Source organism: Porites lutea, chromosome 2, assembly GCF_958299795.1.
Source record: "Porites lutea chromosome 2, jaPorLute2.1, whole genome shotgun sequence".
Taxonomy (NCBI): Eukaryota; Metazoa; Cnidaria; class Anthozoa; order Scleractinia; family Poritidae; genus Porites; species Porites lutea.
In genome coordinates this window covers 15,406,384-15,467,331 of record NC_133202.1, presented here as the reverse complement: position 1 = coordinate 15,467,331, position 60,948 = coordinate 15,406,384, and the positions used below count along the sequence as shown (strand labels likewise).

General features: G+C 39.7%; 3 protein-coding genes across 3 annotated transcripts; all 3 read right to left on the bottom strand.

The window, feature by feature from the left end:
• Nucleotides 1-262: 262 nt before the first annotated feature.
• LOC140925694 (uncharacterized) lies at nt 263-32,646 on the bottom strand. The gene is made up of 13 exons (XM_073375593.1): nt 32,380-32,646; nt 31,405-31,700; nt 30,885-31,144; nt 30,469-30,493; nt 29,213-30,056; nt 14,650-14,870; nt 14,095-14,382; nt 10,218-10,392; nt 7,964-8,171; nt 3,350-3,611; nt 2,051-2,354; nt 1,143-1,363; nt 263-902 (listed from the first exon to the last, which is right to left on the bottom strand). Exons 1-13 carry the CDS (start codon nt 32,644-32,646, stop codon nt 611-613), a joined length of 3,663 nt encoding a protein of 1,220 aa, XP_073231694.1. The 3' UTR covers nt 263-610.
• A 5,560-nt stretch (nt 32,647-38,206) lies between these two features.
• On the bottom strand, nt 38,207-46,678 carry LOC140927842 (uncharacterized skeletal organic matrix protein 7-like). The gene is made up of 5 exons (XM_073377526.1): nt 46,516-46,678; nt 41,524-41,782; nt 39,764-40,288; nt 38,948-39,496; nt 38,207-38,685 (listed from the first exon to the last, which is right to left on the bottom strand). The coding sequence occupies exons 1-5, from the start codon at nt 46,598-46,600 to the stop codon at nt 38,391-38,393; spliced, it is 1,713 nt and encodes a 570-aa protein (XP_073233627.1). The 5' UTR covers nt 46,601-46,678; the 3' UTR covers nt 38,207-38,390.
• Nucleotides 46,679-54,709: 8,031 nt separating this feature from the next.
• On the bottom strand, nt 54,710-58,741 carry LOC140927841 (uncharacterized skeletal organic matrix protein 7-like). The gene is given in 4 exon segments (XM_073377525.1): nt 54,710-55,095; nt 55,783-56,003; nt 56,847-57,150; nt 58,457-58,741. Coding segments are annotated over 4 exon segments (1,038 nt in total). The 5' UTR covers nt 58,678-58,741; the 3' UTR covers nt 54,710-54,803.
• Between the last annotated feature and the right edge of the window lie 2,207 nt (nt 58,742-60,948).

Genomic DNA, 60,948 nt, shown 5'->3' with positions numbered 1-60,948 from the left:
CTTCCCAGCGCCAACATCATCAACTGAGCGAGAGCTTTACGCGTATGTCCCAAATGAATCCACACAAAGTCAAACTGTTTTTTGACAAAACTTGTCCGTTTATTGTTCTTGACTATAACCTGAGATCAGGCCCATTTTAGCAGTTCTCATCACCGGCGGCCCAGACGTACCTACAATTGCAAAACTCAACAAAATGCCACTTTAACCGGCCAGGAAAGACAAGGATACGTTCAGTTAAAGGTATCTTAGCTTTGTTTTGTTATATTTTGACTTTTGGACTATTTTGGTTCATGGGAGTTTCGACGACTCATATTTTGTCTATATGAATATTAATATATTCATTTGACACATACTTCGTCTGGGCCGCCTGTGGCTACTACCGCTAAAAATTGGGCTCTCTTTTCGTTTCGCCTTGCCCGCCGAAATGTTGATTTACAATGCGAAACGAAAATTGAGCCTGATCTCAGGTTATCTTGACTATGAGATAAGCAGAAAAAGTATATTTGAGAATAGAAAGTTATTAAGTGATAAACGAGCTATAAATCTAGTCCAATGTTTTCTTTGCTTTATATAAATAGCCTTTTGTTAAATTGAAGAAACACTGACTGCTTTACAAAAACTTAAAGTTCTTGTAATACACCACATTGTTGTAACCATTGGCAACCAAGATACCACCACGTTTTCTGATTGGATAGCGCGGGTTGAATGACGTCACCAATGTGCCTTTGAGGTAGACCTTCACTTCCCCGGCAGGTGTGGAATTCGACACTACCACCCTGATGTTGAACCATTCTGCTCCCTTGGGGGGACCGTCTGGGCAAGAGGCGGACTTTGCTCCGTCAAATTTTGGTTGACCTTTGTAAACGTAACCCGTCTGAAAACATAAGCTGGATGAATGAGGCCTGGGAAATAAAAAGAAACAATACATAAAATTAAGCAAATGCGACTAAAAACTGAGGTAAAAGGCTTAAATACAACATAACTCATTCACAACAACATGTCAGCTTATAGCACTCCCCATCTTCAGAGTTCTAATTCTCCGAAATCATTTCCGTAAACGGAACTGGTCGTAAAAAGGTTTTGCAGGATCGCTCAGGTTTGAAATCAAAACAGTGACAGCAGCCTCTTAAATCTCAACAAACCTGAAATAGACGAAGTCATAGTTATCTTGATCTTCAGCGTTTAAAAACACTCCTGGATGACCAAAGTTGACTCTTCCACTTCCAATGAAGTTGTACATATCGACTGAGAGCTGGTAACTTGATGTACTGCTGTCTCTAAGGTAAGCTACTTGACAGAAGCCATCCTGCGGCCAACGTCCGTGGGCAGCATCCACTTTAGTGTATCCTGGTAGCTCATCAACCTGCGTATATCCGTTAGATGAACAAGATTTCGCGTAGGAAAATCAAGTGTTAAAATGCCCCTTCACCAGCCACCCCCCAGGGAAGGGGGATGGACTCCCATATAAAAAAGAAGGGGAACCCCTTACGAATATTAATTTGGAAGTGACGGAGAGTTTATTTCAACCCTTAAGGAGATTGGTCTAAAACCGACAACTTGGAAAAAGCAAGAGCCATTATGGCTCTTGCAAAAAGCTATTGTGGTTTTAACTTTGGTAAAGATGGTGATACCGAATATTCTAGAGTGAAAGAAATATAAAGTTCGGAGAACACGTTATATTATGAGTCAATTTATGGTCGACTCGAGGAATTCTCGTCAAGCAAAGTTAGGTTGCTTTAGAATTTTTGTAAAACTGAAGTCGCTGATGAGAATTATTTCTCACATTGGCCGTTTTCACTCTGGAGACGGATTATCCGTCTGAGACGGGTTATCGGTTGAATAATTCGCTCCAGACAGATAATACGACTTAATTTGAAAATGGAACGGTTTTAATTTTGGATGAACAATCCGCCTGACTTTGTCCATCTGTTCATCCGTCAATTTTGACGGATTTTGCAGATGGATTATCCGTCTCTAATGTGAAAACGGCCATTGTCATCGAATGATCGATGTCAAGTACTGCTTTGGTGATGTCGAGGTTTGACACTACCTTTTTGCATCTTTTAGTAACGAGCGTTTGAGGCGCAACTTTAAACTTCCTGAAGAGGATCACATTTTTGTAACCAAGGAAAGTGAACACTCCTCCCCAGGCCCTTGGAGCAAAATGGGACTTGACGGACGCCACCAGGACTCCACTGTGGTACACTTGTACGTCTTGACCGTGCACCGTGACCGAGACTGGGAACCATACACCACCCTTTGGAGGTCCATTAGGACACGCGGAACTCTTTACGAAATTCAACTTTCCATTGGCCATGTACCCTGTCTGGTAACATCCGCTGGCCGAGTGCGGTCTAATTCATTTTGAATAAGAGCATAAGAAAATCAACGTTAAAAATAGACGATCTCGTCTCTCTTAACTACGGTGTACTTTACCTATCGTGGGGCACGAAATCTTTGTAGGTTCTAATTCTTCGGGATTTTTTCAGCGATCGGTAAAAAACAAACCGCAAACATTTTTCCTCCCAATGTATTCCAGAGTAAATTTTCTGTAACTTAAATTCGCTACACAAAAATTCAGTGCTAAGAAATCGTGCCTGTTCAATTACAACTTGTCTCTTTCTTTCAGAAACAAAACGGTATACAATGAAATACTAGTTCGTGGTTTGAAAATATGTATTTCTATTGCACGTACTCAATTACAAAGGAAAAAATTGTCAATGCTGGGTACTGCGGGGTACTTTCTGAAAATAGCAAAAAGCAATTCGCAGCACGAAAAACCAAACTGTCCTAATCGCAAACTGGCAAAACACAAAAAATCGCCAATCGGCAAAAATTAACTCCCGCAAAAATTTCGTGCCACACGGTATTCGTGCACTCATGTTGTCAAGAGGACTGTGCAATGGACCTCTCAAGCTTATATGTTTTGTTTGCTAAATGTAGGTTATGTGATAAAATATTCTAATACTCTGATTGACGATTACATATCAGTCAGTATTCCTTACTTTGTATCCTGCGACTCTGTTAACGTTCACCTCATTAGATTAAAAGTTAGACAAAAAAATATTTAACAATTATTCCTCGAGCCCGAATGGGCTCCGAGTCAATAGCCCATGAGGCCGAATAATTGTTTTAGAAAAATCCAACTAGTTGGTCAAAAATATCGAGACAAAACAACTTTAACTAGTCAAACACGATTCAGCCGCTATTATTTTGGTTTTCAAAGCCGGCGCTTTTCGCTGCTAGTGGGCTATAACATATAGCCTAGTAGTAGCTCAGCCAATCAGAATGCAGCATTGATAATAGAGCACTAGTTGGATTTTATTATTTCATAATAGACCAAACTCACCGGAAGTAAACAAAGTCAAAGTTGTTTTCATCGAAAGCGTTGTACAGTAGTCCAGGATGTCCGCTGTTTATTCCGCTCCAACCCATCTGGTTCAGAAGTTCCGCTGACACGCTATAAGCCTGTGTTTCGTCAGTTGGATGAGAAAGTGCTCTACACATACCTGACCCTGGGTTCCTGGCATCCAGCGTGAAGTGGTTGTCTTTAATAGATTTTACCATGCTTGCGCATTGTACTACAGCAGAAGCCGAAAACTTGCTACCATCTGGGATAAGAAAAGAAAGTACATATTTTTAATAAGAAACTAAGTCTACATTATTCTTAGCTTGAGTTTCCTTCATTTTTAGTCTATACTCGTTTGTCCCTAAGTGGAAGACATAGTAGTCCGCCTGAGACATTCAGATCGATCGGCAGATACTAAATTTTGCAAGGTTTTAGTGTAAAATTACCAAAAGGTTTAATTTGGAACGAATTGGAAAGAGCCATTAAGTCACAGAATAGTCACTAAACGTCTTACCTGAAGTACAGGGCCGTTTACCAAACAATTTACTATTTTATTTGACTTACCGGTATATCCTGTTTTTGTTGTGGTCGGGTACACAGGGAACTAAAATGAAACACCCACCGGCATTTTTGTCTGATTTTGGCAACATATCCTTTTCTTACTAACTCGAGTACCCTGATTTCCAAAATCATTTGTTGCCAAGCTCAATTCTTGTGTTAAGATGGTATTTTAGGGCATTTTATTATTATGACGTTATTATCCAAAAAAAGGAGTTTTCTCCTTTAACAATTTTAAGTTACATATAACCAGAAGCGCTTTAAATTTGTGATAAGTTGTACTGTAAAGATAATTAACCCATTCGCCCCTGAACCGCCCGTAACCGCCCGTGCGGATCCAGGTCCTTTCTACCCTTTGTGACGTCATCAGTTTTAACGGTCAAGGACAACTTTCTTCGCTAACTTATGCAGAGTGAAGAGATCTGTCAAACCATACCAGAATGAGCACAATTCAGTCGAGGACACCGGAGAAAGAAGCAAAAAACCACGTGACATGGACCTGAAAATCTGCATGAAAATCTTGTTCCATTGCTCACCTACCTTTCCTTTCACCTAATCCTAAGATCCTAAAAGCTTTCCTAAAAACTCTTGCCACCAAAATGAAGCCTACTAAATGCCCAGCAAGAGAAAAAAAAATGAGGCAACAAAAGCGAAAAAAGAAGGGAGGAGAGAAAGTGAAAAGTAAAAGTCAAGACTGCTGTGTCACTTTTAAACCCAAAAACAATTCTCGAAATTTTGCTTTCTACGCATGCCCGAACTTCGCAAGCTGATATTTTGCATCTGGATCAGAAGGCCGCGAAGTGTACGACCTGTAAACCGGTTTGTGGTAAGTTTTAGCTCTTTATAGCACGACAGTGACCAGAAAACCACTCCACTAGCTTCAAAACGCGTTTTTCGGCAAAATCTCCAGGAGCGAATGGGTTAAGAAAAATTCTGACAGATTTTTATGCTGTTTCTACGCATATTAAGCCGTCCCTAGACAAATGACCACGCCCTTCGATATAGAATGCTTATTTTTGGTTCAGTTACTTTTTGAGGAACAAATGTACTAATTGTATTAACAAAACGCTGCAATTCAAAACATGCAACCCTTTCAACATCGTCCATAACACGTCTTTGTGGTAACTGCAAAACCTTCCTGTTCCTTTACCAAGCACGTTGTGATAAAAACGTTTACGGGTAATTTAATGGTGAAAACTAATGACAAGACAAAGGGTGTCCAGAAGTGGCTAGATCTGACTAGATGATGAGTGGTGGCATTGTCTTTATCAAGAAAACTTGTTCCGTGCTTAGCAGATGGGTTCTATCCTCCACCTGGGTTTCCATATTGGTGCGCAAACATCAACGATGTCGTTTTATTTAACATTCACCACTATGCGGACCACTTGATCCATAAGAAAGAGTGCCAGGAAGAGACAAGAGCAAGATAATGAAGCTGCAAATGCACTTCACTACAAAACTTTGGGATGCTCTTCTCTCAGACCAAAAAAATCCTGCCGGTGATGACCTCGGAAATTGAGCAGTCCTTTGTCCAAGTTGTTCTAATTGAAGGGACACACTGAGGTTGAAAATTTGTGGAATGTTAAGGAGGCTACTTTCTTCAGACGGAAAAGAAGAACGGCATTACAAAGTTAAAAGTTCTAGTTCTACACGTAGACAAGAGAATGTTATGTTGCCTAGTCACAGCTTATGAATTGAGGGGCGAGGTAAAAATACACGCCATATTAAAACATCAGTTAATGCCAGTGACACTGCCTTTCGCAGAAATCATGAGCCACAACATGCAAATGGGAAACAAGTCTTTTTTAGCAGACTTTCTGACAGAGAAAGCCAAGTGCCCGTAGTCAATCACACTTCAAGGAAATGCTGCTTTGTTCATCGATCTGGCTAATTTCTTTCGTACAACTTATGCAAATCCAGAAAAAGCAAACCATTAATTCGGAGGCTTTTTGAGCTGCCACGTAAACTTTGTAATAAAGGGAAGGTTAGGCTCATAGGGGATCGTTGTGTTATTCGATCGTTATCAGAGACAATCCACTAACAAGCAACAACAAGAAGTCGGAGCTCAAAGAAGGCTCCATTGCAAGTATTTATTGCACTAACAGACAATAAAACGGATTTAGCACCGTCTTCGACTCTCTTAGACGAATGTATCGCACAAGCAGCCGCTAACACTACAATCGTCGTATCTGGTGGTTGTTCAAATTAAAAGGAATTTTCCTTTCAGGTCCTGTCCTCGATGTAGCTGTTTTGAAATCCAACCACGAAGAAGCCGATAGGAAATTTTCTTCTTTTGTTCTCCATGTAATCATTTCTAATTATACAACAGGCATATCAACGCGGTTTTGCGCCAGACACACATTCCAAAAGCGGTGCATCGGCACCCTGAGGAGACAGGATGAAGGCTGAAACTGAAGATCTACTAGTCCCTGTCTTTATGATCCTCGATACAATCCCAGAGGCTTGTCTGGAGAGAATTTTAAACTGGTTCGCCACTACTGAGCTGCGCTGTAAATATAGTGAGTTGAATGTCCTGTGCACGCGGCTATGTGGATGTTCTTAGGCCGACGCTAACTGATCTGTCAAACGGCACTCATTTATTTTAAAATCAATGTTGAATAATTTAAGAAAGTTTAGAAAATTTATTAACAATATTTACAATACTAATCAACAAATTATATTTGGCCAACTGAAACCTTAGAGTAAAGAGCAACGTCCTGTCATGTTTTATTTTAGATTTTTACATGAATTCTACTTGTCACTATATGAACCCGACAAAGTAAATAGCTGTAAATGGTGAAATGCTTGACTTAGATTCAACAATATACAATTAATACTAAAACGTTATCTCCACCTATAACTTTAAAAATGTTTTCCACCAAAATATCACAACCAAAGTGTGAAGTCACAAAAAAAAAATGTGAAATTATGGGATTTGTAAGGATATTCTGAAAGAACAACATCCAGGAGGCCTACTTCATGAAAAACTAGCATTTCAGGGCAATTGTCTCTGAGATATTAGCCCAGTTATGCTCCGATGACTCCATACAAATCCCTCTACATTTGACTCAGTTCATAACATTAGGAACCGAGTCAAATTTACAGTTTCTTTTTTTCCTGATTGCTTTGTTTTACAGCAACAAGCTGCTTCTTCCTTTTATACATTTAATTGCCTCTATTTTATTTACGCGCATACTGAATTTACGGTGTGAAAAATTACGCGACGGTGAAAATCCACCAGAACTTTTATAAACTTCCAAATATTTTCTCCCACAGCCAAGAAAATTATTTGAAAGAGAAATTATAGCCTGTAACAGACGTTTCTCCTCGTTCATTGCCGCTGAGAAACGTCTGTTTTCGCCGGCTAAGGAAACTAAAACCCACAGCCTTCGCATATTGCGCTCTGGAAGGACCCTTCAATGCAACAATTTTCAATGGGCTCAGCCCTAATGCCCGGAGAGGTACTTCCTATGATGGCCTATACGGGGATGCTCCGCCCGAAAACGGTCCCTTTTTTAGTCCCCAGGTATATAAAAGAAAAGGGATTTCATTCGTATTTAAAAGACAATACATTTACAGCAGTTAAAAGAGATGCAAAGTTCTAAACGAGGTATGTAAAAGATGAAAGTGAAGAATGATCATCGCAGTAAATTTTCCAATTTAAGCAATTGGAAAGAAGAAGCCTGAAAAAAATCAGGGCTTCAACGGGATTCGAACCGCGTTACCAGTGCGTTGCTCTACCAACTGAGCTATAAAGCCACACATTGGGAGCGAGGTCAATTTATTGAGTTCATATCTCCCGTGAGGAGTGAAATGATGTTAGTATATATGAAATAATTCATGTAAAAGAGTTACCCCTCCCCAGTCCCTAATGCCTGCTATGCGCGGGTCGCCTGCAGCGCAAGAAAGCTACCCTAAATTCCCTTTTGCTTGCCTGTATACGAGAGATGCCGCCACGTGGTGCATGAGTTTCACTCTAGGAACTTTCACCGCGCTAGAGATTTTTTTATTAGTGGATTTGACCCAAAAAAACTGCTAAATGCTCATTAGCCTTACCTTCATCACAGCGACCGCCAAGTATCGCGCTGTGTTCTTTAACCTTCTTCTCCAAACGATCTTGCCTGTTCGAGACGTTATGGAATACATTGCACACGTTTCGAACAGAACATTGTTGCTGGCTTGTTGAACTACCCTCAGTGCAATACACGTTCAACAGCAAAAGAGTACACACGATAAAGGAAGCGAAATGCTCCATGTTTTGTGACTAATCTTCGTGTCAAATAGCATGGCCTAGCAAGTGCCTTTTATATCATTATAACCCTTACAGCCGTGACACACAGTAATCCCATCAAATGTGTTTTCTCCTCGTCAAAGCGGGTGCACCAATAAGAGACATGTTCTAGTACAAATTACGCTGAAACGTCTTGAAACGGTATTGACAGGAAGTGGATTTATCGCTTGAACCAGGTTGATAATAGGGACCTTAAGCAACGACGACGACGGCAGCAAAAACGTCGCTAAAAAATGAATTTTCCTTCTTTCAAACTTAATCGCGTCTACTTTGGACCCGCTAAAAATGTCACATGCAGGCGACCTTTCTTGGAGTTGAATTCGTAAGGATTTTACTCAGGTTCAAAAAGAGGAAGGAGCCGATTCGTCGTCGTATGTCCTCGTCCTCCATAAAACGTCAAAGTAGGAGGTTTCACGTCGTAATCGGGCAGTGGACGTCAAAGAATGTACTAAAAAGCGTTATGCACGTGCAGAGCTGTTGTTTTGATCATTAAACCCATTGCCAGTTTTGAAGTTGTCGTCGCAGTTGCTTAAGCTCCCTATTATTCAAGAAAATAGCTTAGCATCCGGTCACGGCGGGATTTCTTTAGGCAGTAATCGAGTAAAATGAACAAATAACAGCACGTAACCTTTTTTAAAGAGGGAGAACGCAAGGTTTAGGTACTTCCGCTTAATAGTTGATTGTCGATCTTTCAGTGTCAACCTTCCAAATGTCCTTAGTTGGGTAACAATCTGTTAGGTGAAGCTCGTAATTACATACCATTTCTAACAAAGACGAGGAAAAGTGACAGTTCTCTTTAAAAAAGGGCTCAATATATTTTTTTCTGAACGTGCTTTGACCAACATGGCTTGTAGTCAACAGATAGCAATCCAACAAGCTGGAGGCCGGTCATTATTATATCGGGCACTTGTCGCGCGACAAAACTTCACGTGTAAAGACCCTGTGATATGAGCGCAATTTGACGCATGCAACTCGCAGCCAATTCTCTGTTCATGATCGAAGGTACGAGAAAACCATACCACTACCATGCAGCTATCCCGTTTAGGTAAAAAGCAACGTTATTTAGGAATTCCCGTAAGCAAAAACCTCAGAACAAAAAAAAGAAAAGTGATAAAAGAAATGGTTTCAGTATGAATAATTCCTGGAGGGTACTCAACATGTTTTATACAGGGAGGCTCTTTCCCCCCCGCCCCCCCCCCCCCCAAGGTCTCACCCTTTATCCTTTTATACACCCTTTTTGACAGAAAAAGTACTCCTTTCATATACCTTCAGGAAATTGTCTCTTTTCTATTAGCCCTTTTAGGTCTTTTAACCGACGGAAATAACAGGTTTGGCTACCCTTTATATACTTCAACTGGTGAAATCCCCACCCTGATAAAGGTACGTACTCCTTTCGGGCCGAGCCTCGGTGTATAGGACATTATGGGGAGTACCCCCCCCCCCCCCTGGAAATAATTAATTGTATTGTATAAACACCAATGAAATACCAAGTGAGCTTTCGCGCGAAAACTTGATATCTTCACATGTGAAAATAACTAGCCTGTGAACAGGCTCTCTGTTTGGGGAAAAAGGCCTGTTCACAGGCTAGAAAATAACATGTTATCTTCACATGTGAAAATATCACCATTGCTATGGCTTCATGATAAACCGCACCTTTCAGACCAAATTACGTTTAAAGTAAAATGGTTCGGCATTTCATTGGTGTTTATATAATAAATAGAATATTACATGGTCGCTTGGAGATACGAAATTTCTCTTCTCGTGTTGGAAAAAATATTTCACGAGTGAGCGCAGCGAACGAGTGAAATATTTTTCAACACTCGAAGAGAAATTTTGTATCTCCGCGCGGCCATGTAATATCCTCTATATTCAACATAAAACATACATTAGAGGATAAACTTGATCTGATCTGATTTCAAGTCAACAAGCCCATGTTGTGCTATTGGAGGCAATACGAGAAGCAGGCCAAGTAGAATACTCAAGGATTTTTAATTGCAGAATGTTGAAGAAGAAGATTACAGAATCAAGGTCCAAGGTCAAGTAACTCTTCTCACTGGGGTTTCTTTGGGCCATAATCGCGTAAAATGAACAAACAACAGCACGTAACCTTCTTTTAAAGAAGGAGGACGCAAGGTTTAGGTACTTCCGCTTAATAGTTGATCCTCGATCTTTTAATGCCAACCTTCCAAATGTCCTAAATTGGGTAACAATCTGTTAGGTGAAGCTCGTAATTACATACCATTTCTAACAAATACGAGGAAAAGAGACAGTTCCCTTTAAAAAAGGGCTCAATATATTTTTTTCTGAACGTGCTTTAACAACCATGGCTTGTAGCCATTCAGGAAACAGGTAGCGATCCATCAAGCTGGAGGCCGGCCATTATTATATCGGGCACTTGTCGCGCGACAAAAAACTTCACGTGTAAAGACCCTGTGATTTCAGCGCAATTTGAGGCAGGCAACTCGCAGCCAATTCTCTGTTCATGATCGAAAGTACGAGAAAACCATACCACTGCCATGCCTATCCCGTTTGGGAAAAAAGAAACGTTATTCAGGAATTCCCGTGAGCAAAAACCTCAGAACAACAAAAAGAAAAGTGATTAAAAAAATGGGTTAAGAATGAATAATTCCCGGAGGGTACTCAACAAAGTTTTATACGGGGAGGCTCCCCTCCCCCCAACCTCGCCGAGGTCTCACCCCATATCCTTTTATACACCCCTTTTGACAGAAAAGGCATTCCTTTCATATACCTTCTATTGACAAATGCTACCCCTGTCACATACCTGGTCTAGAACATTGCATCCTCTTCAATTGCTGTGAATTCACTGTCTTGAAAATATGAAAAAATCACAAAACCAGCAAATTTTCTCTTTTCTATTAGCCCCTTTAGGTCTTTTTAGCGACGGAAATGACAGGTTTCGCTACCCTTTATATACTTCATCTGGTGAAATCCCTTCCCTGAAATAAGTACGTACTCCTTTCTGGCCGAACCTCAGTGTATAGGACATTATAGGGAGTACCCCCCGGGAAAAAATTAATTATTCAACGTAAAACAGACATTGTATGATAAACTTGATCTGATCTGATTTCAAGTCAACAACCCCATGTTGTGCCATCATCGGAGCAAATACGAGAAGCCGGCCAAGTAGAATACTCAATACTGTGCAGAATGTTGAAGAAGATGATTACAGGATCAAGGCCCAAGGTCAACTAACTCTTCTCAAGCAAACGCTTCCAATTCATTTCATTTATTGTTGGTTTTCACATGACGTCACTAAAATTCAAACTACAAAACTATCGATCCTACTGAGATTTTACTTTCATGGTGTATAAGGGCAGCTGAAAACTAATTTTCAAAGAAATTTTCGCTTCAAAAGGGTTCTTATGGTTTTGCAATAGAGTAGGCTTGATTCTCTAAGCTTTTGCGTGACGCAGAATTTACATGACGCCCGAGAGAGCTGTCATTTGGGTTAAAAAAGTGACTTTTTTCGAGGAATTTTGCTATCCAAACAGTTCAAGTATTAGAAAAAGTATCACTTTAATGTTTATGAGTTTCTCTAGGAGTAAATTCACGCTTTTGTAGCAAAACTCGGTAACAGATGTTTCTGTTGGTTTCCGTCTGCCATGTTGGAGCTCATCCGGATGAGTTCCAACATGGCGTCTCCATACAAAGCTCTATAAATTTGGGTAAAACATTTCCTCGGATATCTCGTATACGAATCATTCCCTCGACCCAAATCTTGGCGAGGGTCTTTGTATATTTACCTCCTTTCATTTCCCAGATTCTGGACTTAATCTGTCGAATGGTCTTGATTTTGATTTTGATTTATTTTGAATGGCGTGACGCTGAAAACCAGCAATATCATCTTGCTTTGAATTGAGAGACAAACTTGTCTCCGGAATAATTAATCCTACTGATTGTTGAAAATAAGCAATGATTAATATATTTAAAATTATTTTAAACAATTAATTTAAAAAGGAATCAGTGATATAAATTCAAGTAGCTTTTGCAATACTGTAATCTGACTTTGTTATAGTCATCTAATGTTTATCTTGCCTCCATTTTATTTACGTGATTAAAATTAACGTGCGTTAATGTGCGTAACCAAAAACGCGTCAGTAGAAATCAACCTGTACTTAACAAACCACTGATCGCGTTGTTTGCTTTTTAGTAAGAACAAAATGTTTCTACTCTTTGGCTTTAGGCTTTGCGTGCGGAACCTTCTTCTCAATGTTGACGATAAACGGCTTAAAGAAATTTTCAGCACCGTGGCAGGACGAAATGCAGTTGTCAAGAAGGTGCTGATAATTCGCAGCAAAGATCGCGTGGACAGTTCGGGCCGCGGACGATCTATGGGATATGGTTAAGTGGAGTTTGCCAATCACAACGACGCTTTGGCAGCCCTGCGCGCAACCAATAAAACTCCAGACATATTTTGCGCCGATCGTCGCCCGATTGTTGAGTTTTCATTGGAGAATAGCCTCGTTGTCAAGGTGAAACAGCGGCGGTTAGACAAAGCTCGACAAAGACAGGAGCCAGATAATGAACAGCCCAAGAAGAGAAGAGACTGGAAAAGAGTCAGAAACGGAGAGAAAAAAGGCAGCGAAATAGAGAAGCGAGCAAGGAAAGAAAATTAGAGGAGGGAATTAAGGAGCGCAAAGAAGACACAGGAAGCAAGGAGGACAAAACTCCAAACAGCGACGTAAAGTTCGAAAGAAAAAATAGTGAAAATTCATGGAAAACGAAAAAAGGAAAGAGGACATTTTCAGCGGAGCTACCAACTTAGCGAAATCTTGGTAAAACTGATCGTCAAAAACAAAGAAAGTTTCCACCCATTTCTTCAAACGTGAATAAATCCTATAATGAGCCTGGGGTAGCGAAAACCAATTTACCAGCGGCTATAAAGGATAACAAAAGGAAGAAACCTCTGAAAGGACGGGGGAATATTGGTAAAACTTTTCACAAAAGAGCTGATTCATTTACTCCCACCAACGCAAATAACGAAGTGACGAATAGAAAAAGGAAAGAAGCTAGGCAGAAAAAGCAAGAGAAAAAAGGCGAATCCAGCTTCAACGACATGGTGAACAAATATACTGAGAATAAGTTGTTTGGAAGGAATGAAGGCAAAGTTCCCGCTAAACGTTCGTGCTGGCTTGATGATTGATTGTTTTCCGCTCATAGTTTGTCAGTTTGCAGCTTGTCGTAAAGATGAAATCGTGTAAATCTTTTTTTTTTTTTTTATCTTGACAATTTAAACCGATTATGGAAAGTGCATGTAACTCGCGGTTTCTGCGATACAGTGAAAAGCCGCAAGTAACAACCTTCATTTTCTTAAGTTAGTTTTAACAGATTCTTACATAACGTGGTAATAAGCACATTTTTCTTTTTTCACACCGTTATCCTCCGATTACTTCACTTATTATAAATCCTTCTAAAATAGGCCTGGACGGTTACGATCCAAGTCAGTTTTAGAAGTATTCAGTGGAAAGTCATCAGAGTATTACAGTACTTATATCTCACCACCAATTTGCACTAACGGGCTGATTTTCAGCAGCTGGGCATTTTTCATCTTGTTTTTCCTGTGTATGCTAAAGAATCCCATAATTTCACAAAATTTTGTTCTTTTTGAGTTCATTACTTCTCCTCTATATAGTATAGTGATCTATATGGTTGCACTGAAAGACAAATGATTCCACAGAGCTTTACACAAAGGCTTTATATTTTTAATCCTTTCAATGACATTTGAAAGTAAGCTGCAACTTGTTATCATCGATGCCAAACTACAAGTGATCGACACTATAGTTGTATATGGTTTTAACCCTGTTAAATCTAACTGTTATTAAGCTTTTGTTTAAAAAAGCCGTTCTTTATGTTGACGCAACAGAGACTTCCTTACAAGAACTTGAAGTTCTTGTAATACACCACATTATTGTAACCATTGGCAACCAAGACACCAACACTTTTTCTGATTGGATAGCGCGGGTTGAATGACGTCACCAATTTTCCTTTGAGGTATACTTTCACTTCCCCGGCAGGAGTGGAGTTCGACACGACCACCCTGATGTTGAACCATTCTGCTCCCTTGGGGGGACCGTTGGGGCAAGAGGCGGACTTTGCTCCGTCAAATTTTGGTTGACCTTTGTAAACGTAACCCGTCTGAAAACATCCGCTGGATGAATGAGGCCTGGGAAATAAAAAGATACAATAAGTAAAATTAAGCGAGTGCGATTATAAGACCAGTAAAAGGCTTATTGGATAACTGAGCCACGAAAACATGTCAGCTAATATAGCACTCCTCATCTTCAAATAGAATTTCTAATACCCCGAAAATACCCCCGAAATCATTTCCAAACTGGTCGTAAGAAGGTATTGAAAAATTCAAATTGTCGCTCAAGTTTGAAATCAAAATACCGATAATTTCCCTCTTATGCGTGTATAAATTGCTACAAACCTGAAATAGACGAAGTCATAGTTGTCTTGATCTTCGGCGTTTAAAAACACTCCTGGGTGACCATAGTTGACTCCCCCACTTCCAATGAAGTTGTACATATCGACTGAGAGCTGATAACTTGATGTACTGCTGTCTCTAAGGTACGCTACTTGACAGAAGCCATCCTGCGGCCAACGTCCATGGGCAGCATCCACTTTAGTGTATCCAGGTAGCTCATCAACCTGCGTACATTAAATTACGTGTATGTGTTGAAGTAAAATCTTGAGTGAAAATTCCTCTTCATCACTCTTCTTGGAGAACAGGGTGGACTCGTCGGAAAATTAAGTAAAGTTAAACTCAAAAAGGAGACCGATCCGAACGTGGTGTGTGCTATGTTTGAAGCCTTGAAGGACAAAAAAGTGTACTAAAAGCTACACTGAGTGATTTTTAAATGTGCTTAAGACCTGATATCAAAAAACATAACCCGAGCCGAAAGAACAAAAAATTGAAATTAGAGATTAAAACTAAGTATCCGAGTTCTTTACAGCCGTGTTGATGGGCCTTTAAATAAAGCAAAATGAGTCAGCAGCGGTAGTCCTAGCACGATGACTAAAGAGAGAGAGAAAAGTGAAATAACCTCACGGGAAAACTGGCGCAAAGTTCTAAAGTTCACTGAGAGCCTTATGGAGGGCAAAGCGGGAGGGCCTGCAACGCGAGACGTTTTCCTTTCCCACTTGAACCACCAGATAGTATTAAGCGAAATCTGATCCGGGAGGAAATGGTAACGAGCCTTGTAACAGGAAGAAGCCTACAAATAAAAAACGACTAACGAAATGATAGGAAAGGGAAAAAGGCAACCGCGAAGCAGCCCCGAAATAACCAGTCCAGAGACAGAGCAATTAAGGGTATTGGACAACCCCTTCGAAGTCATAGCAGCGATTGATTTAGGGAAGGAAAACCAGAAGAACAAGTGATACAGGAAAACGTACAGTGAAACCTGTATTAAGCGGACACCCTCGGGGAATGCTGTAGTGTCCGCTTAATACAGGGTGTCCGCCTATAGTACAGGTTTCGATAGATAACGTCATATGAGGTGTCAAATGCCATTCAAATGAACAGTGGAAATGTTAAGAATACTCCCAGAGACTTTGACGATATACGTTTGCATTGATTTCTTTATCAAAGTGGACCAATTGATCATAAACATAAATTGCAACTCAAATTTTAAGAAATCAGATGAGTGAAACAAGCTCTATACAAACAAAACGAAATAGGAAACAATACTGTACAGTGAAACCAATCAAATAAGCTCGTCAAGTCACGTTTTTTAATGTAAAAATCGAAAAAGTTGAGGGTGGAAATTCGAGGCAATCTTTCGCATTTCCGGTGTCTGGCATGTTGGGTGGTGGAATTTGATTATAAGTGTCCGTTTAATACAGGTTGGTAGCAACAGAAATGACTATTCCAGGTACTTTTTAGGTGTCCGTGTCGGCTTAATAGAGGTGTCCGCTTAATAAAGGTTTCATTTAAAGTAAATAAGGGAAATAAATTTGGGGACTTCGACTACTGTCCGCTTAATAGAGGGTGTCCGCTTAATACGGGGTCCGCTTAATACAGGTTTCACTGTACTTTGTAGTTGATGTGACAAAGACAAGAAGTACAAGTTATTGTTTACAACTAGACCTAGCACAGGACACTCTCTAACGTGATGAACAACCCGCCTGCAATGAAAGCATCGTATGGGGCTTACCCCGTTCTGCCCCTAAGAAGGTCAGGCGCGCGGCCCTAGACCACCAAACGAACCTGCAAAATATGGCGCGCCGGGCAGCGAGAATGGGGCGACCCTTCCCAGTATAGAAAAAAGGCTCTGTCGCCGAATTCTGTGGAAGAATTCGCCAGAGGACGACCCTTTTTGTTAATTGCGTAAAACGTCTCTTGTGTTGGTGGTTGTGGAGAAAGCTCAAGCCCTGTGTTCATGAACGACCAACTTTTTATTGCGAGCTTCAAAACACGTTTTGGTGTCCGCAAGCAGGACACAAAAACTACGCTTACACAAACAGTGGCCCTAACACGTAGCTTATGATCAGCCAACTGTTCCAAACTCGCGAGAAGCGCAAGTGGATCCAAGAGCGCGGAAGAGCGGCTCGCGAGCTGTTTAGCAGATTCCAAAGCCTGTTCTACTTTTGGTGTATAAATAGTAGTTTGCAAAGAATCAAACTTATGGTTAAGATAGTCGATGCCCAACGAACGGGAACAAGAAAACATCAACATTAAAAACGTTCCGACACACAGATGCAATGAGAAAACGCTCCTCACAGAGACACAAACACGCAAGTGATATAGCTCCCACACAGACTGACATCCCTTACACAAGTTCACACAGATACCACGCAGACGTACAACCGAAAATCAAAGTTAGACACACAGACGCATTCATAACATTCGTCACAGACGAAAATCAAAACTCCACACAAAGTACCCAGACTAATGCAAGTCGTAAAGACGCAGGAATGGAAATTAAATTGGTCACAAAGACCCGACAGGACAAATTCGGCACACAGACGCAAATCAAATCTCGACACAGAGTACCAAGACTCGTCACATAGACGCAAGTCAAATCTCCACACAGAGTACCAAAACTTAATGCAAGTCATAAACACGCGAGAATAAAAAGTGAATTGGTCACACAAACCCAGCAGGAAAAATTCGGCACTCAAATGAACGACATCCGTCACACAGACCCAGGCACAAGCGTAGCACGGGCACAAGCGTTTAAAAAAACAGAACAGAGAAAAGGTTGGTATGTCACACAGACGAAGAACTTAATCCGCCGTGTAAAATAAAATTAACATATACAGCAAGTCACACAGACGCATCCAAAACGTAAGATGAACGGACCACACAGACCTGAGAGAGAAAACTGTCACACAGAAGTGTAGAAAAAATTAACGTAGGAACACACGCCGCACACACACACACAAAAATAAAACAAAAAAAAGAGAAGACTAAGTGCCACCTAAGAGTAAAACATAAAAGATAATGACACGAACGGTAAAGCGAGAAAGCGGAGATAAAAAACTACAAACGTGAGGCGCGAACGAGCTGGGAAAGTAAAGAACACAAAATGTAGAAAGCTACCCTAGGACCACAGGCGGAACTTTGTTTGCAGCGACGGCATTATTTTCTTCAACATCGTCTTCTTTAGCCCGTACAGCCGCGATAACAGCGCCAGCTTCGCGGTTTCCGGAACCTGAGCCATGGTGGAGGAAAATGAAACGAGAGCAAAATACGAGGCGCAGCGATGGCGGAGATGAGGCGACAAACATGGTGTATGCCGTCCGTTTTAACGAAGAGAGGAATAAACAGCATAAAACCGGCCAATTTATAGAGTGTTTTCACTTGACGTGTCCCAAAACAATGAAACGGCGGCCATGTTGGTGTCCCAAACCAGTCCCCCAGGGCTTGAACTCTTTTCTTATGCAAACGCTTTCATTTGTTCCAATAAAATTTGCATAGATGTTGACAACGTAAGTGAAAACACTCCATACTAAACTCACAGATACGCCGGAATTTAAATGCGCTTCGACCTCATTTTCATGATTTGCCCGAAAAAATTAGTACGATTTCGCATTCGCCTAACCGCCTTTTTGCTTTTGTACAGAGTCAAGTAAACAGACATTGACATTTTTGCTTGATAGGCAGTTTTTCGCTTCGCTGCGCTTCGACCTCGTTTTCACGTTTTGCCCGAAAAAAATTAGTACGATCCGCATTCGCCTAACCTCCTTTTTTCCTTCTTTTGAAGTAAAGATTTTTCAGTTAACCTCTCTGTCTTGGTTTTGTTTATAACTGATTTTTACTGAAAATAGTTTAATGATTAAAGATTTTTCAGTTAGTATAATCTGCAAAGATAGCAGGTTCAAACTTTGCCAGTTAGAAGACTATTGCAAATAGCTGATTATATCAAAAAATCACTTTTCTATTTATAGATTATGATCTCAACATTTTTTGATGACGTCAAACCCTAGGGTATTCTGACGTCACTTGCTCCTTGTTAGCTAGAAATAAACTATGACATCATCCTATCTTAATGGGATGCATGACTTCATCTGCGTTAATTTATACCACTCAAAAAGTCAATTAAATCCACAAAAAAAAGGTTAATTCGGTGCCTTCCCCACTACTGACCAAGGAACGCACGGGATTTTCAGTTTTGGCCGCGCGAAGCCACTCCCAGCTCTTCTACCCGCCCCATTTTTCGCGCGGTTTCATTGCTCCGAAACCGCCTGAAAACCTTTGCTTCGCAGGTTAGTAAAATGTGACACTGTTACTGTTACTTGAAGCACCCCCAGAAGGAAAAGCAAAGGCAATCAGAGAAAAAATGAAATACTTAACGCACTAAACCGCAGACGAAAGCCTCGATTGGTGAAAATGTTTTCAAAAACAAAATGACAACGTTATAAATCGCAAAATATGAACCGAATGTTCTAATATCAATGCTGACACACTCTGAACTAATCTGCATCCTTTGAAAGTGTGTGGCAAATGTTTTATCACAGTTTCTCCTTTTCTAATTGCCTTTTACTCGCCTTTAAATTGATAGGTTGCTGCTTCCTTTTATGCATTGCCTATATTTTATTTACGCGCGCAAAATTTACGGCGTAAAAAATTACGCGACAGTGAAAATCCACCGTAACTTGTATAAACATGCAAAATATTTTCTCCCAAGGGGGTGAAGAAAAGTAGTTGACAAGAAAATCAAAACCGGCAGTCTTCCCATTTTGCGCTCGAAAAGGACCCTTCAATGCAACAAATTTATTGCCGGGGACAAGAGGAGCCCGCAATATAATATGTTATGAACTGGGTGTCATGGAGACCGGACGCGACTTCTGATCTCCGCAACAAAAAAGGCTTCCTCCTCAGAACCGCTCATTGTCGACAACATTCGAAAGATCTGGAAGACAGAATTCCTTCCCAACATCAAAAAAGAAATCAGAAACGAACTGAAGACTGAAATTGAAAAAATAAACCACCTGATAACTAATCTGTCAAAGCGTCTAGACTCAATTGAATCGTCACAGCAACTGATCAGCGATAAATACGATTCCGTCTTGAAGTCAATGCAGTCGACCAAGAAAAAGATGAAGGATCTTAACAACAAATACAAATTCCTATGTAACACATCAGCAAACATAGATTTTCCTAATTACAAATTTTACAGTACTGATTCTAAAACAATGGCTGGTGGTGCTGGTATCTACATCTCATCATCCCTAAATGCAATTCATAGGTCAGATTTAAGCTTTAATTTTGTTGAGGCAGAATCCTGCGGGATTGAAATCTTACAGGAACACAAACCTAGCATAATTGTGGGATGTATATATAGGCACTCCTGGTCTAATCTTGATAATTTTATATCTCAGCTAGAAAACCTCGTAATTCCCTGAAACCAATCCAAGCATCAAGTCTTTATCCTAGGGGACATGAATATTGACTTTCTAAAAGTAGGTACACATTCTAAAACTGAAGACTACCTTGATATACTATAAAGTAGTAACCTCCTCCCAGTCATAACAAAACCTACTAGGATCACAAGCCATACCGAAACTCTCATTGATCATATTTATACATACGCTTCTACCGACCAATCATACCTGGTATTGTAACCACAGACATATCAGACATATCAGACCAACCTTTTGTTTCATTAGAAGACAGATAGCAAGGCTAAAACCAAAGAGATTTTTCAGGGACTATTCAAATTTTGACTCTGAGACCTATCTGAATGACATAAAGTTAGCTTACTGGAGTAGCATCGTAAATGACCCAACTGACATCCACGATAAAAGGCAGTAGTTTTGTCGAAAAACTTAAAGTATAGCCAATAGACATGCACCAATTAAACATATCCCCCGCAGCCGTGTAAAACAAAAGATCCACAAACCCTGGATAACAGATACCTTATTAAATTCTATAAGAAACAAGCAGAAAATGTATCGCACGCACTTTCTTTCTAAAGATCTAGATAAGGTAGCTTACTATAAAAAATACTTAAATACTCTGAATAAGCTGAAATGGACCTGTAAGTCATCCTGCTATAAGCAGCAATTTGAACTAAATAAGAACAACCTAAAAAATACATGGAAGTTAATTGGCACCATTATAAACAGGAAACCTAAAGTACACACTGTACCAGCAAATTTACACTACAATGGAAAAACCTACACCGACAAACATGACAGTGTCAATCAGTTCAATGAGTGCTTTATAAGTATTGCTCCAAATTTGGCATCTACAATTCACTCAAGTATAAAACATGATGCTTTCCTCCCAGCAACTCATAGTTCTAGTTTTTTTCTTTCCCCAGTGGATTCAGCGCAAGTTGAGTTAGCACTATCTGGCCTTGACAGGCACAAAGCCACTGTAGATATCCCTAACTATCTAATCAAGATTGCCAGCAATCTGCTTTCAGCTCCCCTCACAAACTTATTTAATGAATCAATTGAATCAGGTATTGTCTCGGATATTTTCAAGATCTCTAAGGTTACCCCAGTCTTTAAGACTGGTGCAGTGACAGACCGTGGCAATTACCGTCCCACTGCTGTCCTCTCTCCGTTTGCTAAAATCCTTGAAAGACTAGTGTACAATCAGCTAAGTCATTTCCTAGAAAAGGAAAACATTCTTTTTAAACACCAATTTGGCTTCAGGAAAAATTATTCTACTGAGCAAGCAACTCTTGAACTCACTGACAATCTTGAAATGAAAATTGACAGCAATGAAGCTATATGCAGTATTTTTCTTGACCTATCTAAAGCCTTTGATACTGTCAACCATCAGATCCTACTACAGAAATTATACAGATACGGGATCCGTGGTATCCCTCTGCAGTGGTTTAAAACCTATCTTGAAAGCAGAACACAGTATGTTGAAGTTGAAAATGTTAAGTCAAACCCTCTTTCTATCCAATGTGGTGTACCACAAGGTTCTACCCTTGGCCCACTTCTGTTTTTGATATATATCAATGACAAGCCCAACTGTTTAGAAAAGGCAAATATTAGAACATTTGCTGATGACTCCACTCTCTTCTACTCTTCCAGTTCTCTACAGGACCTTGAAGAAACTGTAAATGAGGAATTCAACCATCTCCTTAGCTACTGCTCAGCTAATAAACTTTCTGAAAACTTTAACAAAACCCACTATATGACAATCTCCTCCCCCAAAAAAGCAAATAAACTTAAGCTTAATTTACGCAATATTGAAGAAAAGAACTACATCAAATACCTAGGTATCTACATTGACAAAAATCTAAAATGGGCTCCCCACATTCAGCACATAAACAGCAAAATATCTAAAAACTTGGGAATCCTTTTCAGATTACGCCATTTCTTAACTTTAAACACCCTCAAACAAATATATTACTCACTTATCTACCCCTACCTTCATTATGGAATTATGAGTTGGGGAAACACATACCCAAGTAGATTAACTAAAGTTCAAACAAAACAAAATAAATGTTTGCGCTGCATATTTTTTAGCCATACCATAGATTAGCGACCCTCGTTACTTTCGGAATTAGCAGGTATCTCAGTGTCATTTAATTGGAAGAAACACGTTCATGTTAATCGACGAAAACTATATAGAGTTTTCAGAATTTCAATTTGAAGAAACGTTCTTGTTGTTAATACGAAATTATGCCGGTTTACGGTAGTTCTTACATCGCTACATCAGTGAACTGATGTCAAGGACGAATGGGGGGGGCATAAAGCTTCCTTGTAAATTAAAATGCCTTATCGTGAACAATTTGTGACACTGCACGAACATCTTATTGTACATTAAAATTTTGACTATTGATTCACAAATCAGTAAAGGTATACGGTATACAATTTAAAAAACTTGGTCTCGCTACTTTCTGGGGGGGGGGGGGTCGCTACTTTCGGGAGGTCGCTACTTTCGGGGGGTCGTTACTATCGGAACTTTACGGTAATAGAGAAAGTAATGCACCCTAACTCAAACTTCTAGATATACTTAACATAAATAGCATTTTTAAACTCAAAACCTCCTTGCTAGCTCACAAAATCTCACAAAATGAAGTCAATATCCCTGAAGTGTTTCAAAACTACCTCGTAAAGGTGTCTGCTACTCACTCACACAATACCAGATATGCCTCAAATCTTAACTTTCATGTACCACGTGTAAGGTCAAATTACGGCAAACACACATTTAAGTTTGCCATATTAACCAAAACTTGGGAAGAGATTCCTACTAGGATAAAAACACTTAGCTACCATAAGTTCAAAAAAGAATATAAGCGAATTCTAGTTAACTCTCAAAGGTAACAATTGTAATATGACTGTCTCACATAACCTGACTGCTGGCATAATCGTCCATAGTTGTCATGGCACCAAGCGCACATTTATTATGTATTTCCAATCATAATATAGCGGTGGTTAGCTCGAAAGCTAAGCTTCTCTGACCACCGTGCACTTCTACCCAAGCCATTACTTTCTTTTTTTTTTTCCTTCTTCTTCTCCTTTATTAGTGTATCCCTACCTTACTATATATAATGTAAATATTTTATAAAGTGTGAATAATAAAATTGAAATTGAAAATTAAAACAATTGAGCGTAAAACTACAATCCTGGAAGCAATCTGATGGATAAAGCGATGGATAAAGGCTGATTTTTGGTTCGGTTTCGTTCGATTGACTACGCCGCGTAAATCCACCGATGAAACTTATAGCCGCAAAATTCGAGCAAGTTGGAAACAATTGACTTCCTAAGGACATGTTTACCGAACACGAAACACTTCGGAAAACCCCGCCTTGCTTTAAAATTTTTCGCTCCGTGACGCTCTTATTGAAAGCTACGGCTAGCACATCTTCTATTTACGATGAAAAGCTATTTACTGAATTGGACCTGTATTCGTTTCTTAACTCGGATACAGTTGGAGGAAATCGGTACAATTTATAAGATCTCTCTCTGTCCGCGAATGACCTAATTGGCCCCAAAAAGATAGGAAGTAAATAATTAATTGAACCGCTTACAAAAGGAGCTGATAATTATACCGCATTTATTCGAAAAACTCGGCAGCTTATCTTGGGGGTCGATATTTATTTCAGAAATCCATTTTTAAAATTACTGATAATAAAATTAGACACTTAGGGTCAATCTTTTGTAAATACAGCGGGACTCCAGTAACTCGAACTCGGATAACGCGAACTCCCCGCTTACCGTCCAACTAAGCCCCACTTCCGTTGGATTTGACCTTACTTTTCAGTCACTTTCATTTCTTTTTTGGATAACTCGAACTCGGATAACTCGAATTCCCCGCTAACTCGAACTAAATTTCGTTTCTTTTGACCAAAATTAACCTCGATAACTCGAAATCTAAGGGGCACCCAACGACGGTTTCCTCCTAAATTCATTGAAAACAATTTTTAGACTATCCAGGGCACTTTTAGATATCTAGAAATGCATTCTAAGTGGCGCTATAAAATTCGTATCTGTTCGGTCATCCTAGGGGAACTTGAGTCTTTTCGAAATTACAAGGTCTTCAGTATTATTTTCCCGAAAATTTTAGATGCAATTTAACTTATTACGAAAGTAAGAATTTTCCTGATTCCTCTCTCCATCACATTTTCGAATACAAAAAATAGCCTCTCGTGGGTAGTAAAATGTGAAAATTAAACTTCAGAAAATCGTAGGAATTTATTACATAGGCTTCGAAAATTGTACATGAATGGAACGGTCATCTAGAAATTTGTAGCCGTCCTCAAGTAATAGAAAATTCTAGGCAATATTTGCTTCTCCGAACAGATATTTTACAAAAAAAAAATTGGTGGGTGCCCCTGAATTCTGGTTGTTGGAACTCACCAAGGATGCCATCCATTAGCTTTTTCTTGCCGTGCAATCGATACAATTCCTAAAATTAACACTGCATCATTTTTTTATACCAAGTGCAACGAACGGATCACGTATTTCGCAGTCATTTCCCGAGTGTATTATCATAGAAATGCATAATCGCGTTACAATTTCTGCTGGCAATCTGCTGTATACTGAAGTGCTGAAATGTCAGTAAACATTCAATAGTAAAGTGGGAAATTGAAGATTCAATCGATCTCGATGACTCGAACCCTCGCTAACTGCAACTGTTTTTTTTCCCTTCACAGTTCCAGTTACCAGGGTTCTACGTACTGTATTATGCAAAACCAAGAGAGAATCTTCAGGGCAAAACAGCTAGGTAGAATCGTATAAATTGTCTGGATTGTGATAGACTATGAAAACTAAAAAGTTGTACCTAGTTTTTTCCCTCTACCCTAGAATAAACAACGCCTTGTTCTAAGTGGGTGCGGAGTTTATTCGTGTAAATCTATTTCCTGCCATATCACTATTTGACGATAAGTTCTGAAGAAAATTTTGCCTTGTTACACTTCATTTTATTTTGAAGACAGTATGTTTTTGCATTTGCATTTAGACCGAAGAGGGCATTTTAATAATTCATCAACCCTAAACTCGCAACTGAAGTGGTATTTGCCTCCGTCCTTCACTGTGAGGTGAGTGCCTTACTGTAAATGCGCTTTCTAAATGACAAATTTCTTCATCAGAGACTTAGAGCTGGAAATGACTCAATAATTTTTTTTAAAAACAAGAAAATGAAAAGATGTTAAGCTCTTAGACAAGAAGATATAGTTGCGGCTCATTGAGCTGTGACCCACCGTCAAGTTGTCATATTTTCATGTTTGATTTCCACTTCCGCTGAGCCTATTTTACATTTTATAGTGATCAGCTCTATTTGCCAACCTTACACATGACTATTTTGATAATTTTGTTTCTTTTATGCCGATTTGATTACCAGGTAAATTGGCCACCGTATTTAGATTCAAAAGGCAGGATCACTCTTCGAGCCCTATACAACTAAGCGCTATCTTTCGCCAGGTTCAATTTTTTTAATGTGGTTTCCATCAGCCTTCACTTGAAAAAATCCCTTTGTTGATAGTGGTCTTAACTTCAAAACAACTTAATAAGTTCATGACTTCTTTTTTTGTCATTATAGTGTCCGAAATTGTCAGTACATGCCAAATATAAGCTTACCTCAATTTTTCAAATTGAAATAAATATATAAATCTGTTCATCTATAAACTGCGAACGAAATTATTCACATGATTGATGGATGTGATCCTGTAAACGATGCCGCGATAAATCTGATGATCAACCTAGCTGTTCAAGCAGTTTAAGGCCTAAAAGTATTACCGAAAAATATGATAAATCGTCAAGATCTTCCATAAGGTTACTTCAGAGGAATAAAAATTTGCCTCGATGAATATATTGAGATCACTCTTGTACAAAAAAGTCAGTATAAGTTACACCAAATTTAATATGTACACTTGTAGACTCCTCGAATTTTTATGGGCATTGAATGAGAAAGAAATTTAAAGACATTCGTGAAACTCACCCGCTTCAGAACAACTGCCGCCAAGTATCGCGTTAACTTTTTTTCCAATTAGATCTTGCTGCCGCGAGACGTTATCTAGTGCGCCACAGACCTTGGCTACCGAACATTGGTTCTTTGCGCAGCCAACTTTCGCCAACAAAAAAGCCAACACAATTAGCGAGATGTAACGCATGCTTTTCTGAATAGTCGGGGCAATGAAGCAAATAAACTGTAGCTTAGACGTTTCTTACATAATGAACATCTCTACTGAAACAATCCTTCTAGTATATTCCATTTACCAGTGAAAACCTAGCGCCAGTACTAAACGCGCGCGTTAACACGTGTTGGTTACGCCTGGTTAGCTTACTAAACGCGTGCAGAAGAGTCAGTTTTCCGAGGGGGAGGTCGCAGATTTGTCGAGATTCGAATCTCAAATTACCCCGGGTGGCAGAGGCTTTTCATACGCAGTTTCTGGTTTTGGTCAAGTCCTTATAATAAAGGCGTATCGGCCCGTGGCCTACGAAGCTTTCTGGTACCCAGGGTAAACTCAACTGGACTGCTGGCACCAACAGGGACTTAACCATTAACTGCCATTATTAGACATTGTACCAAGTACCTGCCTTCTCATTGGCTAAGAGCCTACAGTTACTGATGTTTGGTAATTGGCTTTTTAGGATGATAAGTATATTCAATTTTAACTTGCTTACTTATAATTGGTGGATTCATTTGCAACTTACGCGTATAGCTGTCGCATTTGCCCGCTGGAATTTTTTATCGTTTTTAAGCCTAAAAACAATAAAAAAATTTCAGCGGGAAATGCGAGAGCTATACGCGTATGTTGCAAATGAATCCACACAAACTCAAACTGTTTTTTGACAAATGTTGTCCGTTTATTGTTTTTTGACTATGACATAAGTAGAAAAAGTATATTTTAGAACAGAAAGTTATTAAGTGATAAACGAGCTATAAATCTAGTCCAATGTTTTCTTTGCTTAATATAAAAAGCCTTTTGTTAAATTGAAGAAACACTGACTGCTTTATAAAAACTTAAAGTTCTTGTAATACACCACATTGGTTGAGGTCACACTAGAGACTTTACTATGGTAAAAAGGGCTTTACTATGGTAAGTCTCGTAACGTCTTTTTTACCGTAGTAAACCTAACAGGTCCAATTAAAAAGGCATTTGAAACTTTCCAGGCGTTTTTTCTCGCGTGATCGGTAACGTGAGAGTGATAAGTAAAACAAATGATGACATGCTATGACAGCTGACTAAATTGAAATTACTGAACTGTAACTTCTTGAGCGTGACCCTCACAAGTGTACAAAGATGGTTCAATGTGAGAGAGTATTGTTTTCTGTTGTGAGCATTTTGCTCTTAATTCTGCTGCTCAGACGAGCAAGAAGAATGCGCTCCCTTATTACCTACCTTGGTTTCGAATACGAAGTTAGTGAAGATGTTTTAGTGACAGGTTCACTGATCACCCATCGAAGACGTACTCTTAGAGAAAGAGCGGCATTGCGAAGGCAAGCGTGGGTTTACCCCCGACCCCAAGAATGGTTTGAAGAAATGTACAGAAACAGAAACCTTGAACCACTGTGGAAAAAGCATTTCAGGGTGACCAGAGATACATTTGACTATATTTGCCAGCTGATTGAAGGAGACTTGCAGAAAGAAGATACTAGACTGAGAAAAGCCGTACCTGTATACAAGAGAGTCGCAGTTGCGCTGTGGCGACTTGGCTCAGGAAACTCTTACCGAACAACTGGGATTACTTTTGGGCTAGGAAAATCGACAGTTATTAAAATATGCAACGAGTTTACACTTGCGATTATTCGAAGGAAAGATGTGTTTATCAAATTTCCAGTCGATGAAGAAGATGTAACTTTAGCAATCAGAAGAATGAAAAGTATTGCTGGCTTGCCAAACGTTATTGGTGCTATAGACGGCTCCCATGTACAAATCAAAGCCCCCAAAACTTGCCACGAGGATTATTTTAATCGAAAACAAAACTACTCCATAAATCTACAAGGAACTGTTGATGGAACGGGTATGTTCATAGACGTCAGCACTGGTTGGCCAGGCAGTATGCATGATGCCAGGGTACTGAGATTAAGCTCATTGTACAGAAAGGCAACGAATGGCGAAATCTTATCCGAGCCAGAAAAGTCTATTGAAGGAATTGCTGTAAGACCCCTTCTACTTGGCGATTCAGCTTACCCATTGTTATCTTGGCTCATTGGCCCCTATCCGCAATCCGCCACCCTAACACGAGATCAAGCGAGATTTAACAAGGCCATGAATAAAAGCAGGGTGGTGGTAGAACGAGCATTTGGCAAACTAAAGTGCAGGTGGAGATGTTTGTTGAAGGTACTCGAGGAAGGTACAGGAAAAGTACCCTTAACTATCCTAGCCTGCTGTATCTTACATAACATCTGTTTACTGAGAGGGGACGCATTAGAGAATGATGAATCAGACGACGATGATGACGACGATGATGGTGATGGTGGTAGTGCTCCCCTTCCCCCTGGGCTTAACGCTAATGCACAAGGTCGACTTGTTCGCCAAGCCTTGACCGACTTTTTAGCCAACAACTAGACACAACATCAAGTTAGAGTAAAGGGAGTTTTAATACTTATTTGACATGTACGGTTATAATTAATAAACCTGGCGCATATAGCTTCGAAAAGTCGACCAGGAAATTCTATCTTAGTTGTAGGTTATGGAAAAAAGCACCTAAGATGTAAATAGATATATTTGTTTTGTTTTTGTTTTTGCTTTTTGTGACGTGTGCGTGCACACATGAACCTATAGTTATACGCATAATAGCAAATATATAGAAAAAAATATGCTATTTCCATGAGTGAACTAGCTGTACAATTGAAATGAAACAGAACGAAATAAGTTGAATTACTATGGATTTTTAGAGGAATTTCCTCCCTTAAGGACCTCTCCTAGCTCTCTAATTGCGCTTATCATTAACTGGTGTGTCTGCTCATCGGACTTTTTCAGATAGGAAAAAAGCTCTGCTCTTTCTTCCTCCCTCCGTTTGGTATATTCTGTCTGCACCTTTAAAAACTCTCTGAATGCATCTTCATCCTCATCAGCCACTGCCTTGCGTTCTTTGCTTTTTTTACCTTTCTTTCCTTTTTGTGCTGCTTGTGGTGGTGGTGATGGTGTGCTCGACGATGAAGCTGATGATGATGCCTCGTTGGACATCGTTGTGCGCTTTCTTTTGTTAACAGGTGTTAATGGAGGGGCTGTTTGAGCCTCTTTCAGTGGCTGTTTACGCTTTCGACGGAGGCTGGAGGATAGGGGCGCGTCAAAACTAAGGTCTTCCTCTTCACTTTGATCATGGTCACTTCCTTCTGTGCTGGTTTCATCGATGGGTTGATCATTAGAGCCTGCCTCTACCACGTACTTGTTCGTTACCGTGTCGCGAGTTCCCCAAAGCTCGTCTAAATCTGTGAACTCGGGAAAGCTTTTTATTTCGTCGCTTCCTTCACCAGTGGACTTGCTTTTGTCTTTGACAGTTTTATATTTTTTATTAAGGTTGTTCATCTTGTCACGGCAGTTTTTTGCTGTTTTCTCTCCAGAAAAGGCATTAATTTCTACACTCTCGCTGTTCACCCTTTCTGCAATTCTGTCCCACATTGCATCAAGGCTTTTCCCCCGATGTCGTTGCTCGTACTCTTGGCTGTAAACTGTGATCAGAATTTTTACTTCGCCATCACTCCAGCGAGTTCGGTTCCCTTGTTTTGTGGAGGCTTGGCGTGACGAGGCTGTTTGCATGGACAAATCTTCGGTCGGGGTAAATGTTGATAGCTGACTGGAGACGTTACATGGCCCACCAAGCATTTCTCGGTAGGAAAAACACCGTTGTGCAGCATCTTGACGCATACCGAACAGCACTGGACCTACTGGCCGTGGATGTATCGGTGAATCACCGGGTGGCGGAATAATAAAAGGAAACGAGCTATTCAAAGCACGTGGAGCTGGAGGTCTGAAAAAGATGAAAAGCAAAAGAGGTCTTCATACAGTCACTTTCAGGTTTCTCAGTGGTCGTCGCCGAACTACATTGCATTACTTTTAGAATTTTGTTTCATATATTACCCGTTTGATCCTGTTCCATAAGCAGTTGTGTTTCATGGCTGCTAAATTTTGGCGCGCTTTTTCTGTCCTCACCGACTTGCGTAATTCTTATAACCTAAATCCTTTGAGCAGGCAAGATATCCCGTTGATTTCGTAGTTGCATATTACAACTTTTTGGACACGCTTTTATATATTTCATTTTCGAGGCTACATAAAAATAATGTTTCAATAAGCTGAGCTCCTTTTTACCTAGTCGGTTCGCAGTGTAACAAACAACAATCTGAAATGCTGCAATTAATTAAAGTAAAAAAACTTTTCCTTACCTTGCCCCTTCCAGTGAGGAAAACTCTGCTATGTTAAATTCCATGTCGAAATAATTTCTTTCAGTTCGGCTGCTTTGACAAAGTTCAATCGCACTGTACTGCACGCGAATCCACGCGAATAAACACAATCACCGATGTTCTAAAGCTATTCTGTTATGTGACCCTTTTTGAAACTACTTTCCTCAAAAATCATGAGAAACAAAGTTTAGATAGACTAGAGATATACCCACCTATTTTTTTTGGTAAGCAGATGGTTATCGGTGATGGGTCATCTTTGTTCTTTCCGCGGTAGTCATGGAAATTAACCAGGGTAAAGTTTACCATAGTAAACTGAAAATGCCGGTCACACTTACGGTGCCGTTTACTATGGTAAACTTGAGTTTACTATAGTAAACTTTCTCTAGTGTGACCTCAACCATTGTTGTAACCATTAGCAAGCAAGACACCACCACGTTTTCTGATTGGATAGTGCGGGTTGAATGACGTCACAAATGTTCCTTTGAGGTAGACCTTCACTTCCCCGGCAGGTGTGGAGTTCGACACAACCACCCTGATGTTGAACCATTCTGCTCCCTTGGGGGGACCGTTGGGGCAAGAGGCGGACTTAGCTCCGTCAAATTTAGCTTGACCTTTGTAAACGTAACCCGTCTGAAAACATCCGCCGGATGAATGAGGCCTGGGAAATAAAAAGAAACAATACATAAAATTAAGCGAATGCGATTATAAGACCTAAAAAGCTTATTGCATAACTGAGTCACGAAAACATGTCAGCTAATATGGCACTCCCCATATTCATATAGAATTTCTAATACTCCGAAATCATTTCCGTAAACGGAACTGGCCGTAAGAAGGTTTTGAAAACTTCAGATTGTCGCTCCGGTTTGAAATCAAAATAGTGACAACTTCCCTCTTACGCGTGTATAAATTGCAACAAACCTAAAATAGACGTAATCATAGTTGTCTTGATCTTCGGCGTTTAACAACACTCCTGGGTGACCAAAGTTGACTCCGTCACGTCCAATGAAGTTGTACATATCGACTGAGAGCTGGTAACTTGATGTACTGCCGTCTCTAAGGTAAGCTACTTGACAGAAGCCATCCTGCGGCCTACATCCGTGGGCAGCATCAACTTTCGTGTATCCAGGTAGCTCATCAACCGGCGTCGGTACATTAAAAATTACGTGTATGTCGTGAAGTAAAATCATGTGTGAAAATTCCTCCTCATCACTCTTCTTGGGGAAGATGGTAAACTCCCGTATGAAGGCAGGAACACTCGTCGGAAAAGTAAAATTAAACCCATAAATTAAGGAGACCGATCCGAGCGTGGTGTGTGCTATGTTTGAAGCTTTGCAGAACAACTAGAGTGTACTAAAAGCTATTTGAGTGATTTTTAAATGTGCTTACGACCTGATATCAAACATTACCCGAGTCGAAAGAATAAAAAATTGAAACTAGATCTTGCAATTAAGAATCCGACTCTTTTACAGCCTTGTTGATGAGCCTTTAAATGCAGCAAAATGAGTCAGCATTTAATAAAAGCCAAACTGGTCATGCCACTTTTGGAGAACACGTTTTTAAGTTTATTTGTGTAGAGGAATCCCTATTTTTCGAACCACCTTGGGAAGAGGAAATTAGTCCGAACTATCAGGAGATTCGAAAAATCGGGGGAAATTACAAGTTTTGACTGGTGAGGAGAAGTTATCTATAGGTTTAATTTGGTTCAAATTATCGCGAAATTTCAAAAAACCGAGGGTTCGAGAAATCGGGATTCTTCTTTAATGAACTTGCAGACTTCTCGTCAAGTGGTTTTGGAATGGCTTTGTAACACAAAGTCGTTGATGATACTAATTTCTTATTGTGTCATTGACTGGCGTCAAGTACCGCTTTTGTGTCATAGGTGTTTCACACTACCTTTGGGCATCTCTTAGTGATGTACGTTTGATGCGCAATTCGGAATTTCCTGAAGAGGACCTCGTTTTTGTAACCATGAAAAGTGAAAACTCCTCCCCAGGTCCTTGGAGCGAAATGGGACTTGATGGACTTCACCAGGACCCCACTGAGGTACACTTGTATGTCTTGACCGTGAACTGCGACTGAGACTGGAAACCATACACCACCTTTGGGAGGTCCATTAGGACAAGTAGAAGTCTGAACAAAGGTCAACTTTCCACCTTTCATGTATCCATTCTGGTAACATCCACCGGCGCAGTACGGTCTGAATCATTTTATACAAGAGTAGAAGTGAAAAATCATTAAAACTGAAAGGAATCGCCCCTCAGAAACTACAGTATACTCCCACCCATCCGTCGACTCTTCCTGTCGACATAAATGGGCAATAATCCATTTCTAGCGCTAATTATGATCAGACCAGTTCCAGGTCACCTCTGGGACAACTTTGTTGGGAACGCATTGTATCGAGGGAAGTTAGTAAACTAGCAAAATGCACTTCCTTCGTTCCCAGCATTCCCTATAATACTCCAAGGTGCTTTCTCCTACTGAGGATCACACTGCAAATACAGCCCCAACAAGGGCAAAACCTATACCCTATTTAAGGGTGGAAACCCTAACAAAAGCCATACATTATCGGGTGACACTTGCCTGTCTAGCCCATATATGGGAGTACCACCCACGCAGACCTTGAGTTCGTTTGATGCAAACCCGAGCAAAGTTTACAAAGACAAATATTTTCAAATAATTTAGATAACTCAGTTTCAGTTAATAACACAAAGCTTTACAATAATACTACACGAGAGGATGCGGCCAAATGGACATGATTCCCGTTCCGTATAGTGTAGCAACAAATTAATAATAATAATTAAAAAGCCTTCCCAGGGGAAACCACACATCCTTGTTTCGACTTTATTTCTTTCACATTAGCTTTAATTAATTTTAAACAGGGACTATTATATATCCCCCTCCCCTTTCGACACCTTCCGTTCGGGCTTCGGTACCGCCGAAACTGTAATTTTTTTTCTTTGCTGTTGTTATTTTTCCTCATGTCCTTTTTTATTAATCATAAAATATATCTTTTTAATTTTTTTATTATATTTCATCATTATCATTATTATTTTTAAATAGTAGGTTGAGTTTGATCGTCCGGGTGAACGTAGTCCTGAATAGGACTGTTGTTGTTGACAGTGACTGACGTTTCGGCAACCTGTGCGGTAGTCATCTTCAAAGTCAAAGTGAGTTGTATCACATAACATAACATAACATAACATAATCTTTATTTAACGTGGGAGAAACACTTAGCTAAAGCTATTTTGCAGGTTTTCCACAAATCAATATTAAGAAAGAAAGAAAAAAAATGTACATGTACGTACTCTGGTTATTGATCTGATTGGTCAATTACGTCGCGATGTTATTGGTCGTCTGTCAGTTAAGCCGTGATGTTATTGGCTATGAAGAGTCGTAATCAGTAATTGTTGCGTTTCGATCCGTCTATTGTCACAGTTAAACAGTCGTCTATTGTTAGTCAAATTGTCAGTTCTTCACTGAGTCGTTCTCTCGTATAGTTAGTTTTTCTAGCTTTGACAGAAGCTAAAGCATCGAGCGAAAATGCAGCAACATCTTTTTCGGCAGCTTCGGCGCTGAGGGCGGGCGACTTTCAGTGCTGCATCGAAGGTGTGTTCCTCAGTTAGCAGTTTGTTTTGTGTCTCCTTTCTGCGAAGACCAAAGACGAAACGATCGCGTAAAGCTTCATTCAGGTGATTGCCGAACTGTCAAGTTGAAGCCAGATGTTTTAGGTTAGCAGCGAGCGCTGTGACACTCTGGCCTTCGCGTTGTGTACGGTTGAGGAATCTGTATCTTTCGGTGATAACCATTTTCTTCGATGCGAAATGATTCTTTAGGATAATGGTGAGCTGTGTATACGCGAAAGAAACGTTTGTGAGCTTAAGCAAAGGCGTTATTGATCGACTCAGGTCACCCGGAAATAAGGCCCTTTTTTTCCTTTTAATATGCTTTGACGCTATCAAATTTTTATGGCTAAGTGTCTTTACTCTTATAGAGACGATTTCCATGAAAATTTAGGCAGAACCTTTTTCTGCTGGAACAATTAAAGTCCCCTTCCGAATGACGTTCCTCGTACAGAAACGTCTTTGCTTAAACTCTCTTTCAATTCGTCCTCGAATCTAGAGGTCTCTAATGTAAGGAATTAAAACAAGTGTGTGTTGCATATTCACCAGCGTTACGGTACACAATTTTCGGGAAATCTCGCAAGATAGCCACGCCTTGCGTGTCATCGCGGGTGCCTGCTATGATGAAATCCGTTTACTGTCGTGAAAAAGATTGAACAGCCACCGTTTCGAACGCTAGTTTTTAGAGACCTTTAGATTCTGAGACGAGTAGGACTACGAGTACGAGATTTTCTCAATACTAAATACTGCTCACGCATGAACCAGCGTCATTTTGGCGGTAAAATCATGATTGCAGTAGTCATTCTACTACGAGTTTTGTCGTGGTAATGGAAACAATTTAGAGTTTTTATCATTTTTTGTGGCCGGGAGATGTCACAAGCTCCTTCAGCAAAGATAACAGTGCTAATTTTTTGGGTGAAAAAGAAGTGCAATGAAGCTTTCCTTGTCTATAATTTGAGAATATGCGAAAAAACGTTAAGTCAAATCTCGTACTCGTAGTCGTTCTCGTCCTAGAATCTAAAGGTCTCTTCTGTTAGAGGGAATGAATCATGCAATTGTTGGTTGTGCGTGATTAGATATCCAATAGATTGGTAAAGCTTGCAATGCTCGAAAAAAGGTAACATGAAATTATTAGAGTCAGAAGCGTTCTTTAGTTTCATGGGATTTAGAGTGCCGATTTGAAAAAATATTTGTATCGTTATATTTGAGAAACAGTGATTGGATTGATCTCTCATGGTTTTGATTTCGGTGGGTTTAATGTTCGTGATTTTTGCCTCAGTTACAGGTATTTCGGCTACGGAGTTTTAAACTAGTTTTTTTTTGTCTGATTTAAGTCCTCAGTTTTCATTTCATTTTTTTCTGGTGTTGGTACAGTTTTGAGGTTGATAGATAGCAAAATCAGCCCAAAAAAGCCGCGAGTAAAATTTTGAGAAAAATGCTCGCGCTGTTATTGGCCGAATTGAGTTCATTACAATTCCATATTTAATGAAAGCACGCATCCCTCATGCTTTATTACATGCGGTCTATTCCACCAGTACGAACACGCGTAAATAATATGTACTTATTGACTGAGTGGGAGGGCCGAACGGGAAAATATTTGACTCGAGGTCCGTCGTCCTGACCGAGAGCCAGATATAAGCAATAAGCATTTTATCATATGACCGTTGTGTTTTTAAGTTTTTCTGTCGATCAATACGCTTTTCTAGCAGAGCCGTAAGCGTTTCCCCGGCCCCATCACTTGACACTTGCGGTTCTCATAGAGGATTTTTTTCCGTATGGTTTTCCAACGAAATAACGCGTGGGGCCGTACAAGTCATTACGCGTCATATAATAACGGGGAATTTTTTTCGTAAATTCGCGCGTGTTTGTGTAACTAATAACAAACCACTCATCGCGTTTGTTTGCTTCTAAGTAAGAACGAAATGTTTCTACATTTTGGCTTTAAACTTTGCGTGCGGAACCTTCCCCTCAATGTTCACGATAAACGGCTTAAAGAAATCTGCATCACCGTGGCAGGACGAAATGCATTTGTGAAGAGGGTACCGAGCAAAGATCGCGTGGACAGTTCGGGCCGCGGACGAAAAGAGGACATTTTCAGCGGAGCTACCAGCTCAGCGAAATCTTGGTAAAACTGATCGTCAAAAACAAAGAAAGTTTCCACCCATTTCTTCAAACGTGAATAAATACTATAATGAGCCTGCGGTAGCGAAAGCCAATTTACCAGCGGCTATTTAGGATAACAAAAAGAAGAAACCTCTGAAAGGACGGGGGAATATTGGTAAAGCTTTTCAGGAAAGAGCTGATTCATTTACTCACACCAACGCAAAGAACGAAGTGACGAATAGAAAAAAGCAAGGAACTAGGCGGAAAGAGCAAGAGAAAAAGACGAATCCAGCTTCACCGACATGGTGAACAAATATAAGAGTTTGGAAGAAATGAAGGCGAAGTTCCCGCTAAAGACGATGGTCAGAAATGGGTGTTTTTCCTCCCACATGGCTCATTAGAGACACATAGATGATTACGAAATATTCCGAATGAGATGAAACTTGGCAGGAACATAGTAAAAGAAAGTCCACATGTATTGATGGTAGTTTTATATTTTTGATTGACAGCATGACGTCAGAAGTGACGTTGAAACATGGCGCTAAAATTTGGAATTAATTATTTGACTTAAATAACTTTATAAATGAAGTCTATAAAAAAACGGAGCTTCCTGGTGAAAACCCACTTAAATCCGTTAAATTGTTGCAAAGTTAGAGCTAACTAAAGATTTTTAAATTTCCCGCCAAATGTATGGAATTAACCATATATGGTCAAACTTTAGGGGTATTTAAACTCCAGCTTATTAAACGGAACAGTAAGGAGACTAAGCGAACCATGCATAAAAGCAAATTTGTAGTTTTTTAAATTTGGGAGATGGGGTGTCAGGTTCCATGTTATGTCATTTCATACCATGTTGACGTCATATTTACGTGTTGATGACGTCACAAGTGAAAATACCTATAGAGTCCCAAATTCAAAAAAACTACAAATTTTCTCCACTGTGTTATCCGCTATTTTTCTTTTAACTTCCATTTATTGTCTTGAACTAGAAACCTCCCTAAAGTTTTACCATATAAGGTAACAAAACAATTAAATTCTTTAAATTACTTCTTTTAATGTCAGTCACAAAATAGCTTGTAACTTTGTCCCGTTTTAATGGATTTTAACGGCGTTTTCACTGGAAAGCTTTACTCTGATCACAGAACACCTCTATGTGGTTTTTCTGACGATTTTCTTAATTATAAATTTTGGCACCAAATTTGGAAACTATTTGTGACGTCACAATGTCCATCAAGACTGTCAAACTGCCACCAAAAGATGTAGAATCTCTCAAGCAACAATCCTGCCAAGTTTTATGCCATTTGGAAAATTCTTCACGTCTCTGTGACCTATGTGGGAGGAAAAACACCTATTTCTGACCATCGTGTTAATTAAATTAAACGTTCGTGCTGGCTTGACGATTGATTGTTTTCCGCTCATAGTCAAAATCTTTTGAATTATTGTTTAATCACATCGTGTCGAGAGTTGAAACTTTTTTTGTCAGCTTGCAGCTTGCCGTAAAGATGAAATCTTGTAAATCTTTTTTTTTTATCTTGATAATTTAAACCGATTATGGAAAGTGCATGTAACTCGCGGTTTCTGCGATACAGTAAAAAGCCGCAAGTAACAACCATCATTTTCGTAAGTTAGTTTTAACAGATTCTTGCATAAAGTGGTAATAAGCACATTTTTCTTTTTTCACACCGTTTTTGCTCCGATTAGTTCAATTATTATAAATCCTTCTAAAATAGGCCTGGACGCTTACGATCCAAGTCAATCTTAGCAGTATTCAGTGGAAAGTCATCAGAGTATTACAGTACTTATATCTCTCCACCAATTTGCACTAACGGGCTGATTTTCAGCAGCTGGGTATTTTTCATCTTGTTTTTCCTGTATATGCTAACCAGTCCCATATTTTCACAAAATTTGTTTTTTTGAGGTCATCACTTCTCCTCTATATAGTATAGTGATCTGTAGTTGCACTAAAAGACAAATGATTCCACAGAGCTTTACACAAAGGCTTTATATTTTCTTTTTAATCCTTTCAACGACATTTGAAAGTAAGCTGCAACTTGTTATCCTCGATGCCTAACCACAAGTGATCGACACTACAGTTGTATATGGTTTTAGCCCTGTTAAATCTAACTGTTATTAAGCCTTTGTTTGAAGAAGCCGTTCTTTATGTTGACACAACAAACTTCCTTACAACAACTTGAAGTTCTTGTAATACACCACATTATTGTAACCATTGGCAACCAAGACACCACCACGTTTTCTGATTGGATGGCGCAGGTTGAATGATGTCACCAATGTTCCTTTCAGGTAGACCTTCCCTTCCCCGGCAGGATTGGAGTTCTTTGACACTACCACCCTGATGTTGAACCATTCTGCTCCCTTGGGGGGACCGTTGGGGCAAGAGGCGGACTTTGCTCCGTCAAATTTTGGTTGACCTTTGTAAACGTAACCCGTCTGAAAACATAAGCTGGATGAATGAGGCCTGGGAAATAAAAAGAAACAATAAGTAAAATTAAGGAAATGCGACTAAACCTAAAAGGCTTATTGCATAACCGAGTCACGAGCATGTCAGCTAATACAGCACTCCCCATCTTTTTTATAGAATTTCTAATACCCTGAAATCATTTCCGTAAACAGAACTGGTCGTAAGATGGTTTTGAAAAATTGAGATTGCCGCTCTGGCTCTGGTTTGAAATCAACATACCGACAATTTCCCTCTTATGCGTCTATAAATTGCAACAAACCTAAAATAGACGAAGTCATAGTTGTCTTGATCTTCGGCGTTTAAAAACACTCCTAGGTGACCAGAGTTGGCTCCTCGCCATCCCATGAAGTTGTACATATCGACTGAGAGCTGATAACTTGATGTACTGCTGTCTCTAAGGTAAGCTACTTGACAGAAGCCATCTTTCGGCCAAATTCCGTGGGCAGCATCCACTTCAGTGTATCCTGGCAAGTCAACCACGCGTTTGCATCTCTTGCTGACGTGAATGATAGGACCAGAGAGGAACTTAAAGTTCTTGTAATACACCACATTTTTGTACCCATTGGCAACCAAGACACCACCACGTTTTCTGATTGGATAGCGTGGGTTGAATGACGTCACCAATGTTCCTTTCAGGTAGACCTTCACTTCCCCGGCAGGTGTGGAGTTCGACACTACCACCCTGATGTTGAACCATTCTGCTCCCTTAGGGGGACCGTTGGGGCAAGAGGCGGACTTTGCTCCGTCAAATTTTGGTTGACCTTTGTAAACGTAACCCGTCTGAAAACATAAGCTGGATGAATGAGGCCTGAGAAATAAAAAGAAACAATACATAAAATTAAGCGAGTGCGATTATAAGACCAGTAAAAGGCTTATTGCATAACTGAGTCACGAAAACGTCAGCTAATATGGCACTCCCCATCGTTTTTATAGAATTTCTAACACCCCAAAATCATTTCCGTAAACAGAACTGGTCGTAAGATGGTTTTGAAAAATTGAGATTGCCGCTCTGGCTCTGGTTTGAAATCAACATACCGACAATTTCCCTCTTATGCGTCTATAAATTGCAACAAACCTAAAATAGACGAAGTCATAGTTGTCTTGATCTTCGGCGTTTAAAAACACTCCTAGGTGACCAGAGTTGGCTCCTCGCCATCCCATGAAGTTGTACATATCGACTGAGAGCTGATAACTTGATGTACTGCTGTCTCTAAGGTAAGCTACTTGACAGAAGCCATCTTTCGGCCAAATTCCGTGGGCAGCATCCACTTCAGTGTATCCTGGCAAGTCAACCACGCGTTTACATCTCTTGCTGACGTGAACGATAGGGCCAGTTGTGAAATTTCTGAAGAGGATCACATTTTTGTAACCGTTATAAGCGAACACTCCTCCCCAGGCCTTAGGAGGGAAATGAGGCTTGGTGGTCGCCACCAGGACCCCACTGTGGTATACTTGTGCATCTTGGCCGTTCACCGTGACTGAGACAGGGAACCAGACTCCACCTTTTGGAGGTCCATTAGAACACGCAGCACTCTTCACAAACGTCAGCTTGCCACTGGCCATGTATCCAGTCTGATAACATCCACTGGAAGAGTGAGGTCTGAATAGTAAGTTGTAGGATATTTTGCAATTAGTAAATCAATTCGATAACTGATGCATACGTACAGAAAAACGTCCCTTTCTGGGCCAATACTAAACTTTTGCAATAGGACGGGAAAGGAAAGAAGACGGCAATCCTTGTGTGAGAAACGTAACAGTAATTTTGTTCGAAAAAAACCTTCCGCCAAACTTCACCTTCATTCAAACAGATCTTTTTGTAAAAGACCAGAAAACATTAATGTTAAGTGAAGGTCAGGACAAAACACGTAGGTAATAGCCTTGTTAGGTTTGTCAAACACAAACGTTTGCCATCCCCTTCTTCCTGCCGTCCTATTGCGAGTAATATACTTTACAGACGCTTCGCTAGTTTTTTTCACAAAATCGAAATTATACATTACAATAGCTTTTGATTAGTTGACTTGCAGGCCCTGACTCGTCCTTAGTCGTCTTTATTTGGGTTGATGGGAAGGAGGAAAACGAAAGTGAGCACATACTGAAATTTAGATTTTTTTTTCTCTGTTCATTATGCAACAGGCAAGGTTACGTGTTACACTTTGCAAAAAAAGTCAAATAACTGCAGTGGCGGTCCAGGGGAGGGGCCCCTTATTTTTGGACCAAAATGAGGCCCGAAGGGCCGAAAAATTTTTCCTCCCAACCCCCTTATCTAACAGTCTCGATGACCGGTCCCCCCTTATCTCAAGGTCTGGTCCGGCAATGAATTGTACACTTTATCTTGACATGATAATGCTCGATAATGCTGGTGACTCATATTCAACCTCGTCCCCCGGGACCATGAAAAAAACCCTGGGGACGAAGGTGACTCATAATAGAGCGTTTTCACTCACGTGTCCATCAGCTATGCTTATTTACTGGAACAAAAGATTAAAGCATTTACATGAGAAAAGAGTTCAACTCCATGAGGATTTTCTTGGTACACCAACATGGCCGCCGTTTTATTGTTATGGAACACCAATATGGCCGCCGTGACGTTATGTGAAAACGCTCTTTTTCAACACCATGGATGAAACCACTTCCTTTTCATAGAGTTATCCTGTTTAAATCATGAAAAGCAAGGACAACAACGTTCCAGTAGTTTCTTGGTGTTGTGGACGGGTGCAATCACCTAATGACGTAAAACAAAAGAATGGAAAAACGCAAAGCGAACCAACAATGGTTTCCGCAACCCCAACAAACTCATTGTGTGAATTTTGGGAAGTCTGTGAGCAAAAGATTTACCTAAGGTAAACGAAATCAAAGTTGTATTCATCTACAACATTGAACAGCAATCCCAGATGTCCACTGTGTATTCCTTTCCATCCAGCCTTGTTAAAGAGCTCCGCTGACACGGTATACGTCTGCGATTCTTCAGAAGGATCAGCCAGGACTCGGCACAACTGATTGAGGGTGGCTTGTGTGTTGAGTGTGTAGTATAAATTGACCGGAAATGATTTCACCAGGCTTGTACAGTCCACTACAGCGGCTACTGAGAACTTGTCTGTTTCAAGGATATGAAAGCAAAAATTTACGCTTTGCCTATTTGTCGGTGATTAAGAAAGCATTTTCAAGGATCGGAGGAGGGTAGTAGTGTTCTTTTTCAGGTATCCCACTCTGTGACCCAGCTTTCTCCCATGGGAAGAAAAAAAACGAGAAAACCCCGGGCATGATGTTGTATCCTTGACTGCTTTTTTCGTTTTAGCCCTGGAAAAAAATATACATTGTGACATTGTTTGTTTTTGTGCTGGTTCTTGAGGCTTGCATGCCACTCATTCATGTTCTCTTTTTTTTTTCTTCACCTAATGGGACCAGCTAGCCACCGGCATAACAATTCCAGCAACCAACTTCCGCAGCATCCGGGTGAGATTGAAAGCGCGCACTCACCCCATTAAGTTCATCTATATAAAAAGAGACTCTTATCTGTAAAGTAGAAAAGATATGTTGATTTACAGTATCGATAGAAAGGTTGTTTTGTCTGAGTCATAAAGTAGCCTAACTTATCAGCACTAAAATAATATACCTCGTTATCTCCTTTGACGACTTTTCCTTTAAGTTTTGATGATCCCAATGTGGTTTATTTTACGCGATCGCACTTCGCTTGGAATGACAAAAAGTGCCCTTACTCGCTCTGCAACTTTGGTAATCAGCGCTATAAGCAAGTTGCCGAAGACCCGAAAGACTGACTGTAGCACTCCGGGGTAGCACAGAAGTCCAATTTATTGAAACGGTGATCTACGCGAATTTGTGCTGACTTTCATTGCGCTTTTCTCGAGTCTTCTCGAATCGTCAGTCTTGATGCGCCGCTTACTGAAGCGGCGCATCTGATCTAGACACCATATCGTGGTAAATTGCGGCGTAGTCAATCGAACGTTGGGTAATCGACCCAATCAAACTCCAATCGTTCGATTGACTTCTATTGGGTTCGGTAATCAAACATAATCGAACTTACTTAAAACTTTTACCAGTGGAACACAATCAATGGACCATATATATAATGGAACATTCAAAAATCGAAGTTTCAACAACAACTAAACACAGAACAAGTTTCATTTAGTTTCACACAAGTCGTTGCGGTTAACAAGTAAGTTATGTGTTAGCTTAAATTTTAAACACGAGAACAAAGGTAAGATGTTGCCGGGAGAGAGCGGAAAGAGTGAAACCCAGCGTAAAACTACAATTCTGGAAGCGATGGATAAAGGCTGATTTTTGGTTCGGTTTCGTTCGATTAACTATGCCGCGTAAATCCACCGATGAAACTTATCAAAATTCAAGCAAGTTGGAAACAATTGACTTCATAAGGACGTGTCCGTACCGAACACGAAACACTTCGGAAAATCCCGCCTTTCTTTATTTTCAGTGTATTTTTCCCTCCTTGACGCTCTTATTGAAAGCTAGGGCTAGCACTTCTTCTATTTTCGATGAAAAGCCTTTAATTGGACTTGTATTCAAGTCTCCTTTTGGTTCGTTTTTTAACTCGGGTATTGGAGGAAATCGACACAATTTATAAGATCTCACTCTGTCGGCGAATGACGTAATTGGCCCCAAAAAGATAGGAAGTCAATGATTTTAAAAATTGAACCACTTGCAAATTAAAAGAGCCTGGTATGCCGTAATTTTTCGATAAAACTTCGCGGCGTTTTTTGGGGACGGCATTTATTTCAAAAATCCATTTTTAAAATTACTGATATTAAAATTAGACGTAGAGTCAATCATTTGTAAATACAGTTAGACTCGGGTAACTCGAACTCGGATAACGCGAACTCCCCGCTAACCGTCCAACTAAGCCCCACTTCCCTTGGATTAGACCCTCCTTTTCAGTCACGTTCTTTTTTTTGGACAACTCGAACTCATATATCTGGTACTCCCCGCTGACTCGAACTAAATTTCGTTTCCTTTGATCAAACTTTACCTCGATCCCTGAGCTCGAATCCTGGTTCTTGGAACTGACTAAGGATGCCATCCCATTATCTTTTCCTTGTCGTGCAATCGGTAAAATCCCTAAAACTAACACTACAGCACTTTTTTTTAGCAACTACAACGAACGGGGTACGTATTTGACAGTCATTTCCCGACTGTATTATCATGATCATAGAGATGCATAATCGCGTTGCAATTTCTGATGAGATAAGTTTAATTGGCAATCTGCTGTGTAATGAAGTGCTGAAATATCAGCAAACATTCAATAGTAACATGAGATATTGAAGATTCAATCTACTCCGCTTACTCGAACCATCGCTAACTCGAACCGTTTTTCGTTTCCCTTCAGAACTCGAGTTACCAGGGTTGTACTGTATTATCCAAAACCAAGAGAGACTCTTCAGGGCACAACAGAAAAATGTTAAGAGTTCCTTTGTCTCGCTTTTTTGCTGGGGTAGAATCGTATTAATTGTCTGGATGGTGATAGACTATGAAGACTTAAAAGTTGTACCTAGCTTGGTTTTTTTCATATTACCCTAGAATAAACAACACCTCGTTCTAATTGGGTGCGGCATTTATTCGAGTAAATCTAGTTCCTACCATATCACTATTTGACGATAAGTTATGAAGAAAATTTTGCCCTGTTACACTTTACTTTATTTTGAAACACAGTACGTTTATGCATTTGCATTTAGACCGAAGAGGGAATTTTAATAATTCGTCAACCCTAACCTCGCAACTAGTGGTTTTTGCTTCATCCTTCACTGCGAGGTGAGTTCCTTTCTGTGAATGCGCTGTCTAAATGATAACTTTGTTCATCAGAAACTTAGGTTTAAAAAAATAGTCAATTTTTTTTTAATAAACAATGAAAAGATGTTAAGCTCTTAACAGACAAGAAGATTTGACGTATAGTTGAGGTTCATTGAGCTGTGACCCACCGTCAAGCAAGTTGTCATTTTTTCATGTTTGATTTTCACTTCCGCTGAGCCTATTTTATATTTTATGATGATTAGCTCTATTTTCCAACCTAACACATGATTATTTTAATAATTTTGTTACTTTTAAGCCGAATTGATTACCAATTAAATTGGCCACTGTATTTAGATTTAAAAGTTAGGATGACTCTTCGAGCCCTAGCTATCCAACTGAGCGCTACCTTTGCCAGTTTCAGGGTTTTTTTTTCTTCTGTGGTTTCCATCAGCCTTTCACATCAAAAAAATCCCTTTTCTTATAGAGGCCTTAATTTAAGAACATCTTAATAGGTTAATGACTTCTTTTTTTATTATCATAGTTTCCGAAATTGTGTCAGAGTACGTGCCAAATATATAAATATATAAATCTATAAACTGCCAATAAAATTATTCAGATGATTGATGATTGAAGTCAACGACGCCATAGATGTGATGATAGTAGTTATAAAAACTCTCTTTCAAAATCACTCATTCAATCATTCTCACGCGCATTCAAATAATGTAATTCGCATCAAATCATATTTAATTACTAAATATACATTTTTTTCAGAAAAAATAAAATTGAATTATAATTTAAGGATTTGCAATCATTTAATATGTATGGAAACTGTATGCCCCGAAAAGAAAACAGTAAAGATTACAACTAAATACTACGTCCATCCCCTGTTTCAAAATTATGCCGCGTCAAAATCAGGAGAAATAATCAACACTAAAACCAAAAGAGAATTGAAACCAGGAATAAATTGTAAAAGTGGTCATTGCCAAGTTTACATATATGATGGAAAATTCACCGATTTGTTTGGGAGTGTTTTAATGGTTTAAAACCAAAAGGATTACAGATAGATCATAAAGATAATTCTAAGACAAATAATAAAATCAAAACTTTACAACTTCTCACACCAAAAGAAAATCAAAATAAATCCAATAATAAATCAATTATTTCAAAAAATATTGGAACGAAAGAAAAACAAATTTTCGATAGTTTGACTAAAGCATCTATTGAATTAAAAATTAGCATTTCGATTATTTCTAAAATTTGCAATAAGAGGGGATATTTTAAAAATGCAAAATCCAAAAATGATGGCGAGCTATACACGTTTAAATTTAAAACCTCATAGGAAATACCAATGATTTGGTGAGAATATTAAACGAGCGAAAATGATTGAATGAGTGATTTTGAAAGAGAGTTTTTATAACTACTAATGATTAACTCAGCTGTTCAAGCAGTTAAACGTACCAGAGGCACCCAACGAGAATATAGTTCAAAACCACTTAAACATAGCATTTTTAAAGGTATTTTAGTATTTAAACGGTAGATATAGGCATATTTTTATCCCCTAAAAATTTTTCATCTGTTCGGATTTCCTAGCTGAAAGTCTAGTGACCCGAAAATTATAGGGATCAAAACCTACCTTTTCGAAAATTCTAGCCTGTAAAAAAGGCTCCAGAAAATCCTAGGTGACCTTTTTAGGGTAAAAATCCGTTAAAAATAGGCAATTATACCTTTTTTAAAATGTTCGAAAATCCTAGGAGAGGCAGGCAAGCAAGATATTTTAAACAAATGTTCCGAAAATTCTAGATCTCAAATCGTCTTCCGAACAGATATTTTCCGAAAATTGTCGTTGGGTACCCCTGACGTATTACCGAAAAATATGATTAATAGTCAAGATCTTCCATTAGGTTGCCTCAGAAGGATACAATTTGCCTCGATGAATATATCAGTTGAGGTCGCTCTTATGCAAAAAAAGTAACTATAAGTTGCCAACACGTGTTACTAGTACTTCTGAGCTCGAAATTTTACGGGTACTGGATGAAAAAGGAATTTAAAGGCATTCATGAAACTTACCTGCTTCAGGACAATCACATTGGCAATTTGCGTCGCCAACTTTCGCCAGCAAAAAGGCCAACGCAATTAGCGAGACGTAACGCATGCTTTTCCGAGCAGACGAGGCAATGAAACAAGTGAACTGTAGCTTAGAACTTTCTTACATAATGAATATCTCTACTGAAACGATCATTCTAGTATATTCCATCTACCAGTGAAAACCTAGAGCCAATACTAAACGCGCGCGTTAACAAGTGTTGATCACGCCCGGTTAGTTTACTGAACGCACGCAATAGGGAGTCGCAGATTCGTCGAGATTCAAATTTCAAATTACCCTGGGTGGCAGAGGGTTTTCCTGCGCGGTTTCCGGTTTCGGTCAAGTCTTAACGAGATTCGCCAAAAGGCGTATTCACAGCGCTGCTTCTGCTAACAGTAGACAGAAATATTGTATTGTACGAGAAAGAGAAGTTTATTAAAACAGACAGCCAACTGCCCATTGACGCCGATCCATGGGCCTGATGGATTACACTGAGACGGTCTACGGTCTACATGAAAACCGTTTTCATGTTATTAACGCATCATTTTTTTCGACAAGATAATATATTATTCAGTTTTAAGAATTTTCTCTTGGTATTTTTCTCTAACTTAAAAGAATAAAATCCTTTGAATTTTGTAACCTATGTTGCTTTCATCGGCACGCACTGTAAACAATGTAAAAATAGATGAAACGATCGATAACATATTTTTACCGTGATACTAAGGGCGGCCTGTACACGCCCCGAAATGATCCCCGACCCAAATTTTTTCACACTCGGCCTGAAATGATCCCCGAGGAATTATCGGAATGGAATGGAATGGGATGACGTTTAATTCCCGAAGATGCTAGAATTACTAAAATAAAGTGAATGAAAGAATTTTGACTCGAATTGTTTGAAGTGTTGATGTATTTATAAATTTTGGAAATTTATTAAATAATTATAACTCTTTTTTAACAAATTTTGCAAGAAACTTTACAGTTTAAATTGGAGGTTTAAATCGTGCAAACTGAATAGCATCTCGTTAGGCTCGGTTTAAACGTCAAATTTTACATGTGCCGAGTCTGATACCTATTTGGTTCTACTTAAATAAGTCAATCCGCCATTTTAGACGTCGAATCATGAGCGAGTTTTTATAGAGTTGGGACAAAATTGAGAATTGTGGGTTATAATAAATTAAAGTAGCATGATCTAAAAATCGGTTCGGCACAAAAGAAAACGGTTGAACTTCTGTCGAGATTTGACTGGCTCAGTCGAAGATGCGATAGAAGTCGCGTTGGGGAATTTTATTTTAGTTAACAACAACAGATCTTCCGGTAAAAAGTCCAACGAAACAGACTACGAGGAGCCTGGGAGGTAACTTGAAGCATTTTAGCTCTACAGTTCCGTCTGTCTGCTATAACGACCTCCACATTATTAAGGAAAAAGTAAATTCCAGGCAATTAATATAACTGAAAATAACTTTGTGCAGTCGATTAGCCATTTTGAAAAGATTTCGCTTTTATAGCCGACAAACTTCGCATTTCGCATTAACCGAAAAACGGAATTAAAACGCTTTAATCTTATCCCCGAGATAGAAATGTTTTCCCATTCCATTACTATGGTTCCTCGGAGATCATTTCAGGTCGCGTTTGAAAAAATTTGGGGATCATTTGTGGTCGGGGATCATTTCGGGTTGTGTTTATGTCGATTTTGGGGACTATTTGGGGTCGGGGATCATTTCGGGTCGTGTACAGGCCCGGTTCAGACGCCGAACTTTTTATGAGCCGAATCTACTCAAGTCTTTGAGGCCTGGGACAAAGGCATTTACTTGTGGAAAATGAATTATTGGCTATAACTTTGGCAAAGATGATGGCGCTGAATCAAAAGTATAAACATTGTGTTAGTAAGTCACTTTCTATGTCACGTAACCATTTTGCTAAAAATCGTAGATTATTGGTCAATTGGAGGCCGGTTTAAGAAAAGAAATCGGGGAAAAAAACTTTTCCAATTCATATTAAATATTTCTTAAACGTCACGTTTGGAATGAGCGTCCATTGCACCTCAATAAAAAATTATGAGGGAAAACATCGTTTTAAATGCCCAGATTTAATCTTGATTTATTTAAAACTTTAATTTTAAACCTCACGTACATTCATTCCAAACGTAGAAAGTTAGGTATGTCTATCCTCTTTCAGAAATACCAATTTGTTTATCGAAACAAATTAAATTCGCCACCAATTCGCCAATTTCCTTCATTTTCAATTTTTAGTCACGTGACATGTCACGTGACCATGATTAAACGTAAAGGCACAAGAAAACTTCAAGATTTACTTTTGGGGAAAACTTCATTTTGTTCTAGGTCTCCTCCTCTCTCTCTTGCCAATTATTCATACGCTCAGAACATATCTTTGACCCAGGCCTTCAACCCTTTGAGTAATTCGAATTAACTGAGACCGACCCAAATTATTTAAACCAGCTGTATTGATCTTGATTGCAGCTGAACTAAGTTCAAGAGGCGAAAAATGCTCATTTCGGTCAAACTGCTTACAAAATACGTTATAATAATTACTTTTATGCATTAGGTTCAGTACATGAAAAGCTTGTCTGAATCAAAGCCGTTCCAAAGTCGCTACGCGGAAACCGAAATTCCCGGTCGCGCCAGGCAAAAAGAACGGCAAAACCGTTCCAAATTGAAATAGGCGTTCCTAATTGATTCAGACGCCAAACAATTCAATGTACTAGGTTAGGGCCTAATTTGAATTAAAAATTCGCTCGAGTTCGCCTTTGTCGCACCATGACTTTAAACTTTTCTTCATGGCAGAAAATAATAACTCCTCCGAAGTTTTTGGCCAGCTAAACAATATCTAAACACTATTTAGTCTATTTACAGTCCTTGGATAATAAAAAGACTAAACGAAACGCACTTTGTGCCCTTGTTTACTTCTCTGACTTCTGATCACATACATGTGCACGAACTCTCTCTTTTCAAGCGATTCATTTCAATGCACAATAATTGACCCTTGAGTAATTAAAACCCAAATTTTCATTCATATTTATAATGTTTTTGCCCATCACATTTTCTGTGTTCGTTGGAATTCAAAACACCTTAAGGAAAATAAAAGTCGTGTAAGTCATGTGTATTATGTTTAGAGCTAAATCGTTTATAGGCTTTTTTAAGTTCCCATTGTGCGGTGTCTTAATCAGTTCACATCTCCATAAAATGGTAGAAGAAACATCAAGAAGCATCACACGAGCTGAAAATGATCAAAGGTTTTTTGAAACGCGCTAATGCTGACATCGCTGACATCAATATTTCATGCTTGCTGAATGGGCAAAAACACAGAATTGAGGGAGGTGAAGCATAACAAATGATAACAAGCTCATGTACAAATTTAATGATAAAAGCTTAGCAAGATACAGATACAAACAAAAGCAAACCCCCTGAAACCTCTGGGCTACACTTGCATGCTTTAGTCAGTCACCAAACCTTGTCATTGATAGCTCCTATTATCCTCAAGTTGGTCTTTGTGAGGCTCCCGGATCGGATGTTCCGGTGAAGCTTTGAACTTGTGTGCGAAATTCTCAAAGTTCCTATTTTTGTCCGTGTCTTTTTATCTTCAGTATCCGAAATTTAGACCTCCAAAGTGGCGTGTGTTGCATTAAATAGAAGGAAATAATAAAATAAAAAGCCAGTTTTCTGACATGGCAAAGTTGTCCCGTCCCAACGCTAAGGGACGTCCACTTCTTAACATCAGGATTCATCTGACATTCACCGGCAACTGAATTGTTCGCTTCAGTACTGAAACAGCTTACAATCAAGTCTTCAGCCATAGTGATCAGCAACTGGTAAAATACTTTGCCCATAAATTGTGCTTATTGATTGCTTATGTACTACATAGATCGATAGTTCTCTCTTTGAGTTAAAGAAACGGCCCCGGCGTTCCAAAACTGACCCTCACAGTCATCTTTTAGTGTGAACCTACCGTGAATGGCGTGTTGGTTTGTATGCAACGTGAGCATTTCTCTGAGTTTTTCCGCGCCAATGAATGAATGAATGATAACTTTATTTATACACGGTTAAAAACATCAGTCTAACATAGAAAATTAATTTAAAATTCTCAAAAACTCTTTTACATATTTGCCGTGTGGGAGTACTGATCAGAAAACCATCTATGGGAAACTCCCTTAAAGAAACCTAAGGAATTTGATGCACCTATTTCCTCAGGAAGATTGTTCCATAGAAGAGCGCTACTGTAACTAAAGCTCCGCTTTAGGTAATCAGTTCTTGGTTTTGGGAGCATTAATTTTTTCTCCGCTTTGCGAAAATAGTAATTCGGTGTTCTTGGAGCAAACAAATTACAGAGATAAGCGGGAGCGAGATTATTAATGCACTTGTACATTAGCCTTTCGTTTAGCCCTTCTAACCGATAAATTGTCCCATCCAAGCGAGTTAAGAAGAAATCTGGAACTAGTATCATAGCTAGATTTGGTGATAATTCTGATAGCACGGTTTTGAAGTTTTTGAAGTTTCTCACTAAGCTGTTGGGTCAAGCCATCCCATACAGCGCTGCAATAATCGAAGTGTGGCTCGATAAGACCTTTGTATATTTTAATCGCAGTGTGCATTGAAACAAATGGCCTGACCCGCTTTAAAGCACCGATACCAGAGGATACTTTTTTAGAGATTTCATGAATGTGGGCCTTCCACGAGAGATTTTCATCAATGCCGGATAAGCCCGAGAGATTTGCTTTGAATGCTTTGGTTTATTGGGATGCCGTCTATATGAATGTTCATTGTGTAGTCATTTAAGGACTGTAGTTTCTGCCTCGAGCTAATAACCATAAACTCTGTTTTGGCGACATTGAGACTTAACTTATTAGCTTTGAGCCAGCGATCAATATATTTCAGGTCACTATTGATTTGGGACTCAAGATCAGGTATAGCAGCTGCAGAAAAGGTAACATTAGTGTCGTCGGCGTACATTCTAGGAGAGCCCACAATCAAACAATTTGGTAGATCATTTATATAGAGTAAGAAAAGAAGAGGACCGATTAATGACCCTTGAGGTACGCCACAATTTAGAGGGCTCGCGCTAGATAGATGATTGTTTAAATTACACCTTTGCATACGGTTAGCTAGGTAAGATTTAAACCATTTCAGCGCGTTTTGATCAACGCCATACTTAGTAAGTTTTTATAGAGTTATCTCGTGGTCAATAGTGTCAAACTGCCGCCTTCTTCAAATCAATAAAGATTACACCACTGAGAAGGCCTCTATCAATATTGAACCAGGAATTTCTAGGAAAACTAGGAATTTCTTGTGCTAAAGATTGGCCTATGCTTGTAAAATAATAGTTTAATGCTTCAGCAATATCACTAGGTGAGGTATTAACTTGGTTTCCTGTTTTGACTTGAGACACTTTGGTTGATTTACTTTGCCGAGATTGGAGTTCATTGATTAATCGCTAGGTTTTACGAGGATCACTTTTGTTTGCTTCAAGGTTTTCAGAAAAGTATTTACGTTTAGATTTCTTGAGTTATTGGCCTTATTTCTTGCATCTTTAAACTGTTTCCAAATGGAAAGGTCCTTTGTAGATGCAGCTTTCCTTTTTTAGAAAATCTCTTTTATGAATTTCACGCAACAGTGCATTAGTAATCCAGGGAGACCGTTTGTTTTTCACCCTTTTTGTTCTGAATGGTGCATGCTTATCAATAACATTCGCCAGCAGGTGTTTCCAAAAGTCCCACATTTTATTTGGATTATTATGCGTTGTAACGCGGTTCCAGTCAATCTCACAAAAATTCAGCTTCATTGAAATTCTTGAGCTGTCAGACTTCAACAGTTTTATGCATATTGGAGCGAAGATGAGTAACTGTGCGTGTAAGATAAATAGCGGAGTGATCACTTATACCAATATTAATAACACCCGACTTTGATATCTTATCTGGGGAATTCGTTAGGCATAAATCGATCAGAGTACTTGAATATTGTGACTCGAATTGGTTCTGTAATACGTTGAGTCAGATTAGAAATATAGATGATATCTAAGTGTTGAGAAGAGATGTTACTGACAACCTCCGATAATAAATTACAATTTCAGACACCCATAAGATATAGCTCCAAGTTTTCCGCTTCAATTTTATCAAAACTTCTCTCAAAGGTTGAAAAGAGGTCAGGAGATGATTGTAATGGTCTGTACCAGATAGACACGAGGAAAGGCTTTGAGCGGGGTTTAGTGATTTCAGCAGTGAGACATTCAAGATTATTCGGGCTAAGATCAGCACGAAGCTAAAAATTGATATTACTACGAACATAAATATAAACACAACCACCATTGCTGCCATTGCTCTCACGGTCTTTCAACAAATGACTTAAACTCAAACAATGACAAAACATGTAAAGTGACTTCTACATGATCGAAACGCTTCGAACAACGTAAATAGCCTTCTTGATTCGCAACGCCTTCTGGGTTTCTGGGGGAGCGGAGGCGAGGTACTAAAAATATTATTCGTGTAAGGGTCCGTGCAAAGGAAAATCGTATGAAACCACCTGTGAGAAAATCGTTTCTCGGTACCAGACCCACGTGTCTTCCCTCCCCTGGGAGCCCGTTTGTGGAAGCGTGTCGGCCTGCGGCCGACGAAACTCCTCGCCGCATGTCGCACGCGAGAAAAGAATTTCCTGTACCTAGGGTAACCTCAACTGGACTGCCGACACCAACCACGGACTTCAAAATTAACTTTCATTATTAGACATTGCACCAAGTACCTGCCTTCTCATTGGCTAAGAGCCTAAAGTTATGTTTGGCAATTGGCTAGAGATTGGATTATACCTTTTTAAGATGATTAGAGTATTCAATTTTTAACTTGCTAACTTATTAAGGGTAGATTAATTTGCAACATACGCATATAGCTGTAGCATTTGCCAGCTGGAATTTCTTAACGGTTTTAAGCTTAAACACAATAAAAAAATTTTTCAACTGGAAATGCAAGAGCTATACGCGTATTTTGCAAATGAATCCACACAAAGTCAAACTGCTTTCTGACAAAAGTTGTCCGTTTATTGTTTTTGACTATGACATAAGCAGAAAAAGTATATTTTAGAATAGAAAGCAAGAGACTATAAAGGGGACAGAGAGGGCATCCCCCATTTACACCCTATTCCATAGGTAATTCGTCTCGAGTTATTTTTAGAATCGGGATAAAGTTACCTCGCGCGAGGCGTGGATGTTTCGTGGAGGTTTCACATGACTAAATGCCGTGCAAAACATGTCGGGCGAGAGGCAATGAAAGCGTAAAAAGATCGAGAGCATTCCTGAATATTGAAGCGAAATGGGTCGGCGCTCACCTGGGAAAAAGGAATCGCTGGACTCTTTGACAACCCGTGAAATCAGTTTAACTCGAAGTTGTCGTAACCTCAGTGCTTTAATAAAATGAGAAATTTCGTCGGTCTATTGAAATCGATCGTTTGTACAATTTAGGGAGTTTAAGATCCAACGACGCGGACGACAACTAGAACGTCAAAAAAACAATAGGTGTAATTGGCAAAACAACAACTTCGCATGTGCAACACACTTTTTTTTGTTCATTTCTTTCCCGTTTTTGCACGACTACGACGTGAAAATGCCTAATTTCGCGTTTTATGGAGGACGTAAATAAGCAACGACGAAATTTTATTTCTCTTTCTGAGCTTGAATATGGTCCCTTGAAATTCAGCTTTAGGAGGGTTCGCCTACAATTGACAAAGTAAGTGGGTAGGAATAATCGCTATAAAGACTGAAAAAAATAAACATCAAACCAGAAATTGCTCTCTTCAAACTGTAAATTATAAATGATCCTGAGAGAATATTCAGTGTGTAAATGTTAGCTCTATACAAGAGAGGAAGGGCGATTCTTTTTTAATTTCGGTTTCGCTGACACAGCTTTCGCAGAAATCTCGCTGTAGTCGTTTTTGTCGACAAAAGGAATAGCAAAATCGCTCTCCGCGTCTTCCCCCATTTTGTTCTGCGTCATTTCGTGAAGGACGCGTGGCTCTCAGCGTGGGTCATCCACGCGGAACACATTCGCGCTATGTGATTGGCTGTTGTCTAATCCCTCTTGAGATCTGTGGTGTTAAAAATAACTCGAGACGAATTACCTAGGGAATAGGGTGTATATGGGGGATGCCCTCTCTGTCCCCTTTATAGTCTCTTGATAGAAAGTTATTAACTGATAAACGAGCTACAATTCTAGTGCAATATTTTTCTTTGCTTTATATAAAAAGCCCTTCGTTAAATTGAAGACACACTGACTGCTTTACAAAAACTTAAAGTTCTTGTAATACACCACATTGTTGTAACCATTGGCAACCAAGACACCACCACGTTTTCGGATTGGATAGCGCGGGTTGAATGACGTCACCAATGTTCCTTTGAGGTAGACCTTCACTTCTCCGGCAGGTGTGGAGTTCGACACTACCACCCTGATGTTGAACCATTCTGCTCCCTTGGGGGGACCGTTGGGACAAGAGGCGGACTTTGCTCCGTCAAATTTTGGTTGACCTTTGTAAACGTAGCCCGTCTGAAAACATCCGCTGGATGAATGAGGCCTGGGAAATAAAAAAAAGCAATAAGTAAAATTAAGCGAATGCAACTAAACCTAAAAGGCTTATTGCATGACTGAGTCACGAAAACATGTCAGCTAATATAGCACTTCCCATCTTCACACAGAATTTCTAATACTCCGAAATCATTTCCGTAAACTGAACTCCGCGAGGTTACTTCCTTATAAGAGGCTAATGGGGATGTCCCGCTGGACGGGGTCGCATTTTCACGTCTGGATTGACTATAATAGGACTGCATTTTCAATGGAGTTTCTAGAATGGCGTCGCACATTTTCGGATTTTTGGGGTGACAAAGTTCTTCACATTTAGGCCGCGTTAGCAAACGTACCAGAATGTTTGTACTGTAAGTGAAAAGTAAAGTGTTCTTCATTCAATATAAGGTAGATACATAATAGATAATGACTGCTTTGTTGGGATCGCGACAATTACATTTGCCCAAAAGTGACTAAGATGGGGTCTATAATTGGCAAGAGAATAGACTATAATGGGGTAGGGGCTCTGAGAGGCCAGCAGCACATACTTAGCAAATATTAACCCTAGTACCCCCCCACCCCCTCACCCCTGGACGGCAATGGTCGTAAGAAGGTTTTGAAAAATTCAGATTGTGTTCACGTTTGAAATCAAAGTAGTGACAACTTCCGTCTTATGCTGGTTGTATAAATTGCAACAAACCTAAAATAGACGAAGTCATAGTTGTCTTGATCTTCGGCGTTTAATAACACTCCTGGATGACCAAAGTTGACTCCGTCACGTCCAATGAAGTTGTACATATCGACTGAGAGCTGGTAACTTGATGTACTGCCGTCTCTAAGGTAAGCTACTTGACAGAAGCCATCCTGCGGCCAACGTCCGTGGGCAGCATCCACTTTAGTGTATCCAGGTAGCTCATCAACCTGCATCGGTACATTAAAATTACGTGAAGTAAAATCATATGTGAAAATTCCTCTTCATCACTCTTCTTGGGGAAGATGTTGGACTCCCGTATGAACCCAGGAACACTCGTGGGAAAAGTAAAATTAAACGCATAAGGGAGACTGATCTGAGCGTGGTGTGTGCTATATTTGAAGCCTTGAGGAACAAAAAAGTTCACTAAAAGCTACACCGAGTGATTTTTAAATGTGCTTCAACCTCGTCCCCAGGGCGCTTTCCCCTGGCTTTTGAGGTGGGGCCCCACCTCGAAAGCCAGGGAAAAGCGCCCTGGGGACGAGGCTGAAATACGCTGATATCGAACGTCACCCGCGTCAAAAGAACAAAAAATTGAAACTAGAGATTGAAACTAAGAGTCCGAGTTCTTTACAGCCGTTTTGATGGGCCTTTAAATGAAGCGAAATGAGTCAGCATTTAATCAAAGCCAAAAACTGGTCATGCCACTTTTGGAGAACACGTTTATAAGTTAATTTGTGTAGAGGAATCCCCATTTTTCGAACCATCTTGGGAAATGAAAGTAAGTTCTAAGTTTCGGGAGGTTCGAAAAATCGGAGCGCAGGGGGAATTACAGGCTTTGACTGGTGAAGGGAAGTTATCGATAGATTTAATTTGGTTCAAATTATCGGGAATTTCGAAATACCGAGGGTTAACTTTAGAGAAATCGGGATTCTGCTGTAATGAACATGCAGACTTCTCGTCAAGTGGCTTTGGAATCTTGTAAAACAAAGTCTTCTGAGAGTCATTTCTTATTGTGTCATTGACTTGCGTCAAGTACCGCTTTTGTGTCATTGATGTTTAATTCACACTACCTTTTTGCATCTCTTAGTGACGTACGTTTGAGGCGCAATTTTGAATTTCCTGAAGAGGACCACGTTTTTGTAACCATGAAAAGTGAACACTCCTCCCCAGGCCCTTGGAGCAAAATGGGACTTGATGGACGCCACCAGGACCCCACTGTGGTATACTTGTACATCCTGAACGTGCACTGTAACTGAGACTGGGAACCATACACCACCTTTCGGAGGGCCATTAGAACACGCGGCACTTTTGACAAACGTCAACTTTCCATTGGCCATGTATCCAGTCTGATAACATCCACCGACCGAGTGAGGTCTGAATAAATAATTCAAATAAGAGTCTGAGAAAACTTTTAACGTTAAAGAAATTGCCTCTCGGAACTGCAGTGTATTCCAACCCATCTGCCCACTTATCCTGTCCACAGAACTGTGCAATAATCTACTTATACAAGAGAGAATGATGGTCCCAGTATTCTTTCTTGACTTATCAGACTTTGGATAATTATGATGAGAACGCATTGCATGGAGTGGCCTCCAACGTAGACGTTTTCAGGGCATCGTCGCGCGTTCCTTCCTTTGTTTTGTGGGGGAGGGGAAGGAACGCGTTGCGGATCCCTAAGAACGTCTGCGTGGTAGGCTATGCATGGAGGGAGGTCCTTGGAGCAAAATGGGACTTGATGGATGCCACCAGGACCCCACTGTGGTATACTTGTACATCCTGAACGTGCACTGTAACTGAGACTGGGAACCATACACCACCTTTCGGAGGGCCATTAGAACACGCGGCACTTTTGACAAACGTCAACTTTCCATTGGCCATGTATCCAGTCTGATAACATCCACCGACCGAGTGAGGTCTGAATAAATAATTCAAATAAGAGTCTGAGAAAACTTTTAACGTTAAAGAAATTGCCTCTCGGAACTGCAGTGTATTCCAACCCATCTGCCCACTTATCCTGTCCACAGAACTGTGCAATAATCTACTTATACAAGAGAGAATGATGGTCCCAGTATTCTTTCTTGACTTATCAGACTTTGGATAATTATGATGAGAACGCATTGCATGGAGTGGCCTCCAACGTAGACGTTTTCAGGGCATCGTCGCGCGTTCCTTCCTTTGTTTTGTGGGGGAGGGGAAGGAACGCGTTGCGGATCCCTAAGAACGTCTGCGTGGTAGGCTATGCATGGAGGGAGGTCCGTACAAATGTAAGACGCGATTTTACTTCCGCCAATTCCAGCATTTCCTGCGACCCTTATTACTTACTTCTAAGTGTTTCTTACTTACAATAATATAAGGTGCTACCTTCTCCAATAGGGAGGGGGTGAAGCATCGGTTATGAGGGCCTTTTAGGGGCATGTGCGCCATTGCGTACCTTGTTACTCTTTGGATAATAATGATCAAAGGAGTTAAGATTAACATTTTTCAATTGATCTAAACGGAATCTTAAGTATCTTTTTCCCACGTGCTTGTTAATGAGAAAAAGGAACTGGAAATGAGTCTGTTTGGCGCTCAGTATATCCCAGTCAATATCCGGCTTTTCTTCGTATCCTGAAACTCTGTAAAAGTCCAGTTAGATTTTTAAAGACTGAAAAAAATTCATAACAAAACAGATCAAACTCACCGGAAGTAAACAAAGTCAAAGTTATTCTCATCCAAAGCGTTGTACAGCAATCCAAGATGTCCGCTGTTTACTCCCTGTCAACCTATCTTATTCAGAAGTTCCGCTGACACGCTATAAGCCTGCGATTCGTCAATTGGATAAGAAAGTGCACGACACATAAGGTTTTTGTTGCCGCCCAGAGCATCCAACTTGAATTGGTTGTCTTTGATGGATTTCACCATGCTCGTGCATTCTACTACAGCGGAAGCCGAAAACTTGCTTCCATCTATGATGAGAAAAGGAAATACAAGAACACTAAATTGGGATTTCTTGAAAGGAGAAAATAGAAAGGGAGGAAACAAAATGGACGTAAAAGGAAAGAGGAAAAATGGATGAGGAAGGAAAGTAGGAAGGGAAGAAGACAGAGGAAAGAGGAGAGAAAAATGGGACGTAAGGTGACGGGAAGGAATGAGGGGATAGAGGGTAAAGGAAAAAAGCAGAGACGAGAAGAGTGATGTTAATTTGACAAACAAAAATCAGAATTCACCATCAAATTTCTATCATTGCTTCGTTTAAAAAGCACATATCGACATTCCAGTCCAAGCAGTATGCAAGATGTTTCTCACATGAAGCTAGTTTAGTGGCCTTAGCTCCCACAAGTCTCCTGTAGCTCAGTGGTAGAGCATCTGGACTAAAGAAGGTCATAGGTTCGACTTCTTTTGTGAGTACTCGAATTTTTTTTTCAGGTAGTCTGTGTCACTGACTGAATAACATCTTCATCCCCATTGATGTTTATAGAACGCCGGTACAGTTTTTTATTTCTCTTTTCTAAAAAGGTGATCAATTTTACAACTTGCGAGCACAAGACAATCTTCAGATGATTTATCTGAACCGTCCTGATTCAATCCACTTTCAGTCCAGGGAGTTCGTTTTTCAAACCGAAAATAATGATCAAAAGCCTGACAGAACGCAGCAATAGTGGTGGTCTCACCCCCGTGTGTAAGTTACCAGTTCTCACATGTCTATAATGCCACTGATCATTGCCTCGAGTAACAGGGAACAAAAAACTCTAATTAATTTTCCAGCTAAATAAAAGTTATAAAGCACACTGTTGACTTTCGCTAACGTCAATTTATTCAGCTTTCATTTATTATAATAGAGAATTAAATACTTAATTAACATGGAATATAATTTTTAAAGTGAGACCTTCAGAAAGTTACGTCGTTTTTTTGAGATCTCTTTTAATAGTAGATTTAACGCAATTTCGTCAATTTTTGTTACTCTCTATCAAAAAGAAATTGTTCATTAAACACAATACTTCATTTTTCTGAGCCTAGCCATACGCCTTAATCAAAAGAGTTATGCTTTGACAGGTGTTTGTCCAACTAAATCTTTCTTAATAACAACTTGCAGCCAGTTAAACATTCGCCTCTCCATTTCTCGTCTTTTTTTCCTCATAAGGAGCAACTTCCAACAAGAAAAGGAACAGTATCGCTTTCGCACATGCGGTGATCAAGGATTCTTGTTGTCACGTTTATCCGTGAACGCTGGAAGTACAAAATGTTCATAAATAACGGTGCTAGATAGTCTCCAAACGATCTTTACGTTACAAGACGTATTCAAGGGATAAGATTTCTTGTCATGATCATCTCCACTTTTTAATGCACCTTTTAGATTAAAATTTCTTTTGCAAAGAATAAAGAAAAAAAATTAAAAAATTAAAAATTAAAGTCCACAACGAAAATTTCATTGAATTTTTCGGCATTACGTGAGCAAACAGCGAAAAAGTTGCAACATTGTGTGATAATATATGTTCACGTCAAATCATTAAGATCGCCTTTTTTATTTCATTCGCGTCATTCGGTCTAATCTAGAGTTCGTGACCCGCCTGAGAGGTTCAACCAGCAGTTACTGATTTTACAAATCTGAAATAACCTGCAAAAGGTTATTTGGAGCGAATTAGGAAGATCTAAATCGCCGAAGATCTTACCTTCAGTACAGGGCTGTGCACCAAACAATTTACTATTTTCTTTGACTTTCTTTTCCAAAATATCCTGTCTTTGTAGTATAGTATCAACCACTTCGCACACTCTGTCCAATGTACAAGGGTGTTGAGCGCTTGATACTGAATTTTTCGAAACTGGGCGGCTGTCTTCCGCACCGCCGACGTCCAGGGAAACAAAACAAACCGCACCCGCAAGAAACAAAACGAAAAGCTGCATTTTGCTCCTCAAACATCTGGCATTGTAACACGGCCACACGCACACAAAAAAAATGCTTAGATCCGAGCAAATTCATCTGTTTGGGAGAATGATCATATTCACTTGCTCGTGACATCGGCCAATCAGAAACTAGCGCCGGTTCCATAATTCAAAAACGTTTCACCTCGCAAAACTGGCTAAGTAACCATTGAGGGCAAAATGGATTGCGCAGATTTTTCTGGTTGGATTTTCTACAACTCGATGTGAAATTTTTTTCTTTCCAGCAAACCGACATGAAGTAATTTCGGGGTT

Excerpts from the sequence above, each read along its gene's own strand:
- LOC140925694 (XM_073375593.1), bottom strand. The coding sequence starts at position 32,646 with ATGAAAGGTGGAAAGTTGACCTTTGTTCAGACTTCTACTTGTCCTAAT. Across the intron at positions 30,057-30,468 it reads TCCTCACTGGAAGGGGCAAG|ACCTCCAGCTCCACGTGCTT; the intron begins GTAAGGAAAAGT and ends CATCTTTTTCAG. Across the intron at positions 8,172-10,217 it reads TGACCTTGGACCTTGATTCT|TCACAAAACATGGAGCATTT; the intron begins GTAATCTTCTTC and ends CACGAAGATTAG.
- LOC140927842 (XM_073377526.1), bottom strand. The coding sequence starts at position 46,600 with ATGCGTTACGTCTCGCTAATTGCGTTGGCCTTTTTGCTGGCGAAAGTT. Across the intron at positions 39,497-39,763 it reads TATGACTTCGTCTATTTTAG|GCCTCATTCATCCAGCTTAT; the intron begins GTTTGTTGCAAT and ends TTTATTTCTCAG. Across the intron at positions 38,686-38,947 it reads TATGACTTCGTCTATTTTAG|GCCTCATTCATCCAGCTTAT; the intron begins GTTTGTTGCAAT and ends TTTATTTCCCAG.